Below are 67,257 nucleotides of genomic sequence, written 5' to 3' on the forward strand. Positions count from 1 at the left end.
AACAGCAGAGTTTTCTTTATAAATGCTCATTGGATGTTATCCCAGCCAACAAACAGTTTAAACAATTATTCTATCACTACTACCATTGTGCTTAATTCCCTTTACTACCAGCAGAAATAGAAAAATTTATATCTGATAGTTGGTGTATCAATAGCAGTGTTTTCTTTATAAATGTTCGTTGGATGTTATCCTGGCCAAATAGACATTTTAAACAATTATTCTATCACTGCTACCATTATACCTAATTCCCTTTACTAACAGCAGAAACAGAAAAATTTATATCTGATAGTTGGTGTATCAATAGCAGAGTTTTCTTTATAAATGTTCATTGGATGTTATCCCAGCCAACAAACAGTTTAAACAATTATTCTATCACTACTACCATTATGCCTAATTCCCTTTATTAACAGCAGAAATAAAACACTTATATCCTTACCACAAACTTATTAATCATACAGCACGCACCTTGCCAAAAGCCGACTTTATAATACGTATTTACAACACTTTGCGACACCAAAGGAGATCACACCCGTGAAATTTTTCCGCCTTTTCTCCCTCTCCAGGCGCATGTTCCCTTTCCTCAGCTTCAACCTGTCGGGGCTCAACCCCGTGGCTCACTACAGCGTCTGCGTGGACGTGGTGCTGGTGGACCAACACCACTGGCGTTACCAGGGCGGGAAATGGGTGCAGTGTGGAAAAGCCGAGGGCACCATGACGGGTAAGGGAGGCCTTCCTCATCCTCTTCCTCGCTGTTAAAAATAAAGGGTCCGGTTGAGTCAAAAAACACTAGTTTATTGGTAAAAAAAAAATTGTGAGAAATAGGATTTTATGGGGGGAAAAAAGGCAAAATCAATCGGGATGGTGCTGTTATAAAGGATAAGAAGTCGATTCGAAATAATCAAGAATTTATTTAGCAAATCTTAAAAAAAAAGAATTAAAAAGCCACAATAAATTCAGACAACATTGATCGAATGTTGGGTGGGCAGAGTGACAGTAACAACGGAACCATCCAACCTCAGCCACACACTTTAGGTCCGGTGCAGGGTTTTTATACAGTTTATTTATCCTGAGGCTAAGTTCATTGACAGTCTAAATATTGATGTGTCTCTTTATTTCCAAATGAGGTCTTGAAAGGGGTTCCCGTGATTCAGGAGTCTTCCTGGATCTCGTCTTTGGGGTATTGATCTGATCATCCTCCGAATCTCTTATCAAGATTGATATCAGATGTCAATCAGCTGTGAAGTGGAGGCCCAGTTGTCACTGTTACAGATAACGGGTCTGGTTGAGTCAAAAAATGCTGATTTATTGGTAAAAAAAAATTGTGAGGAATAGGATTTTATGGGGAGGAAAAAAAAGGCAAAATCAATCGGGCAGCGCTGTTATAAATGATAAGAAGTCGATTCGAAATAATCAAGAATTTATTTAGCAAATCTTTAAAAAAATTAATTAAAAAGCCACAATAAATTCAGACAACATCGATGGAACGCTGGGTGGGCAGAGGGACAGTAACAACGGCACCATCCAACCTCAGCCACACACTTTAGGTCCGGTGCAGGGTTTTTATACAGTTTATTTGTCCTGAGGCTAAGTCCATTGAAAGTCCAAATATTCATGTGTCTCTTTATTTCCAAATGAGGTCTTGAAAGGGTTTCCCGTGATTCAGGAGTCTTCCTGGATCTCGTCTTTGGGGTATTGATTTGATCATCCTCCGGATCTCTTATCAAGATTGATATCAGATGTCAATCAGCTGTGAAGTGGAGGCCCAGTTGTCACTGTTACAGATAACGGGTCCGGTTGAGTCAAAGAATGCTGATTTATTGGTAAAAAAATAATTGTGCTAAATAGAATTTTATGGGGGGGGAAAGAAAAGGCAAAATCAATCGGGCAGCGCTGTTATAAATGATAAGAAGCCGAATCGAAATAATCCAGAATTTATTTAGCAAATCTTAAAAAAAAATAATTAAAAAGCCACAATAAATTCGGACAACATTGATCGAATGTTGGGTGGGCAGAGTGACAGTAACAACGGAACCATCCAACCTCAGCCACACACTTTAGGTCCGGTGTAGGGTTTTTATACAGTTTATTTATCCTGAGGCTAAGTCCATTGACAGTCCAAATATTCATGTGTCTCTTTATTTCCAAGCGAGGTCTTGAAAGGGGTTCCCGTGATTCAGGAGTCTTCCTGGATCTCGTCTTTGGGGTATTAATTTGGTCATCCTCCGGATCTCTTATCAAGATTGATATCAGATGTCAATCAGCTGTGAAGTGGAGGCCCAGTTGTCACTGTTACAGATAACGGGTCCGGTTGAGTCAAAAAATGCTGATTTATTGGTAAAAAAAAATTGTGAGGAATAGGATTTTATGGGGGGGAAAAAAAAGCAAAATCAATCGGGATGGTGCTGTTATAAATGATAAGAAGCCGATTCGAAATAATCAAGAATTTATTTAGCAAATCTTTAAAAAAATTAATTAAAAAGCCACAACAAATTCAGACAACATCAAAGGAATTCTGGGTGGGCAGAGGGACAGTGACAACGGAACCATCCAACCTCAGCCACACACTTTAGGTCCGGTGTAGGGTTTTTATACAGTTTATTTGTCCTGAGGCTAAGTCCATTGGCAGTCCAAATATTGATGTGTCTCTTTATTTCCAAGGGAGGTCTTGAAAGGGGTTCCCGTGATTCAGGAGTCTTCCTGGATCTCGTCTTTGGGGTATTGATTTGATCATCCTCCGAATCTTTTATCAAGATTGATATCAGATGTCAATCAGCTGTGAAGTGGAGGCCCAGTTGTCACTGTTACAGATAACGGGTCCGGTTGAGTCAAAGAATGCTGGTTTATTGGTAAAAAAATAATTGTGCTAAATAGAATTTTATGGGGGAAAAAAAAAAGCCAAAATCAATCGGACGGCGCTGTTATAAATGATAAGAAGCCAATTCAGGCCGTGTCATTTCTGTTACAAATGTTGTGGTTTCACAGCTTGCACCACGGGTCTTGGAATCTCGGAGATGCCCTGGAGTAGCTTTTTAATACAGCAAATTTTTGATACACGAATTTATCCATGACATTTACCACACCTTCGTCATCCTCTTCCTCACTGTTATAGATAATGGGTCTGGTTGAGTCAAAGAATGCTGATTTATTGGTTAAAAAAATTGTGCTAAATAGAATTTTATGGGGAAAATAAATAAAAAAAGTCAAAATCAATCAGATGGCACAGATCCCGGGATCGATGCTGGGTGACCCTCAGATCCCAGTGTCCTCCCTGGTCACCAATCCTCACACACACACTCCAGTTTGATACAGCTTTTCTTGCCAAAGTTGCCTCACCCCATTGTCCACTGTGGGGATGTTCCAATTCCTATTTCTTTTCTTTCCCTCTGCCGGTCCGGGGAATGGATTTCTGGGCAGCGTTGGGGCTCCTGATTGGGGTTATGGGACCTTGGGTTCACACCCCACCGGATGGAGATAAGATCCCAATCAGGTGTTATCACCGGGTCATTGACAATCCCATCTCCGGAGAGCACCCATCTCCTTCTGGAGATTCCTCCTTTTATTTTGCAGATGAACGGTTCTCCTATTCCCGGAAAGGACTTGTAGTTGCACCACACTTTTTATTTCAAGGAGTCGGAGGCATTAGATACAGTATTTGTTTAATACAGGATATTTATCTAAAAAGAACGAATTAATTCACCAATATTTATCCCACCTAGTCCGATGGAGATAAGATCCCAATCAGGTGTTATCACCGGGTCATTGACAATCCCATCTCCTGGTGGGAACTCCTCCTTTTATTTTGCAGGTGAATGTTCTCTTATTTCTGGAAAGGACTTGTAGTTGCACCATCACTTTTTATTTCAAGGAGTCGGAGCCATTTGATACAGTATATTTTTATACAGGATATTTATCTAAAAAGAACGAATTAATTCCCCAATATTTATCACACTCACCCGATCCGATGTAGGTACAACCCCGATAGATATAAGATCCCAATCAGGTGTTATCACCTGGTCATTGACAATCCCATCTCCTGGTGGAGATTCCCTCTTTTATTTTGCAGATGAATGGTTTTCCTATTCCTGGAAAGGACTTGTAGTTGCACCACACTTTTTATTTCAAGGAGTCGGAGCCATTTGACGCAGTATTTGTTTAACACAGGATATTTATCTAAAAAGAACGAATTAACTCCCCACTAACTCCTCCCGACGGGCGGTGTCGCAGCGTGGGGGTGACGCTGTGACCGCTGTCCCCTCCGTCCCCAGGGAACCGCCTGTACCTTCACCCCGACTCTCCCAACACGGGCGCGCACTGGATGCGCCAGGAGGTTTCCTTCGGCAAGTTGAAGCTCACCAACAACAAGGGAGCCTCCAACAACGTCAGCCAGGTGAGGGGAGGGTCCGGCCAACCTGGCAGGTGTCCCTTGTGACCTCCCCACCACCGCGGGTTGTCACTTTTTTTGTCCTCCCCGCACTCAGATGATCGTGCTGCAGTCTCTGCACAAGTACCAGCCGCGGCTGCACGTCACGGAGGTGAAGGAGGGCGAGGTGGGCGAGGGCGGCTCCCCCTCCCCTCACACGCACACCTTCGCCTTCCCCGAGACGCAGTTCATCGCCGTCACCGCCTACCAGAACGCCGATGTGAGTACCGCATCAAATCTCCCCCCAAATTTCCCCCGAAAGCACAAAAAACACCGCGGAGTGCTGGCAGAAAGCGGCGGTGGGATACCCCAGGGTCACGGCGGTAACCCCAAAGCCACCCCGGAGCGGCCCCGTGATCCCCCTGCGCACCCTGAGGTGTTCTCAGCTGGAGGGGAAACTCCGCTGGGCTCCCCTCGGGGTCAGCTCTGCCGGCACCGCTGTCTGCAGGGTCCCTGCCACCCCAGGGGCGTCCCCTCGGCGTCCCGGGGTCTGCTCCTGTGTCCCCTCAGGGTCCCTGGGGCCTCCCGGGGTCCTGTGTCCCCTCGGATTTCCAGAACCATCCCTGGATCGTCTCCAGAGCCATCCCCTGGGTCCCTTCAGCATCCCACTGTGCCCCCCGGGACCATCCCACACATCCCCTCGGCGTCCCGGGGTCTGCCCCTGTGTCCCCTCAGGGTCCCTGGGACCTCCCGCTGTCCTGTGTCCCCTCGGATTTCCAGAACCATCCCTGGATCGTCTCCAGAGCCATCCCCTGGATCCCTTCAGCGTTCCAATATCCAACCCCCCAGGACCATCCCACACGTTCCCTCAGCATCCCCAGGATCTCCCCCTGCATCCCTTCAGGGTGTCCTGTATCCCTCAGACTTCCAGAACCAACCCCTGGGTCCTTTCAGCATTCCAATATCCCTCCCAGAACTGTCCTACACATTCCTGGAGCATTCCAAGGATCTCCTTCTTCATCCCTTCAGGGCATCCTGTATCCTCTCAGATTTCCAGAATCTTCCCCTGGATCCCTTCAGCCTCCCCCTGGATTCCCCACTGTGCCCCCCTGGACCATCCCACACATCCCTTCAGCTTCCCAGGATCTGCTTCTGCATCCTTCCAGAGGGCTTCTGCTGTCCTGTATCCCCTCAGATTTCCAGGATCTTCCCCTAGATCCCTTCAGCCTCCCCCCAGATTCCCCATTGTCCCTCCCAGGACCATCCCACACATCCCTTCAGCTTCCCAGGATCTTCCTGTGCATCCTTCCAGAGGGCTTCTGCTGTCCTGTATCCCTTCAGACTTCCAGAACCAACCCCTGGGTCCTTTCAGCATCCCACTCTCCCTCCCAGAACCATCCCACACATTCCTGGAGCATTCCAAGGATCTCCTTCAGGATCCCAGAAGCCTCCCGGTGTCCTGTATCCCCTCAGACTTCCAGAACCATCCCCATGATCCCTTCATCCTCCCCCTGGATTCCCCACTGTGACCCCCAGGACTGTCCCTCACGTCCCCTCGGCTTCCCAGGATCTGCTTCTGCATCCTTCCAGAGGGCTTCTGCTGTCCTCCATCCCCTCAGATTTCCAGGATCTTCCCCTAGATCCCTTCAGCCTCCCCCCAGATTCCCCACTGTCCCTCCCAGGACCATCCCACACATCCCTTCAGCTTCCCAGGATCTGCCTCTTTGTCCCTTCAGCGTCCCTGAGGCCTCCCGGTGTCCTGTGTCCCCTGAAACTTCCAGGATCTTCCCCTGGATCCCTTCAGCCTCCCCCCGGATTCCCCTCTGTCCCCCCCAGGACTGTCCCTCACGTCCCAGAACCCCTTCAGCCCCCCCCTGCACTGACAAAGGGTGACATTCTGGTGGGGTGGGGGGCCAAAGGGACAGCGTGGGGACATCCCGGAGGAGGGACGAGCCGCCACCGTGTCCCCCCCCTCTCTCTCCCATCTCCGTGTCCCCTCTCAGATCACTCAGCTGAAGATCGACCACAACCCTTTCGCCAAAGGATTCCGGGACAACTTTGACTCGTGAGTGTCACCCCTCCTTGTCCCCTCCTTGTCTCATAAGGCAGGAGAACACCCCCTCCCCACAAAAAAAAAAACCCCAAAAATTCCTTCCTAGGATGTACACAACCTCGGAGAGCGACCGCCTGACGCCGTCCCCACCGGAGGCTCCGGGCTGCCAGCAGCTCCTGCCCGCTCCTCGTTTCCAACCTTTCCTCCCCGAGCAATTCCCGCTGCCCGCGGGGCGTTTTTACGGCGGCGATCGGGGCTCCGCTCTCCCCCTGCCCCCCAAAGACCCTCCTCCCTGGTATTTCCCCCCACAACAACCCGCAGCTCCCGGAGGGTTGGAATACGGCGGTTACGATGGAGGAGGATACGGAGCGGGGAAATTGGTACCTTATGGGGTCAAACCCTTCGCCTTAGCGCCCGCCCCACACCCGCCGCTGCCCTATTACCCCGAGGGGCCGGCGGCTTTTGGGGTGACGGCGCCTTGGAGCTCCGGGCAGTTCGGTTCTAAAGGGGGAACCGCAGCGGCTCTGGGCTGGTACCGGGAGCCCCGAGAGGAGAAAGGGAAAGAGGTGGAGGGTTGGGCGGCAGAACCTCCAGGAGTTTTAGGGTCGGGGGATTCGTCGGACTCGGGGTTGTACGAGTGTAAGAGGAGGAGGGTGTCCCCTTATCCTTCGAGCACCGAGAGTTCGCCGCCGGCCCGGAACGGTGACATCTACGACAAGGAGCCGCTCACCGACGGCGGCTACTACGGCTTCTACGGCAACTGAGGCACGGCCGGGCCCGGGGGGCCCCTGGGCACCCCAAATTTGGGGGTAAATGGGTCCTGAGTCCCGGGGTGGGGAGCGAGGGGTCCCCGGGCACCCCAAATTTGGGTCCTGTGTCACGGGATGGGGAATGAAGGGTCCCCCGGGCACCCCAAATTTGAGTCCTGTGTGCCCAGTGGGGAATGAGGGGCCCCCCGGGCACCCCAAATTTGGGTCCTGTGTGCCCAGTGGGGAGTGAGGGGTCCCCTGGGCACCCCAAATTTGGGTCCTGTGTGCCCAGTGGGGAGTGAGGGGTCCCCTGGGCACCCCAAATTTGGGTCCTGTGTGCCCAGTGGGGAGTGAGGGGTCCCCTGGGCACCCCAAATTTGGGTCCTGTGTGCCCAGTGGGGAGTGAGGGGTCCCCCGGGCACCCCAAATTTGGGTCCTGTGTCCCGGAGTGGGGAGCGAGGGGTCCCCTGGGCACCCCAAATTTGGGTCCTGTGTGCCCAGTGGGGAGCGAGGGGTCCCTCGGGCACCCCAAATTTGGGTCCTGTGTCACGGGATGGGGAATGAAGGGTCCCCCGGGCACCCCAAATTTGGGTCCTGTGTGCCCAGTGGGGAGCGAGGGGTCCCTCGGGCACCCCAAATTTGGGTCCTGTGTGCCCAGGTAGGGAGTGAGGGGTCCCCTGGGCACCCCAAATTTGGGTGTAAACGGGTCCTGTGTGCCCAGTGGGGAGCGAGGGGTCCCTCGGGCACCCCAAATTTGGGTCCTGTGTGCCCAGGTAGGGAGTGAGGGGTCCCCTGGGCACCCCAAATTTGGGTGTAAACGGGTCCTATGTGCCCAGTGGGGAGTGAAGGATCAGAGCCACCCCCGGGCACCCCAAATTTGGGTACAAACGGGTCCTCCGTGCGCCCCACCCCGGTATTTAACCCTCAAAATCCTGGGACGACTTGAGCAGAGTCGGGGGGAGGGCGGCTCAGCGCGACAATCAGCCCCCGGTGCCACCCCGGTGGGGCCGCGGGGGCGAGCGGGGAGGGGACAGGGACAGGGACAGGGACAGGGACAGGGACAAGGGAGGGGAAAAATGTTTGGAGGGTTGTTTTTTTTTTCGCTGTCGGTGGTTTTAAGGGGGTTGGGGCTAAGGCTGAAGTATTTATTGAGCCCCTCCCCGTGCCCGGTTTGGGGCGGGGGGAGGCAGCAGCATATCACAATAAACTGTGGGGACACGGCTCTGGTTAATTGTGTGCGTGTGGAGAGGGAAACTGAGGCACGGGGGGCGGTGAGGGATTTGTGCATCCTCACCTGGATTTGGGAGCCCCCCGAGGGTGAGGATGATGAGGGGGGAGAAAGAATCTCTCTGCACACCCCAACTCTTCACAGCCTTTATTAGAGGGGCACAATTTTGGGGTGGGAGTGGGGGGGAAGAACAGTGGGGTCATCCCGCCCGCGGGCACCCGAAACCCCCCAGGGCAGGGAGAGGGGGAGCCCCAAAACGCCTCAAATTGTCCCCAAGGCTCTGCCCTGGGGTTGGGGCTGGGGCAGGGGGAGGCATTGCCAGTGCCCCCCCTTCCTCATCCACCCACCCTCTCCTCTCCTCTCCCGTTTTTTAAATCACAGTTTTATGGAAAAACCGGCAAAAACGGCTCGGAAAAAAAAAAAAAAAAAAAAAAAGAAAAAAAAAGGAGGGGGGAATTCTGCACCCCCTCAGTGCTGGGGGGGACCAGCCCCGCTGCCGGGAGGAGCTGGGGGGGCTCAGCAAACCCCTGCCCCGGGTTTATTTTTTGGGGGGGCTACCAGAGCACTGCGCTGTCCAGGTGGGCGAAGCCGGGGTCCAGGCGCAGCTTCCAGTAGGTGTGGTTGGTGACCCAGGACTCCTTCCCGCTGGCGTCCGTCAGGCGCCTGGGGACGGGGTGACAAGGGCAGGGGTGGGATTTTAGGGGGGGGTCCTCATTTCCTGAGAGGCCTCAGGACCCCCTGAATGCCCCAGGACCCCCTGAGAGCCCCAGGACCCCCCTGAGAAACCCACAACCCCCTGAGAAACCCACATCCCCCTGAGCCTTGGGGTGTCCTCAAGACTTCCATGGGGGGGGGGGGTGGTCCTCATTTCCTGAGAGGCCTCAGGACCCCTTGAGATACCCAGGACACCCTTGAGAGCCCCCAGGACCCCCTGAGAGCCCCAGGAGCCCCTGAGAAACCCAGGACCCCCGGAGAGCCTCTCACCCTCTAAAATCCCACATCCCCCTGAGCCTTGGGATGTCCTCAAGGCTTCCAGGGGGGTTTTCCTAATTTCCTGAGAGCTCCAGGACCCCCTGAGAAACCCATGACCTCCCTGAGAAACCCAGGACCCTCCTGAGAGCCCCCAGGACACCCTTGAGAGATCCAGGACCCTCTTGAGAGCCCCCAGGACCTCCTGAGAAACCCAGGACCTCCTGAGAAACCCAGGACCCCCTGAGAAACCCAGGACCCCCTGAGAGCCCCAGGACCCCCTGAGAGACTCTCACCCTCTAAAATCTCACATCCCCCTGAGCCTTGGGATGTCCTCAAGACTTCCAGGGGGGTTTTCCTAATTTCCTGAGAGCTCCAGGACCCCCTGAGAAACCCATGACCTCCCTGAGAAACCCAGGACCCTCCTGAGAGCCCCCAGGACACCCTTGAGAGATCCAGGACCCTCTTGAGAGCCCCCAGGACCCCCTGAGAAACCCAGGACCCCCTGAGAAACCCAGGACCCCCTGAGAGCCCCACATCCCCCAGAGCTTTGGGGTGTCCTCAGGACTTCCAGGGGGGTTTTCCCCATTCCCTGAGACCCCAAAATCCCCCTGAAAGCCCCACGTGTCCCACGTCCCCCTGAGCCTTGGGGTGCCCTGAGGACCCCCAGAAGTTCTCCCCACTCCCCAGGAGCCCCCCATCTCCCTCTGCTGGTGTCCCCCAGCCCCGGGAGCGCCCCCAGACCTGAAGAAGCGGGCCTGGTGGGTGATGTTGTTCTCCTCCATGACGCGGCGCCGGTCCCGCTGCAGCTGCTCGATCTGCCGCTTCTGCGCCTCGGCCGCCGGCACGTTCCCCTCCTCCAGGAACCTGCGGGGACAGCGGGGACAGCGCGGCCTGTGAGCCACCGGGGCCGCATGGTGGCCTCAGGCACCGGCTGGTGGCCTCAGGCACCGGCTGGTGGCCTCAGTGACCGGCTGACCACCCTCAGTGACCGGCTGGGTAGCCTCAGTCACCGGCTGAACACCCCCAGTGACCGGCTGGGTGGCCTCAGTGACCAGCTGACCACCCCCAGTGACCGGCTGGTGGCCTCAGTGACCAGCTGAACACCCTCAGTGACCAGCTGAACACCCTCAGTGACCGGCTGGTGGCCTCAGTGACCGGCTGACCAGCCTCAGTGACCGGCTGAACACCCTCAGTGACCGGCTGGGTGGCCTCAGTGACCGGCTGACCAGCCTCAGTGACCGGCTGAACACCCTCAGTGACCAGCTGGGTGGCCTCAGTGACCAGTTGGCCTCAGTGACCAGCTGGCTTCAGTGACCAGCTGACCACCCTCAATGATCAACTGGCTGTCCCCAGCGACCACTGTCCATCCTCAGTGACCACTGTCCATCCCCAGCCCTCCCCAGGCCCCCAAGCCCCACTCACCACTGGTCTGGCTGCAGTGACCACTGTCAACCCCCAATGACCACCTGGCTGTCCCCAGTGACCACTGCCCATTCCCAGCCCTCCCTAAGCCCCCCCAGGCCCCGCTGACCGCTGGTCTGGCTGCAGTGACCACTGTCCACCCCCAATGACCACTGTCAACCCCCAGTGACCACTGTCCATCCCCAGCCCTCCTCAAAACCCCCAGGCCCCGCTGACCGCTGGTCTGGCCACAGTGACCACTGTCCATCCCCAATGACCACTGTCCATCCCCAATGACCACTGTCCACCCCCAGTGACCACTGTCCATCCTCAGTGACCACTGTCCATCCCCAGCCCTCCCCAGGCCCCCAAGCCCCACTCACCACTGGTCTGGCTGCAGTGACCACTGTCAACCCCCAGTGACCACCTGGCTGTCCCCAGTGACCACTGCCCATTCCCAGCCCTCCCTAAGCCCCCCCAGGCCCCGCTGACCGCTGGTCTGGCCGCAGTGACCACTGTCCACCCCCAATGACCACTGTCCATCCCCAATGACCACTGTCCATCCTCAGTGACCACTGTCCATCCCCAGCCCTCCCCAGGCCCTCAAGCCCCACTGACCGCTGGTCTGGCTGCAGTAACCACTGTCCATCCCCAATGACCACTGTCCATCCCCAATGACCACTGTCCATCCCCAATGACCACTGTCAACCCCCAGTGACCACCTGGCTGTCCCCAGTGACCACTGCCCATTCCCAGCCCTCCCTAAGTCCCCCCAGGCCTTGCTGACCGCTGGTCTGGCCACAGTGACCACTGTTCATCCCCAATGACCACTGTCCACCCTCCCATGCCCCCAGGCCCCGCTGACCGCTGGTCCGGCTGCAGTGACCACTGTCCATCCCCAGTGACCACTGTCCATCCCCAATGACCACTGTCCACCCCCAGTGACCACTGTCCACCCCCTCACACCCCCAGGCCCCGCTGACCGCTGGTCCATCCCCAATGACCACTGTCCATCCCCAGTGACCACTGTCCATCCCCAGTGACCACTGTCCACCCCCCCACGCCCCCAGGCCCCGCTGACCGCTGGTCCGGCCGCAGCCTCGTGTCCGTGGAGGGCAGCACCCTGCGCAGCTCCGGCGTCAGCTCGTTCAGCTCCAGCGCGAACTGCGTGAAGCCGTAACTCCTCTCGTGGTCCCGGGGCATGGGGTCTGCGTGGGGACATCAGGACGCTCAGGGGACAGCCCCAAAGGCCGCGGTGACCCGCGCTCGGGGCGGTGTCCCCCGGTGTCCCCTTACTGGCTCTCCAGACGCAGTGTCCCGGCGCCGGCCCGCGGTGCAGCCCCTCGTGCCACTTGCCGGCCAGGCGCTCCACGGCCGTGCCGCCGCGGCTCAGCACGGCGCCCTGCACCTCGTTGGCCCCCGCGCCCCAGTACCGCGCCTGCGGCCACCGCGGGGTCAGCGGGGTGGTCAGCGGGGAATGGAGGGTGGGCTGGGGTCAGTGGGGTGATCATCGGGGGATGGACGGTGGGCTGGGGTCAGCGGGGTGGTCAGCGGGGGGTGGAGGGTGGGCTGGGGTCAGCGGGGACGGGAGGGTGGGCTGGGGTCAGCGGGGTGGTCAGCGGGGAATGGAGGGTGGGCTGGGGTCAGCGGGGATGGGATTGTGGGCTGGGGTCAGCGGGGTGGTCATCAGGGATAGGACGCTGGGCTGGGATCAGCGGGGGGTGGACGGTGGGCTGGGGTCAGCGGGGACGGGAGGGTGGGCTGGGGTCATTGGGCATGGATTGTGGGCTGGGGTCAGCGGGGTGGTCATTGGGGATGGACAGTGGGGTGGGGTCAGCGGGGTGGTCAGCGGTGGGTGGACAGTGGGCTGGGGTCAGCAGGGATGGGAAGGTGGGCTGGGGTCAGCAGGGTGGTCATCGGGGGGTTGACGGTGGGCTGGGGTCAGCGGGGGCTGGACGGTGGGCTGGGGTCAGCAGGGACAGGAGGGTGGGCTGGGGTCATCGGGATGGTCATTGGGGATGGAGGGTGGGCTGGGGTCAGCGGGGTGGTCAGCGGGGAATGGACAGTGGGGTGGGGTCAGTGGGGTGGTCATTGGGGATGGACGGTGGGCTGCGGTCATTGGGGATGGATGGTGGGCTGCGGTCAGCGGGGTGGTCAGCGGGCATGGAGGGTTGTCTGGGGTCAGTGGGGTGGCCATCGGGGGATGGACAGTGGGGTGGGGTCAGCGGGGTGGTCATTGGGGAATGGAGGGTGGGCTGGGGTCAGCAGGGACAATGGGGAAGGGGTGGGGCTATTGGGATAGGGGGTGGAGCTACTGGGAAAGGGGTGGGGCCAAAGGGAAAGGGGTGGAGCTATTGGGAAAGGGGTGGAGCTACTGGGAAAGGGGTGGGGCCAATGGGAAATGGGTGGGGCTGTTGAGAAAGGGTGGGGCTATAGTAGAGTGGGGTCAGTGGGAAAGGGAGGGGCTAGTGTGAAAGGGGCGTGGCTAGGATAGAGCAGGGTCTGAGGGGAGGGGCGGGGCCAATGGGAAAGGGGCGTGGCTATGATAGAACGGTGTCTGTGGGGAGGGGCGGGGCCAATGGGAAAGGGGTGGGGCTATGATAGGGTGGGGTCAGTGGGAAGGGAGGAGCTGCTGGGAAAGGGGTGGGGCTATAATAGGGTGGGGCCATGGGAAATTGGTGGGGCCTTTGGAAAGGGCGGGGCTCTTGGAAGAGGGTGTGGCTATGATGGGGTGGGGCCACTGGGAGAGGGCGTGGCTACTGGAAAAGGGAGGGGCAAAGAGTGGAGTAACTGGGAAAGGGCGTGGCCACTGGGCAAGGGTGTGGCTATGATGGGTGGAGTCACTGCGAAGGGTGACTAGGAAAGGGCGGGGCTATGATTAAGTGGGGTCATTGCGAAAAAGGCGGGGCCACTGGAAAAGGGTGGGGCCGGGAATGATGAACAGCCTAAAGGGCGGGGCACTAAAGGGGGCGGAGCTATTGGGAAGGGGTGGATCCATAAACGAGGGGGCGGGGCCAAACAAGGGGCGGGACAACAACACACACTTTAATCACCAAATCAATGACGCGGCGAGGCCACACCTAAAGAAGGCGTGGCCGGGCCGCATTAACACAAAGGGGCGTGGTCAGGGGCAGCGTGTGGGCGGAGCCTGGGCACTTTAGGGGCGGGGCGGGGCGGGGCGCACCTTGCAGAAGGTGAGTTTGCAGTGGTAGGAGGAGTCGCGGGTGTTTCGGATCAGCACCTCCCCGTAGTGCTCGATCCAGCGCGGCCCGCTCAGAACGTTGTGGATGCACGTGGTCACCTTGTTCCACTCGTAGTGGTCCCCGGTCCTGAGGGGACACCCCGTGAGTGGGGGGACACCCCCTGAGTGGGGGGCACCCGGGGGTGGGCGTGGGGGGTCCCCAAATATGGGGCTGGGGGGGTCTCACCTGGGTAACTGGACGTTGACGGTGCCCACGGGGACGATCTCCAAGGATTTGCCCCAGAATTTGTTCTTCCACCTCATGTCTGGAGGAGGAGGAGGAGGAGGAGAAGGTGAGATCCCCCTCGCTTCACTTTTAAGGTAAAAAAACCAGAAATTTTGGTGTTCCCATAATCAGAGGAAAAGATTCGGGGTTCACTTTTTGCTTTATTTTTAAGGCAAAGAACCAGAAATTTCGGTGTTTCCATAATTAAGAAAGGATTTGGGGTTCATTCTTTGTTTCATTTAAAAGGTAAAGAACCAGAAATTTTGGTGTTCCCATAATTAGGAAAGGATTTGGGGTTCATTCTTTGCTTCACTTTTAAGGGAAAAAACCAGAAATTTCGGTGTTCCCATAATTAGAGGAAAAGATGTAGGGTTCATTCTTTGTTTTGCTTTTAAGGCAAAAACCCAGAAATTTCGGTGTTTCCATAATTAAGAAAGGATTTGGGGTTCACTTTTTGCTTCATTTTTAAGGTAAAGAACCAGAAATCTAATTTTGGTGTTCCATAATAATTAGCGGAAAAGATCTAGGGTTCATTCTTTGTTTTGCTTTTAAGGTAAAAAACCAGAAATTTTGGTGTTCCCATAATTAGAGGAAAAGATCTAGGGCTCATTTTTGTTTTGCTTTTAAGGCAAAAAATCAGAAATTTCGGTGTTTCCACAATTAAGAAAGGATTTGGGGTTCATTCTTTGTTTCACTTTTAAGGCAAAGAACCAGAAATTTCGGTGTTTCCACAATTAAGAAAGGATTTGGGGTCCATTCTTTGTTTCAGTTTTAAGGCAAAGAACCAGAAATTTCGGTGTTCCCATATTAGGAAAGGATTTGGGGTTCACTCTTTGCTTTATTTTTAAGGTAAAAACCCAGAAATTTCGGTGTTCCCAAAATTAAGAAAGGATTTGGAGTTCACTCTTTCTTCATTTTTAAGGTAAAGAACCAGAAATTTCGGTGTTTCCATAATTAGGAAAGGATTTGGGGTTCACTCTTTGTTTCACTTATGAGGCAAAGAACCAAAAATTTCGGGACCCTGGAGCTCCTCCTCAAGCCCCTGAGTTATTTTCTAACCCATCCCAGATCGTTACACCCTTAAAGGAGAGCAGAGACTCTCATTTCCGGCCATTTTTGGCAGTTTTTGTGTATTTTTTGTGCATTTTTGGCAGTTTTTGTATATTTTTGTGCATTTTTGGGCTGTTTTTGTGTATTTTTGAGACACGACAGGTATAAGCACCCCATCCTGTGCACCTCACATGGGTTCTTCCACTTTTTGTTTTGTATAATTTGTTGGTTTTGCCTTGATCAAAACCTTTTGTTATTTTTTTTCCTCATACTCCTCCTTCTGTGTCGTCTGGGAATTTTTATAAATTATTTCTGATAATTTAGGAAAACTATAAAAACCAGAAAAACTATAAATATTATAAAAATCATAAAAATTAGAAAAACTATAATAATAAAAAATTATAAAATTATTAAATTATAAAAAATAAAAAATATAAAATTATAAAAAATACAAATATATAAAACGGTTTAAATTACTAAATTTATAAAAATATAAAAATTATAATGTTGTAGCATTATAAAATTATTAAAATATAAATATATTAAAATTATTAAATATATAAATATGTTAAAATTATTAAAAATATAAAAATAAAGAATAATAAAAATATAAAATACATAAATTATTTCAGGCAACCCTCATGAGGTGACAGACCTTCACGTGAGGGACTCACATAACATTCCACCCTCCCTTAAAACACATCACCGAGCGTGAAAAAGAAGAACAAAAATTTAAACCCCTTCACCTTGATTAACCCGAACCCCTAAACCCACTAAAAACCCCGATTTTCATTTTCAACAACCCCAAAAAATAAAAATAATGAGGTAGAGAACCCCTCCTGACGCCAAGCACTCACCTTGCCAGAAGACGAAATTCTCCGACTCCGCGTGGCAAGCGGAGACGGGAGGATGGTGTGACACCTGCGGGGGACAAAGAGGGACATGCCACCGCCGCGGCCACCCCGGGGTGTCCCCCAGGGACCCCCCAGGCGCCCACCTGCTCGCTGATGAAGCGGAAGCCGCGATCCGGCCTCACGCACTCGTAGGTCTCGCCCAGGACGGGGTTAAAGGGTTTGCAGCCCGCCCGGTAGTAGGTGGAGGCGTAGGCGGACACGGCGAAGGCGGCCACGTACACCTGTCACCGAGGTCACCGCGCTGTTGTCACCGTGTGCGGGGTGGCGACGCGGCCGGCCTCGCCCCGTTGCTCAAGGGTGGCAGTAGGGTTGTGTGGTCTGAGAGTGTTAAATGCTCAAATGGCCCCTGTCGCCCCGTGGTTTGGGGCTTGTCTGTGGCCCTAAAATTCTCAAATTGTCCCTGTCATCCTCCATGATTTTAGGCTTCTCTACATCTCCTAAATTCTCAAATTGTCCCTGTCGCCCCGTGGTTTTGGGCTTGTCTGTGGCCCAAAAATTCTTAAATTGTCCCTGTCACTCCTCTCATGATTTTGGGCTTGTCTGTGTCCCCAAATCCTAAAATTGTCCCTGTCACCCCGTGGTTTGGGCTTGTCTGTGTTCCCAAAATTCTCAAATTGTCCCTGTCATCCCTCATGATTTTGGGCTTGTCTGTGTCCCCAAATCCTAAAATTGTCCCTGTCGCCCCGTGGTTTTGGGCTTGTCTGTGGCCCCTAAATTCTTAAATTGTCCCTGTCACCCCATGACCTCAGGCTTCTCTGTGTCCCCAAATCCTCAAACTGTCCCTGTCACCCCATGATTTTGGGCTTGTCTGCGGCCCCTGAATCCTCAAATTGTCCCTGTCACCTTCCATGACCTTGGGCTCCCCCATGTCCCCAAAATCCTCAAATTGTCCCTGTCGCCCCGTGGTTTGGGGCTTGTCTGTGGCCCCTAAAATTCTTAAATTGTCCCTGTCATTCCTCATGATTTTGGGCTTGCCTGTGTCCCCAAATCCTAAAATTGTCCCTGTCGCCCCGTGGTTTTGGGCTTGTCTGTGTCCCCAAATCCTCAAATTGTCCCTGTCATCCTCCATGATTTTGGACTTCTCTGCATCTCCTAAATTCTCAAATTGTCCCTGTCACCTTCCATGACCTTGGGCTCCCCCATGTCCCCGAAATTCTCAAATTGTCCCTGTCACCCCATGATTTTGGGTTCCCTTGTGTCCCCATATCCTCAAATTGTCCCTGTCCCCACATGACCTCGGGCTCCCCCATGTCCCCAAATCCTGAAATTGTCCCTGACATCCCCCCTGACCTCGGGCTTCTCTGTGTCCCCTAAATTCTCAAATTGTCCCTGTTGCCCCATGATTTTGGGTTCCTTTGTGTCCCCAGAATCCTCGAATTCTTCCTGTCACCCTGGTGTCCCCAAATCCCCCCGGTGTCCCCGTGTCCCCGTGGTGTCCCCAAATCCCCCCGGTGTCCTCGAATCCCCCCGGTGTCCCCGAATCCCCCCGGTGTCCCCGTGTCCCCGCAGTGTCCCCGTGTCCCCGCGGTGTCCCCGTGTCCCCGCGGTGTCCCCAAACCCCCCCTGGTGTCCCCGGTGTCCCCGAATCCCCCTGGTGTCCCCGTGTCCCCGAATGCCCCCCGGTGTCCCCAGTGTCCCTGGTGTCCCCGTGTCCCCCCGGTGTCCCTGAATCCCCGCGGTGTCCCCGAGTCCCCGCAGTGTCCCCGTGTCCCCGCGGTGTCCCCGTGTCCCCGAATGCCCCCCGGTGTCCCCGCCCTGACCAAGCGCTGCCGGGGGTCCCGGGCTCGGCTGGCTCTGTCCAGCAGCGCGCTGTACTCCAGCTCCTCGCACAGCCTCTGCAGGGTGTTGAGCGGCTCGTTCAGCTGCACGGGCAGCGCCACTCGGGACAGGTCCTTGCCCACGCTGCTCCTCAGGAGCCCCCAGAGGCTGACGTCCCCCGAGGGAGCCGGCGGAGCGGGCAGGCGGCTCCTCCTCCGAGGGTCCGGCCCCGGCAGCTCCAGCGGCGGCTCCAGCGGCGGAGGTTCCGTGGGTAGGGCCGGGCGTTCTGCTCCTGCCGGGCAGCGGGCGGTGGGATGGAGGCCTGCCTCTCCTCGGTCCTCCCATCCTCGGTCCTCCCATCCCCGGTCCTCCCCATCCCATCCCCGGTCCTCCCCATCCCCGGTCCTTCCCGCCCCGTTTCTCCTCTCCCCCTTCCTCCCCATCCCATCCTCGGTCCTCCCCTCCTCGGTCCTCTCCTCTTTGTTCCTCCCCTCTCCGGTCCTCCCCATCTCGTTCCTTCCCTCCCCGATCCTTCCCTCCTCGTTCCTTCCCATTCCCGGTCCTCCCTTCCCTATTTCTCCCCTCCCCGCTCCTCCTCTCCTCGGTCCTCCCCTCCCCATTCCCGGTCCTCTCCTCCCTATTTCTCCCATCCTCGTTCCTCCCCATCTCCGGTCCTCTCCATTCTCGTTCCTCCCCTCTCCGATCCTCCCTATCTCCGGTCCTCCCCATCCCCTGTTCTCATCTCGTTCCTCCCCCTCCCCGGTCATCCTCTCCCTGGTCCTCCCCTCCCCGTTTCTCCCCTCCCCGGTCCTCTCATCCTCGGTCCTCTCATCCCCTCCCCGGTCCTCCCCTCCCTGTTCCTCCCCTCTCCGATCCTCCCTATCTCCGGTCCTCCCCATCCCCTGTTCTCCGCATCTCGTTTCTCCCATCCCCTGTCCTCCCCTCCCCGGTCGTCTCATCCCCCCCCGTTCCTCCTCTCTTCTCCCTGGTTCTCCCTATCCCCGGTTCTCCCTTCCCCGTTCCTCCCCATCCCCGGTCCTCCCCTCCCCATCCCCGGTCCTCCCTTCCCCGTTCCTCCCCATCCCCATTCCCGGTCCTCCCCATCCCCTGTTCTCCCCATCTCGTTTCTCCCCTCCCCGGTCCTCCCATCCCCTCCCCGTTCTTCCCCATCCCTTGTCCTCCCCATCCCCGGTCCTCCCCTCCCTATTTCTCCCCTCCCCGGTCCTCCCCTCCCTATCCCCTGTTCTCCACTCTCCGATCCTCCCCTCCCTGTTCCTCCCATCCTCGATCCTCCCCATCCCCGGTCCTCCCCTCCCCATCTCGTTCCTCCCCTCCCCGGTCCTTCCCTCCTCGGTCCTTCCCATCCCCTCCTCGGTCCTCCCCTCCCTGTTCCTCTCACCCCCTCCCCATTCCTCCCCATTCCTCCCCATCCCCGTTTCTCCCCTCCCCGGTCCTCCCCCTCCCTATTTCTCCCCTCCCCACTTCTCCCCATTTCTCCCCTCCCCGTTCCTCCCCTCCCCGCATCCCTCTCGGTCCTTTCCCCCCGGTTTCCCTCCCCCACCCGCTGTTTCCCGTCCCCTCCCCGGTCCCAAATCCCTGTCCCTTGTCGCTCTCCGTCCCCGGTGTCCCCGGTACCTGTCGGGGCGCGGCCCGGTGCCCCCGGCTCCGTGTTCTCCTCGCCGCCGGTCACCTCGCTGAGGCACGACTCGTCCTCCGAGGGCTGCGGAGGGCGCGGGGACCGTCGGGGGGCTTCGGGGGGTCGCGGGGGGATGTGGGGGGACCCCACGGAAGGGGAGGGTAGGGGAGCCCCCCCCCAAAAAAAAAAAATCCCCAAAAAGGGAGTGGGATGAGGCTCGGGATGTTGGGATGGGCTGGGGGTGTCGGGATGGGGAGGGGGAGGTGGGGGAGCACCCATTTGGCTCAGAGGCTGCGGAGACCCCCCGAGAGGGGCGGGAGGGGGCTGCGAGGGGCCGGGGGGGACACGGGGACCGGGGGGGACACGGGGACCGGGGGGGACACGGGGAGCAGCCCCGGGGCCGGCTGATGAGACGGGACGGGGGAAGAGAGAGGGGAGACATGAACCCAGAGCGGCGAGGAGGCGGCAGGGGAGGGGTCCGCAGAGCCCCACCACCACCAGAACACCCCCAAACCCCCCCAAAAAAACCCCCTCACCTCGTTCTCAGAGGAGCTGGCGGACAGAAAAACCTCGCAGGCATCGAAGAACTCGGTGTGAGAGTCGGCCAGCGAGACGATGCTGCGGTTGGAGAGCTGCTGCTCCCGGCCCTTGGCGGGCAGCGAGTCCGGCTGTGGGGACAGCCACCGGCTCAGCCCCACCCCGGGGGGCTCCCAGGACCCCCACCCCGGCCCGCCCTGACCTCATCGGGGTGCAGCGAGGCGAAGGAGTCCAGCGTGGTGTCGGAGGACACGGAGAGGGAGTGGAAGCGGCGCAGGGAGGGCTGCGGGAAAAGGGGGAGGCTGAGCAGAGTCCCCTCCCCGAGCCTGCTGCAGCCAGGACAGCGCTGACGGGGACAAGGGGACAGTCCCCTCCCCGAGCCTGCTGCAGCCAGGACAGCGCTGACGGGGACAAGGGACAGTCCCCTCCTGCAGCCAGGAGAGGACTGACGGGGACAAGGGGACAGTCCCCTCCTGCAGCCAGGAGAGGACTGACGGGGACAAGGGGACAGTCCCCTCCTGCAGCCAGGACAGCGCTGACAGGGACAAGGGACAGTCCCCTCCCCGAGCCTCCTGCAGCCAGGAGAGGACTGACGGGGACAAGGGGACAGTCCCCTCCTGCAGCCAGGACAGCGCTGACAGGGACAAGGGGACAGTCCCCTCCCCGAGCCTCCTCCAGCCAAGGAGAGGACTGACGGGGACAAGGGACAGTCCCCTCCCCGAGCCTCCTGCAGCCAGGAGAGGACTGACGGGGACAAGGGACACCCAGCAGCACCCCGAGGTGCCCCTCTGCCATGGCTCACCCCTGCGGTGCCGGGACGTGGGGCTGGCCCCTGCCTGTCCAGCGCCTGTCTCATCTCCTCCAGACGAGCCCTCTCGGCCACCAGCGCGGCCACCACGCTGCTCAGAGAGCCGTGCACTGCTCGGGAGGGAAACCAAAGCGAAGGTTCAGCACCCCAAAAACCTCCCAAATCCCCCCTCCCCATGTCCCCATCCCACCTTTCTGAGCCAGCAGCCAGAAGCTGCGCTGCAGCTGGCTGTACTCCGGGGGCAGGCTGAAGGGCAGCTGGCTCTGTGACGACTCCAGGTAACGTGACAGGTTGGGGACAGAGCCGTGCAGGCGGCCCACCTGCGGAGGGGACACGGGGGAACACACGAGTCTGAGAGTAAGACGGGCTTAATTAGCATAATTAACCCGGTGACTAAGATGCCGCGGCAAGGACAGACAGAACTTTGAGTTTATGAGAAGATGGGATTCAAACCTGTTTCAGGGAAACGATTCAATCCGCCCCCTGCCATAAAGATGTTGTACGATGCATGAGTTCGCTCGTACGATCTTTTAACCTAATTATTGTCGTAGAAATGATTAACCTTGCTGAAATGGTGTATAAGACTCGGAAAAGATGAGTAAAATCGAGTTCTGATCATGAATCAGTGTTCCCATCTCTCCATCGATCGCCGATAAGGGGTCAGTGGGGTCACCTGGGCGGTTCCATGTGGGAACTTTTTTCCCCCCACCAAGGGAAAAAAAACTTCTCAAAAAGCTTTTTCTCGACAGGATCTCGGTGAACAGTTATCCCTTCTCAAAACACTCCTGGTGAACAGCTGTCGTCACCCTGAATTTTCCTGCTCTCTGAGCATTTGCAGGTTTTTTTGTACTGAAAATTCTCACACGACTTCGTCTAAACTCCGTATATATTTAGGATTTTCTACTTCTTTTACATATTCCTGCTTTCTGAGCGTTTGCGTTTTTGTACTGAAAATTCTCGTGCAGTTTCGTCTAAACTCCGTATATATTTAGGATTTTCTACTTTTTTCACATATTTCTCCTCCGGGAGGAATGTTTCTTCCCTGGGAGGAGAAATACGGTTGATGGTGATGTTCACCTACGAGGTGGAAGCAGCAGCAACCTTTTTGCCTTCTGTTAAAAGTGTTTATAAACGGAGTTGGAAACATTAAAATGAACCTTTCTGCTGCCTGCCTCGTCCCTTGTGTGTCCCACACCACGATGAGCTGATTTTTCTCAAAACAATCTTTCTCCAGGTGGCATTTTGCTGTTTCTCCAGTTTAAATAAAGGGATTAGAAAAATGTTGTTCCTATTCACCCCAACCACGTTAAAGCTCTACGGGAACACCTTACAAAAAGTAGTAAAAATTAGATAATAAAAAGCTTTTTTGCCTTGCGAAACGTTTGGAATATTTTGAAATATTCTGGAATATCTCTCAGTTTTTTGGGGTTTTTGTCTGGCACGAGGACAGCTCACCCTCACCCTGCCGATGGTGTCGTCCTTGGCAAAGCTCTGGGTGCACCAGATCTTGGTGGTCCTCCGGCCCTTCTTCGGCCTCTCCGTGGGCTGGGAGGAAGAGGAGGGGGCTTCAGCGGGACCCTCCCCCAGGAAAGGGACGGCCAGGGGACATCCCTGTCACCTGGCTGTCTGCCCTCACCTGGCTGTCACCTGGCTGTCCCCTGTCACCTGGCTGTCCACCCTCACCTGGTTTTCTCCTCTCACTTTGCTGTCCCCCCTCACCTGGCTGTCCCCTGTCCCCTCTCACCTGTCTGTCCCCTGGCTGTCCCCTGGCTGTCCCCTGTCCCCTGTCTGTCCCCTCTCACCTGGCCGTCACCTGTCACCTGGCTGTCCCCTGTCTGTCCCCTGTCCCCTGTCTGTCCCCCTCACCTGGCTGCCGGAGATGAGCGGGGCCGAGGGGATGCGGTGCAGCGCCTCCAGGTGTTGGAGCATTCCCGTCAGCTCCTGCAGCTTGGCCTGGCACTCGGACAGCTCTGCCAGGGGACAGGAGGGGACACGGGGTCAGGAGGGGACACCGGGGTCAGGGAGGGGACACAGAGGTCAGGGAGGGGACACAGAGGTCAGGGAGGGGACACAGAACTCAGGGAGGGGACACAGGGGTCAGGGAGAGGACACAGAACTCAGGGAGGGGGCACAGGAGTCTGTGAGGGGACACAAAGGTCAGGGAGGGGACACAGAGGTCAGGGAGGGGACACGGGGTCAGGAGGGGACACAAAGGTCAGGGAGGGGACATGGGGGTCAGGAGGGGACACCGGGGTCAGGAGGGGACACGGGGGTCAGGGAGGGGACACGGGGTCAGGAGGGGACACAGAGGTCAGGAGGGGACACCGGGGTCAGGAGGGGACACCGGGGTCAGGGAGGGGACACCGGGGTCAGGGAGGGGACACGGGGTCAGGAGGGGACATGGAGATCAGGGAGGGGACACCGGGGTCAGGAGGGGACACAGGGGTCAGGAGGGGACACAGGGGTCAGGAGGGGACACCGGGGTCAGGAGAGGACACAGAACTCAGGGAGGGGGCACAGGAGTCTGTGAGGGGACACAAAGGTCAGGGAGGGGACACAAAGGTCAGGGTAGGGGACACAGGGGTCCGTGAGGGGACACAGGGATCAGGGAGTGGACACAAAGGTCAGGGAGGGGACACAGAGGTCAGGGTAGGGGACACAGAGGTCAGGGAGGGGGCACAGAGGTCAGAGAGGGGACACAAAGGTCAGGGAGGGGACACGGGGTCAGGGAGGGGGCACAGAGGTCAGGGAGGGGACACAAAGGTCAGGGTAGGGGACACAGGGGTCTGTGAGGGGACACAGAGATCAGGGAGGGGACACAAAGGTCAGGGAGGGGACACAAAGGTCAGGGTAGGGGACACAGGGGTCCGTGAGGGGACACAGAGATCAGGGAGGGGACACAAAGGTCAGGGAGGGGACACAAAGGTCAGGGTAGGGGACACAGGGGTCCGTGAGGGGACACAGAGATCAGGGAGGGGACACAGAGGTCAGGGAGGGGACACGGGGTCAGGGAGGGGACACCGGGGTCAGGAGGGGACACCGGGGTCAGGGAGGGGACACGGGGTCAGGAGGGGACACCGGGGTCAGGGAGGGGACACCGGGGTCAGGGAGGGGACACCGGGGTCAGGAGGGGACACGGGGGTCAGGGAGGGGACACGGGGGTCAGGGAGAGGACATGGGGGTCAGGGAGGGGACACGGAGGTCAGAGAGGGGACACAGGGTCAGGAGGGGACACAGAGGTCAGGAAGGGGGCACAGAGGTCAAGGTAGGAACACAGAGGTCAAGGAGGAGACATAGAGGTCAAGTAGGGGGCACAGAGGTCAGAGAGGGGACACAAAGGTCGGGTAGGGGACACAGGGTTCAGGAGGGGACAAGGGGGTCAGGGAGGGGGCACAGAGGTCAGGGAGGGGGCACAGAGGTCAGGGAGGGGACACAGGGGTCCATGAGGGGACACAGAGGTCAGAGAGGGGGCACAGAGGTCAGGGAGGGGGCACAGAGGTCAGAGAGGGGACACAGAGGTCAGGGAGGGGACATAGAGGTCAGGAGGGGACACAGAACTCAGGGAGGGGACACAGAGGTCAGGGAGGGGACACACGGGTCCGTGAGGGGTCACAGAGGTCAGGGAGTGGACACAGAGGTCAGGGAGGGGACACAAAGGTCAGTGAGGGGACACAAAGGTCAGGGTAGGGGACACAGGGGTCCGGGAGGGGACACAGAGATCAGGGAGGGGACACAGGGGTCTGTGAGGGGTCACAGAGGTCAGGGAGGGGACACAGACCCCCTGCCCGGCCCCACACCCCCCTCAGGCCCCGCTCACCGGCCGAGCAGCGCTCCAGCCCCTCGCTGTCCTTCAGCCAGGCGTTCACCTTGTCCCTGGAGCTGGCCAGAGCGGACAGGGCAGGGGCACTGCCCGAGGGCAGGATCCGCGTCCACTGCCCCTGCGGCAGGGCACAGAGGGCGTCAATCCGGTGTCGCTCACCCTGCCCGGCGCTGTCACCTCGAGCTGTCACCCACCTGAGCGTCAGGACCCCCCGGGGGACACGGCTCCGGCCGCTCGCCGTGGTGGTGGGCGCAGAGGCTGCTCACCCAGCCGGAGAACACCTCCGGGGACTTGATCTGAGGGGACAAAGGGGTCAGCTGGAGAGCTGGGGCCTTGATGTCCCCTGACCCTGTGCCATCCCAGCTCCAGCTCGCCCTCAGCGGCACCTTGAGGTGATAAATGTTGTCCTCCGTGTCCAGGTCGACCCTCTGCGCCTTCTTGTTGACGGACATGACGGACTGCCGGACATCGATGGCACCGTGCAGTTTGCCCTTGAGGACCTGGGGGAGCCCAGGGGGGTCAGACCCCCCAAACCTTCCTCAGGGGGGCCACGGGGGTGTCCCCCAGCCCCGAGCCCCCCGGGAGGGCGAGTGGCCACAGCCCCGAGCAGCACAACTCACGTCCTGGCGCGTGGTGGAATATTTCAGGATCCCGTTTTCCAACACGAAGTACCTCTGGGGATGGAGGGGAAAAGGTGTGGTTTTTTTTAGGGGAGGGGGTTCAGAGAGCAGCTCCTCTGCCCAAATGGTGCCAGGAGCTGCTGGGATCACTGCTCCTGGTGCCAGCTCTGCCCGTTACCTTGTGCCAGCCCTTCAGGGGCCATTTCCTCTTCTTGAGCAGGTACCCCTCGTGTCTCTGCGGCTGCCGCCCCGGGCTGCCCCGGCCACGGGGCTCCTCCACCACCTCCCAGCTCTCCGAGCCCTGTGGGGACAGCGTGGGGGTCCCTGAGCACCAGGGGCCGCTGCCCACCTTGTCCCCAGGCAGGGACATCTGCTAACCCACAGGGGCATCGTCCTAAAGCAGACCCCAAGGCATCATCCTAAAGCAGACCCCAAAGCCTCCCTGTGGTGTTTCCCCCCAGAATCCAGATCCAAATCCAAACCCAAATCCCAGTCCAAATCCGAATCTGAATCCAAATCCAAATCTGAATCCGAACCCATTCCAAATCCAAATCCAGATCCGAATCCGAATCCGAATCCAAATCCAAATCCAAATCCAAATCCAAATCCAAATCCAAATCCGAATCTGAATCTATTCCAAATCCAAATCCAAATCCGAATCTGAATCTGAATCCGAATCCATTCCAAATCCAAACCCAAACCCAAACCCAAACCCAAACCCAAACCCAAACCCAAACCCAAACCCAAACCCAAACCCAAACCCAAATCCCAATCCCAATCCCACCTGCTGGACGCTGCTGTGCTTGGAGGACACGGTGCTGTTGGAGCGGGACAGGGCCCGTTTGGGAGAGGCCGGGTCCTTCTCGTGGCTGCCCATGGCCGGTGAGCAGACGGGGCCGGGGGCAGCGGGCCGAGCCCCCCGTGCCCTCAGCGCTGCGGGCACGGCGCCCCGAGCTCGGCCGGCACGGCGGCAGCCGCTGCGAGGAGGGGACGAGGGCAGGTCAGGGAGCTCGGCGACCTTGTCACACGGGGTGACAGCGACCCGCGTGTCCCCAGCTCCCGGGGGACCCTGCATATGGCACCGCGGCTGGCACCCAGAAAGTTCTGCGTGAGCCGGAGCCTTTGACCCCGGGGCTGTTGGCAGCGTTATCTCCCGGCTGCACCGCCCAGTCCGGGTCCAGAGTCCGACACACCGGCTGCCACCGGGCAACCGTGGCACGGCCCAGGAGGGTGACACCGGGGCCAAGAGCGGGATCGACCCCTCCCGCAGCCCCCCGAAAATCAGGACAAACCCCGGCGTTTGTTCTCTTTGCCCTTCACCATCGCACAGGGGGGAAACTGAGGCACGGAGAAGCTTCTCTCCTGTGTGTGGCCTTGGCGGCCCCTCTGACGGGGTATCCGTGTGTCCCGGGTGCTGCTGTGGGGTGGATCCTACCGGGATAATTCCCAGCCGAGCCCCGGTAGCGGTGAGCACAGTGCCGGTAACCGCGGCACACCGGTGCCCCGCCGTACCGACGGTCACGGCGCTCCGGTAACCACGGCACCGGCGGGTAATAACCACGGTAGCACAGATAACCCGGCACCGGGAACGGCGGCCCCGTAACTCCCAGGGGACGGCACCGAGCGTCTCTCCCGCCGGTGCTACCGGGGATTTACACCGCACCTCTCACACCGGAGCGGGGCTGTGCCGGTACCCCCGGCGGTGGGAGGTAAACCTCATCCCGGTGTCCCCGTGCTGGTGTCACCTCTCGGGACAGCGGGGACCGGAGGTGACGGGGCTGGATGTTTTCCCCCATCCCGTGGGCGGTGGTCGGTACTTACCTGAGCGGGCGGCGGGGGCCGGTCGCATCCTGCCCGGCGGCGGCGGCGGCGGCGGAAGGAAGCGGAACACGGGACACGGAGGGCGGTCCGGAGCCGCTCGGTTCTGCCCCCTGCTCCGTGGAGGACCGGAGCTGGCAGCACCGGGAGCCGCCAGCGCCGGGAGTCGCCGGGATCCCGAGAACCGGCGCGGAACCGCGGCAGCAGCGGGTCCCACCCGAGGGCAGCACCGGGAGGGTCCCGGGGTTGGTGATTCCACGGGGGTTTTGGAGATCAAGGACACGCGGGGGTTTTTTTGGATTATTGACACACGGGGGTCTCTAAAATCGCCAGCCCGTGGGGGTCTCAGGATGTCTGAGGGTCTCAGGGATATCATTCCATGGATTGAGGGATGGGAAACCACGGGGGGCTCAGGGTCATTGATCCACCGGAATCACCAGCCCACGGGGGTCTCGGGGTCATTGATCCACCAGGATCCTGGGAATCACCAACCACGGGGGTCTCAGGGGTCACTGACCCACCGGAATCACCAACCCACGGGGGTCTCAGGGTCATTGATCCACCGGAATCACCAACCCCGGGGGTCTCGGGGGTCATTGATCCACCGGGAATCATCAGCCCACGGGGGTCTCAGGGTCACTGACCCACTGGGAATGACCAACCACGGGGGTCTCAGGGTCACTGACCCACTGGGAATGACCAACCACGGGGGTCTCAGGGTCATTGACCCACCGGGAATGACCAACCACGGGGGTCTCGGGGTCATTGATCCACTGGGAATCATCAGCCCACGGGGGTCTCGGGGTCATTGATCCACCGGGAATCACCAGCCCACGGGGGTCTCGGGGTCATTGATCCACCGGGAATCACCAGCCCACGGGGGTCTCAGGATCATCATCCCACGGGGGTCACCATCCCATGGGAATCCCAGGAATTACCACCCCATGGAAGCCTCAGGAATCACTGACCCACAGGAGTGTCAGGGATCATCCCTCCAAGGCGATCCTGAGGAATTCCCACCCTCAGGGGCCAGGAAAACCCCCTCAAACCCACCCCTCAAAATCCCAAAGGAGGCTTCAGCATTTCCACACAGACACTTTAATGGACGCGACAGAGACCCCGCGGGTGGGATCAGGGTGACAACACCCCCCCATTCTGAAGGCACAGGGTTTGGAGCGCCCCAAAATCCTCTCAGAGGGTTCTCCACCTCCTCCTGCTGATCCCAGAGATCCATGATCACAGCTGGGATGTTCCCAAGGGAGCACAAGGGAATGACTGGAGTGAGGACAGCCACAAGACCCTCAGTGTAAACCTCCAGCCCCTTAACCCCTCTCTCTGGAGCTGATTCCACGGGAATTGTGTCCGTGAACTCCCAATCCTTTATCCTGGAGTGGGGGCACTCCCCGTGTCCCACAGCCAAGGAAGGAACTGGTTGGTTCCCAGTTTCCAGCCTCAGTGTCCCGGGGGAGTCTCCGGGGCTCCTCCCGTGCCCTGGAGCCGTCGGATGTGCTCATCCAGGAGCGCCGTGAGGTGGGCGGGACCCCTCTGGAGCAGGGAGGAGGTCTGCGAGGACAGCAGCGACAGCGCTGCCACCGTCTGGCCCTGGGACACCTCCAGGGACGGCAGCCGGGAGAAGTTCTCCACTCCCCGCCGGCTCAGGATGGTGTCGTCGATGCAGGCGCCTGGAAAACGGGAGATGGGGATGGAAGAGCAGAGCCCCGCGGGAAGGGACTGCTCGGTCCTGCGGCTGCCCGGGCCTCCTTTGTAGGGATGCAGCTCTCAGGGGGCCGTCATTCCCTGTCCTGGATCCTCATTACCAGTCCTGGATTGTCATTCCCAACCCTGGGCTCACATTCCCACCCCTGGATCCTCATTCCCAGCCCTGGATCCTCATTCTCAGCCCTGGATCCTCAATCCCTGTCCTGGATCCTCATTCCCAGCCCTGGGCTCACATTCCCACCCCTGGATCCTCATTCCTAGCCCTGGGCTCACATTTGCAGCCCTTGGTTGTTATTCCCAGCCCTGTACCCCCATTTCCATCCCAGATCCTCATTCCCAGCCCTGGACCACCATTCCCAGACCTGTACCCCCATTCCCATCCCAGACCCTCATTCCCAGCCCTGGGCTGTTATTCCCAGACCTGTACCCCCATTTGCATCCTGGATTCTCATTCCCAGCCCTGGGTCCTTAATCCCTGTCCTGGGTCCTCATTCCCAGCCTTGGGGCCCCACTCCCATCCCAGACCCTCATTCCCAGTCCTGGATGAGCATACTATCGTCATTTCCAGCCTTGGGCTCACGTTCCCAGCCCTTGGTTGTTATTCCCAGCCCTGTACCCCCACTCCCATCCCAGACCCTCATTCCCAGCCCCAGATGAGCCTACCATCCCCAGCCCTGGGCCCTCATTCCTAGCCCTGGGCTCCCATTCCCATCCTGGACCCTCATTCCCAGCCCCAGATGCGCCACCCAGCCCCAGCCCCCCATTCCCAGCCCTGGGCTCACATTCCCAGCCCTGGACCCCATTCCCACCCCAGACTCATTCCCAGCCCCGGATGAGCCTCCCATGCCCAGCCTTGGGCTTGTATTCCCAGCCTTGGGCTTGTATTCCCACCCCAGACCCTCATTCCCAACCCCGGCTGATCCCATCCCCTGCCCATCCCGTCCCCGGCCGTGGGGACAGCCCGTGGGGACAGCCCGTGTGTCTCACCCAGCAGGGTGACGTGTGGCACTCCCTTGAGCACCCGCAGCATCTCCCTGGCCGGCGCCTCGGGGCTCACCAGCAGCACGTTCCGGCACACAAACAGCGGCAGCAGCTCCCGGAACTTGGACTGCGCCAAAACCGGCCGCATCACCTGGGAGAGAGCCCGGGATGAGCCCTGGGACAGCCCTGGGATCGATGGGACAGCCCCGGGACAGCCCTGGGACAGCCCTCGGAACACTGGGACAGCCCTGGGATCAATGGGAGAGCCCTGGGAACACTGGGACAGCCCTGGGATCAATGGGAGAGCCCTGGGAACACTGGGACAGCCCTGGGATCACTGGGACAGCCCTGGGATCACTGGGACAGCCCTGGGATCGATGGGAGAGCACTGGGATCACTGGGAGAGCACTGGGATCAATGGGACAGCCCTGGGATCAATGGGAGAGCCCTGGGAACACTGGGACAGCCCTGGGATCACTGGGACAGCCCTGGGATCACTGGGACAGCCCTGGGATCGATGGGAGAGCACTGGGATCACTGGGAGAGCACTGGGATCAATGGGACAGCCCTGGGAACGATGGGAGAGCCCGGGATGAGCCCTGGGACAGCCCTGGGACAGCCCTGGGAACACTGGGACAGCCCTGGGAACACTGGGAGTCCCATCGATCCCGGGATGAGCCCTGGGACAGCCCTGGGACAGCCCTGGGATCACTGGGAGAGCCCTGGGACAGCCCTGGGAACGATGGGAGAGCCCGGGATGAGCCCTGGGACAGCCCTGGGACAGCCCTGGGAACACTGGGACAGCCCTGGGAACACTGGGAGTCCCACCGATCCCGGGATGAGCCCTGGGAACGATGGGAGAGCCCGGGAACGATGGGAGAGCCCGGGATGAGCCCTGGGACAGCCCTGGGACAGCCCTGGGATCACTGGGACAGCCCCGGGACAGCCCTGGGACAGCCCTGGGATCGATGGGAGAGCTCTGGGATCAATGGGACAGCCCTGGGATCGATGGGACAGCCCTGGGATCACTGGGACAGCCCTGGGATCAATGGGAGAGCCCTGGGATCGATGGGACAGCCCTGGGATCACTGGGACAGCCCTGGGATCAATGGGAGAGCCCTGGGATCGATGGGACAGCCCTGGGATCACTGGGACAGCCCTGGGATCAATGGGACAGCCCTGGGATCGATGGGACAGCCCTGGGATCACTGGGACAGCCCTGGGATCAATGGGAGAGCCCTGGGATCACTGGGACAGCCCTGGGATCAATGGGAGAGCCCTGGGATCACTGGGACAGTCCTGGGATCGATGGGACAGCCCTGGGATCAATGGGATATCAATCTGGATTCTTTCCCTTAAGGGGAGAGCCTTAAACTCTTCCCTCTATGGAAAACACTTCCCATGGAAGTTTCTGGATTCTTTACCTTAACAGGGTGAGTCCTAAACTTTTCCCTCTATGGAAAACACTTGCCATGGAATTTTCTTTACCTTAACAGGGTGACTACTAAACTTCTCCCTCTATGGAAAACACTTGCTGGGTGTGGGGGGAATGTTTTACTACAGAACACCTCATAAAATTTCCTAAGAATCAGACAACAAAAACTCCTAAAACTTAGTAATGATTGTGCAAAAAACCCTCTTCTCCTCCTGAATTATGTGGAGTGTTTGGTGGCCCCTCACCTCGTTGAGGACGAACTTGAGGTGGATGTTGTGCCTGCGCAGGTAGTGCCGGAGCGTGGCCACGTCCTCCTCGGCCATGGGGTTGTAGTGACACACGGCCACCATGCGACTGTCCCGGAGCGTCTGCTCCGCCTGGCGCCGCAGCACGCGCGCGTACCCGTCCTCCTGGGGACAGGGAATGTGGGCTTGGGGACTTGGGGACAGGGAATGTGGGCTTTGGGGACAGGAGGGACACCTGGTGCCGCAGCACCCGCGCGTACCCGTCCTCCTGGGGACAGGGAATGTGGAGTTTGGGGACAGGGTGGGACACCTGGAGACACAGCACCCGCGCGTACCCGTCCTCCTGGGGACAGGGAATGTGGAGTTTGGGGACAGGGTGGGACACCTGGAGACACAGCACCCGCGCGTACCCGTCCTCCTGGGGACAGGGAATGTGGAGTTTGGGGACAGGGTGGGACACCTGGAGACACAGCACCTGTGTGTACTCATCCTCCTGGGGACAGGGAATGTGGGCTTTGGGGACAGGAGGGACCCCTGGAGACACAGCACCCGCGCATACCCGTCCTCCTGGGGACACAGGGCGGGGTTTGGGGACTTGGGGACAGGGTGGGACACCTGGAGACACAGCACGCGCGCGTACCCGTCCTCCTGGGGACAGGGAATGTGGGGTTTGGGACTTGGGGACAGGGAATGTGGGGTTTGGGACTTGGGGACAGGGAATGTGGGCTTTGGGGACAGGGAATGTGGGGTTTGGGGACAGGAGGGACCCCTGGAGACACAGCACCCGCGCGTACCCGTCCTCCTGGGGACAGGGAATGTGGGCTTGGGGACTTGGGGACAGGGAATGTGGGCTTTGGGGACAGGAGGGACACCTGGAGACACAGCACCCGCACGTACCCGTCTTCCTGGGGACACAGGGCGGGGTTTGGGGACTTGGGGACAGGGAATGTGGGGTTTGGGGACAAGGTGGGACACTGGAGACACAGCATCCATGTGTACCCGTCCTCCTGGGGACACAAGGGGTGGGGTTTGGGGACAGGGAATTTGGGAATGTGGGGTTTGGGGACAGGGTGGGACACCTGGAGACACAGGACCCATGTGTACCCGTCCTCCTGGGGACACACGGGGTGGGCTTTGGGGACTTGGGGACAAGGTGGGACACCTGGAGACACAGCACCTGTGTGTACTCATCCTCCTGGGGACACAGGGTGGGGTTTGGGGACTTGGGGACAGGGAATGTGGGGATTGGGGACAGGGTGGGACCCCTGGAGGCACAGGACCCACATGCAGTTGTCTCCTGGGGACACACAGGGTGGAGTTTGGGGACAGGGAATTTGGGAATGTGGGCTTTGGAGACAGAGTGGGACACCTGGAGGCCCACGCAGTTGTCTCCTGGGGACACACAGGGTGGGGTTTGGGGACAGGGAATTTGGGGACGGGCTCCAACCAATCTCTGAGCCCCCCCGGTGCCCGACCCCGCAGGAAACGCCCGGTGCCGGTGCCCGGGGAGCCCGAGGCTGACCTGCGGCTCCTGGGGGCTGCGGCGGGGCAGGCAGCGCGGGGGCACGGCCGGCCGCGGGGACACGTACTCGGTCAGCGCCAGCAGCTTCTGCCGCTGGAAGTGCATGGCTTTCCAGTGCCGGGTCACCGCCTTGGAGCCGCGCCGGAGCAGCTGCAGGGCGGGCAGCCAGGCTGCGGGGACAGCGCTCAGAACCGGCACCGGCAGCTGCTCAGGGCTGCGGGAGTCCGGGCCCGGCCCCAGTCCCGGCCTCTGCCCGCTCCCGTTCCCTGTCTTGTTGGTATTCCAGCCCCTTGTCCCAGTCCCGTCCCATTCCCATTCCCATTCCACCCTTCTGTTCCTATCCCGTTCCTACTCCTCTTCTCATTCCCGTTCCCATTCCACCCCCTTGTCTATATCCCGTTCCTACTCCTGTTCTCATTCCCATTCCTAATCCTGGCCCCTGTCCCGTTCCCATTCCTGTCCCGTTCCCATTCCACCCCCTTGTCTCTGTCCCGTTCCAAGTCCCATTCCCGTTCCCATTCCTGTCCCAGCCCCGTTCCCATTCCACCCCCTTGTCCCTAACCCGTTCCCAGCCCTGTTCCCGTTCCCCATCTCGGCCCCGTTCCCAATCCCGGCCGCTGTCCCGTTCCCATTCCTGTCCCAACCCCGTTCCCATTCTAGGCCCTTGTCCCACTCCTATTCCCATTCCCATTCCCGTTCCCATTCCCGTTCGCAGTCCAGTCCCCTGTCCCAGCCCCGTTCCCACTCCCACTCCTGTTCCCAGTCCCGTTCCTGTCCCATTCCCGTTCCCCGTCCCGGTCTCTCACCCCGCCGCCATCGCGTCCCGCCGCCTCCCAGCGCCGCCATCTTGGCCGCGACACCGCAAAGGCCTATGGGAAGGTGGAGGACTCGCCACTTCCGGTGCGCCCGTCTCCATAGCAACGGCGCGGCGCGGCCTGAGCGCGGCCTGGGCCCCTCCGAGCCCGGACCGGGGGTCGTGGAGCCCCCCAAAGTGAGGGAATCTGGGCCCCAAACCCGGGGAACCGGTCCCGGTGAGCCCCGCTGGCCTTGCCGGGGCTCTCTCAGCCTCAAACCCATGATAGGTGGTCCCGCTGAGCTGCTGTGGGTCCATCTCAGGGGGTCTCTAAGAGCCCCCCATCCTGTGGGGCCTGGTCTTGGTGATCCCCCAGCCCCGGGGTCTGGTCCTGGTGACCCCCCCAGCCCCATCCCGGGGGTCTCTGTGGTCCCCATCCCCGGGGGTCTCTGAGGTCCCCATCCCGGGGGTCTCTGTGGTCCCCATCCCGGGGGTCTCTGTGGTCCCCACCCTGGGGGTCTCTAAGGTCCCCACCCCGGGGGTCTCTGAGGTCCCCACCCCGGGGGTCTCTGAGGTCCCCATCCCGGGGGTCTCTGAGGTCCTCACCCCGGGGGTCTCTGAGGTCCCCACCCCGGGGGTCTCTGTGGTCCCCACCCCGGGGGTCTCTGAGGTCCCCATCCCGGTGGTCTCTGAGGTCCCCATCCCGGGGGTCTCTGTGGTCCCAATCCCGGGGGTCTCTGTGGTCCCCATCCCGGGGGTCTCTAAGGTCCCCACCCCGGGGGTCTCTGTGGTCCCCATCCCGGGGGTCTCTAAGGTCCCCATCCCGGGGGTCTCTGAGGTTCCCATCCCAGGGGTCTCTAAGGTCCCCACCCCGGGGGTCTCTAAGGTCCCCATCCCGGGGGTCTCTAAGGTCCCCATCCCGGGGGTCTCTGAGGTCCCCATCCCGGGGGTCTCTAAGGTCCCCATCCCGGGGGTCTCTGTGGTCCCCATCCCGGGGGTCTCTGTGGTCCCCACCCCGGGGGTCTCTGAGGTCCCCATCCCGGGGGTCTCTAAGGTCCCCACCCTGGGGGTCTCTGTGGTCCCCACCCCGGGGGTCTCTGTGGTCCCCACCCCGGTGGTCTCTGAGGTCCCCACCCCGGGGGTCTCTGTGGTCCCCACCCCGGGGGTCTCTGTGGTCCCCATCCCGGGGGTCTCTAAGGTCCCCACCCCGGGGGTCTCTGAGGTCCCCATCCCGGGGGTCTCTGAGGTCCCCACCCCGGGGGTCTCTGTGGTCCCCATCCCAGGGGTCTCTGAGGTCCCCATCCCGGGGGTCTCTAAGGTCCCCACCCCGGGGGTCTCTGTGGTCCCCACCCCGGGGGTCTCTAAGGTCCCCATGCCGGGGGTCTCTGAGGTCCCCATGCCGGGGGTCTCTGTGGTCCCCACCCCGGGGGTCTCTGTGGTCCCCACCCCGAGGGTCTCTGAGGTCCTTATCCCGGGGGTCTCTAAGGTCCCCATCCCGGGGGTCTCTGAGGTCCCCACCCCGGGGGTCTCTGTGGTCCCTATCCTGGTGGTCTCTAAGGTCCCCACCCCGGGGGTCTCTGTGGTCCCCATCCCAGGGGTCTCTGAGGTCCCCACCCCGGGGGTCTCTGTGGTCCCCATCCCGGGGGTCTCTGTGGCCCCATCCCAGGGGTCTCTGTGGTCCCCATCCCAGGGGTCTCTGAGGTCCCCACCCCGGGGGTCTCTGAGGTCCCCACCCCGGGGGTCTCTGAGGTCCCCATCCCGGGGGTCTCTGTGGCCCCATCCCAGGGGTCTCTGTGGCCCCATCCCGGGGGTCTCTAAGGTCCCCATCCCGGGGGTCTCTGAGGTCCCCACCCCGGGGGTCTCTAAGGTCCCCACCCCGGGGGTCTCTGTGGCCCTATCCCGGGGGTCTCTAAGGTCCCCACCCCGGGGCTCCTGGTCCCTCTGGTCCCCACAGTTCCAGTGTCCAAACCCCCTGGAATCAGAGCCCCTGTGACCCGCCGTGGGCTCCCAGCACTGACCCCCACCCCAGCAATCCTCCTCTCGTTGACACCCCAAATCCACAAGTTTTTCACTCTTTTTTCCCTCTTCTCCTTCCAGCATCCCCCCGAAAACCCCGCTGGAGGAGGTGACAAGGCCACCCCTGCCATGGCTGGGAGAGGGGACACCGTTTGTGGGGGTGAGTGTGACATTTGGGGGGCTGGACCCTCACTGTTAGAAACCCACTGGTGTAAATACACCTGTGAAAAACGAGTTCCACTCTTTCTTTTTTAAAAAAGTTATAAGTTTAATAAAAAAATTAAGAAAATATTGTTTTAAATATGAAAAGTATGAAGAAGTCTATGAATATGCAACAAGCTGATGCGTATAAAAAGTGTTTCCAAGTTAATAAATGTGCTTTTAGCTAAATTCCAACCCCCCAGCCATAACCCTGGGTTTTATTTCTGTCTCCTAATTATCTCTTTATTAAACTTTTTAAAATTTTGTGGGGGGAAAAAAAAGCTCAAACCCTCATTTTTCACCCTCCTTTTGCATTCCCACAGCCCCCGAGGAGGTGTCCCCAGGAGTGACCCTCAGTGACAGCCTCATTGTCACCAGGATGAGGTGAGGGCCCCACAGAGCCTGATATAATATAATATAATATAATATAATATAATATAATATAATATAATATAATATAATACAATATAATATAATATAACATAACATAATATAATGTAATGTAATATAATGTAATGTAATATAATATAATGTAATGTAATATAATATAATACAACACAATATAATACAATATAATGGATTGTAATGTAATATAATATAATTTATTTTATACTATATATTATTATTACTATATTATAATTCAATATATAATGATTATATTATGCTATGTTATATTATATTATATTATACTACATTACATTATACTATACTATATTATATTACATTCTATTTGATAATATTATATAATATTATACTATAGAATATATTATTATAATATTATAGTGTAATATGTAAGGATTATACTATTATATTATACTATACCATATATAATATAATACAATATAATATAATGTTATATTATATTATATTATACTATATTATATTATATTATACATCACATCTAATATATTATAATGTTATATTACACTATACTATATAATAATTATTGCTATATTATAATTTAATACACAATGATTATATTGCATTATATTATACTATACTGTACTACACTATACTATACTATACTACACTATACAATATAATATAATATAATATAACATAATATAATTTAATAAAATATAATATAATACAATATAATATAATATAGCTGTTTTTTGCATATATATTCACATTGTACACACAGTGTTTCAGTTAACAGCTTTGATGTGTGAGTGGTTTTATTCAGACTTTTGTGAGGGTTTTTTATTTCTGCTGTTAACAAAGCTAAAAAATAATGGCAAGGTGAGTAATATATAACTGTTTAATATCATTGATGTAGAATTGATATCATTGCTATTTTCGTTTGTTTATTTGTAATATATATTTAATAAGATAAAACTGCTTAATATTTTCAGTATATAATTAATAGAGAATATAGTCTATAAATAGGCCAAAAAATGATACAATAATTTAAAAAAAATGAAAATTAAACACCACCAGTGTGCTCTTGGCTGAATGCTGAGCACCCAGCTGTTTAACCCTTGCCTTGATCTCTCTCTCCTATTGTCCATTGACTAAAACTTTTAAATTTTACCCCCCAAAAAACCAAAAAAAAACCCCAAAAACCCTAAAAGATCCCCCAAAACCCAGCTTTTTGACCCTGGGCTGGCAGGGGAGGGGGCTCAGGGCACCCCAGGGACCCCCCAGCTCTGGGTTTGTGCCCCTTTAGGTGCAGGGGGCCGCTGCCCACCCCGAGCATCCGCCTGGACAGGGAGAACATCTCCTGCATCGGGGAGCTCCGCAGGCTGGAGGGCATCCACAGCCTCTACCTGCAGCAGGTACAGGGCTGGGAGGGCTCTTCTGCTCCTGGGGGGGCACAGACACCCCAATTCTGATCCTGGGGGGGCACAGAGACCCCAATTCTGCTCCTGGGGGGGCAGAGACACCCCAATTCTGATCCTGGGGGGGCAGAGATACCCCAATTCTGCTCCTGGGGGGGCAGAGATACCCTAATTCTGATCCTGGGGGGGGCAGAGACACCCCAATTCTGCTCCTGGGGGGGCAGAGATACCCCAATTCTGATCCTGGGGGGGCAGAGATACCCAATTCTGCTCCTGGGGGGGCAGAGATACCCTAATTCTGATCCTGGGGGGGCAGAGATACCCTAATTCTGATCCTGAGGGGTGCAAACACCCTAATTCTGATCCTGGGGGGCACAGACACCCCAATTCTGATCCTGGGGGGGGCAGATACCCCAATTCTGCTCCTGGGGGGGCAGAGATATCCCAATTCTGCTCCTGGGGGGCACAGAGATACCCCAATTCTGATCCTGAGGGGTGCAAACACCCTAATTATGATCCTGGGGGGGCACAGACACCCCAATTCTGCTCCTGGGGGGCACAGAGACCCCAATTCTGCTCCTGGGGGGGCACAGACACCCCAATTCTGTTCCTGGGGGGTCACAGACATCCCCAGTTCTGCTCCTGTTTTCCCTCCCCAGTATCCAGAAGGGAACAGTTCCCCTCCAGCCAGAAGAGTTTTCTCTCAGTGACCCCCCCCAGACCCAGCCCTGGAGATCTCCCATCCAATTCCAACCCCCCTGGAATTCCAGTGTCCTGAATTTTGGGATCTCTCCATGTCCCCCCCACCCCATTCCCTCTCCAGAATCTCCTGTGTTGCCCCCCAGGATTGGTTGTTCCCAAAAATGTGATTATTTTCCCCCCTCATGCAGCATATAAAACCACCTCAGAATGTTGGGTTTTTGTGGTTTTTTTCCTATTTTATTTCCTAGAACAAAATTCAGAAGATTGAGAATTTGGAGTCTTTTCCCAACCTGAGGTACAGCAGCTCCCACTCCCAAGGATTTCCTTGGCTCCCCTCGGCTGGGGAAAGGGGAAATGTCCCCAAGAAATGTCCCCAAGGGGGCTGTGCCATCCCCCCTGACCCTCCCTGTGCTCTCCAGGTTCCTCTGCCTGGCCAGGAATCGCATCCAGAGGGTGGAAAACCTCCAATCCCTGCCCCAGCTGAGCGCCCTGGACCTGTCCCGAAACCTGATCCAGGTGCTGGACACAGGTGAGCAGCAGGAGGGGATCCAGGGTTTGGGAAATTCAGATTGTGAGGAGCAGGAAAGAATCCAGGATTTGGTAAAGAGGAGGAAGGGATCCAGGATTTGTGGGATTCAGATTGTGAGGAGCAGGAAGGGATCCAGGATTTGTGGGATTCATGTTGTGAGGAGCAGGAAAGAATCCAGGATTTGGTGAGGAGCAGGAAGGGATCCAGGGTTTGTGGGATTCAGATTGTGAGGAGCAGGAAAGAATCCAGGATTTGTGGGATTCACATTGTGAGGAGCAGGAAAGGATCCAGGATTTGTGGGATTCACATCCCTGCCTCAGTTTCCCTGGCTGTGGGGGTGAAGTGCTGCTTTGGGGAGTTTGCCTGAGGAGCGAGGGATGAGCTGGGGGAGTTTTGGGGATTTTGGAGCAGGGATTTTTGGCTGGAGCCTCTCTGTGCTTCCCTCTGTCCCTTTGCAGAGGAGCTGCCCCGCAGCCTCCGGATCCTGGACCTGACAGGGAACGAGTGCACCTGGCAGGAGGGATACAGGTGAGGCAGGAGAGGGAAAACAATCCCAAAAAAAAACTGGGAGAAGCCTCGGGCTGATCGAATTGTGGCTTTTCAGTAGCTCCAGGAGAGCTGGGAAAGGGATTTTGGACGAGGGATGGAGTGACAGGACAAGGGGGAATGGATCCACATTGCCAGAGGAGATATTGGGAAGGAATTCCTGCCTGGAAGGGTGGGGAGGGGGTGGGATGGAATTCCCAGAGGAGCTGTGGCTGCCCCTGGATCCCTGGAAGTGTCCCAGGACAGTTGGGAGCACGCTGGGACAGTGGAATGTGTCCCTGGATGGAGCTGGATGGGATTTGAAGTCCCTTCCCACCCAAACCATTCCATGAAATATCAAACACAGCCTGGCCCACCAAACCCCAGGAATGGCAATCCCTGCTCTCCAAACCCCAGGGAATTCAATCCCTGCTCTCCAGTCCTCAGGAATGTCAATCCCTGCTCCCCAATCCTTAGGGATTCAAATCCCTGCTCTCCAAACCCCAGGGAATTCAATCCCTCCTCTCCAACCCTCAAGGATTTGAATCCCTCCTCTCCAATCCTCAGGGAGGTCAATCCCTCCTCTCCAACCCTGAGGGATTTGAATCCCTGCTCTCCAAACCCCAAGGAATTCAATCCCTACTCTCCAAACCCCAGGGATTTGAATCCCTCCTCTCCAATCCTCAGGAATGCCAATCCCTGCTCTCCAAACCCCAAGGAATTCAATCCCTGCTCTCCAATCCCTGGGGATTTGAATCCCTGCTCTCCAATCCCCGGGGATTGGAATCCCTGCTCTCCATCCTTCCCAGGCTCTGGTGGGCTGAGGCAGCACAGGACACCCACTCCCCAACCCCACGGCTGCAGAAAAATCTCTTTCCCTTCCTCTTTTCCCGGCAGGGATCAGGTGTTGGGAGCCCTGCCGCAGCTCCTGCAGCTGGATTCCCAACCCATCCGTGCCAACGCGGCTCGGAAAGAGGCGGGACGAGCCTCCAGCAGCAGCGAGGAGGAGGAGGAAGAGGAGGAAGACGCGGGTCTGCTGCTCCCCGTGCTGAGCAGCTCCTTCACCGTGGACCAAGGTGCCTCCTGGGGACGGGGACACTCCGGGCACGCTCAGGGAATTCCTGGAATTCCTATCCTCCTCTCCGTTGTCTCCTCCCCGGCAGATTTTTTCGCCGACGTGCACAGGGAGCTGGCGGGGCGGGCTCAGAGGAGGAGGAGGAGGAGGAAGAGTTTGGAGGAGCATCAAGCTCGGCTGTTGGAGCTGCTGGAGCGCCGCGCTGTGCTGCAGCGCCCCGGGCAGGACACAGCCCGTCGGTGCCAGCCCTGTCCCCAAGGGACACGGCTGTCACCTCTGCCACCGTCCTGCGGCTCCCAGCGAGCTCCCGGAGCCATCCAGCCTCCAGGCAAAGGTCTGGAAAAAGAGACTCGTGCCAAAGGAGCGGGGAATGGGTAATTATCCCAAATATCCCCGCAGCAGCAGCAGCAGCAGCAGCTAGGAATAAAGTCTTTATTCCTACCCAAATCCCACCGCCCTCCAGCCATCCTGAGGGGTTGGGAATGGGGAAAAGCACACCCAGGACTCCCAATCCCATCCCACATCCTCATCCTTCCCTTGGCACCTCCTCCCAGGCCGTGGCCACCTCTGGGTGCTTTCCCCAGGGGTAAACTGGGAGCTGGGGAAGGTTTTGTGACTCCCTCTCCCCGAAAAAACCCCTCAGCCCACTCACCTGTGTGGGGTTTTAGGTGTAAAACTTCATCTCGGCCTCCACGCAGTCGAAGAAGAGGTCGGCCAGCTCCTCAGGGCAGGGGGGTGACAGTCCCCTCCAGCAGCTCCCTCATCCCCTGCAGGCCCTGCTGCTCCAGCTCCTGCAGCGTCTGCAGCAGCTGCTGGCCCCGCTCCTGGGGGGATTGGGGTGGGGAGAGAGAGTTCAGGGGGTCTGGAAACATCCCAGGGTGGGATCAGACAGCTCAGAGGGTCTGGTCCTGTTGTAGGGTGGGATCAGAGAGCTCAGGGGGGCTGGAAACATCCCAGGGTGGGATCAGAGAGCTCAGGGGGTCTGGAAACATCCCAGGGTGGGATCAGAGAGCTCAGGGGGGCTGGAAACATCCCAGGGTGGGATCAGAGAGCTCAGAGGGTCTGGTCCTGTTGTAGGGTGGGATCAGAGAGCTCAGGGGGTCTGGAAGCATCCCAGGGTGGGATCAGAGAGCTCAGGGAGTTTGATCCCATTGCAGGGTAGGGAAGCATCTGTGGGGTCTGCGGGGTCTGCAGGGTCTGTTTGGTCTTTGGGGTCTGCAAGGTCTGGGGGGGTCCTGTGGGGTCTCTGGGGCCTGCAGGGTCTTTGGGGGCCTGTTGGGGTCTGTGGGGTCTCTGGTGTCTCTGGGGTCTGTGGTGTCTCTGGGGTCTCCGGGGTCTGTGGTGTCTCTGGGGTCTGCAGGGTCTCGGGGTCTCTGGTGTCTCTGGTGTCTCTGGGATCTGCAGGGTCTCTGGGATGTGTGAGGTATCTGGCATCTTTGGGGTCTGTGGGGTCTCTGAGGTCTGTGGGGTCTGTGGGGTCTCTGGGGTCTGGGATCTGTGGTGTCTCTGGGGTCTCTGGTGTCTGGTGTCTGTGGGGTCTGGGGTCTGTGGTGTCTGGTGTCTGCAGGGTCTCTGGGGTCTGTAAGGTCTCTGGTGTCTCTGGGGTCTGCAGGGTCTCTGGTGTCTGTGGGGTCTGGGGTCTGTGGTATCTCTGGTGTCTCTGGGATCTGTGGTGTCTCTGGTGTCTGTGGTGTCTCTGGTGTCTGGTGTCTCTGGGGTCTGTGGTGTCTCCGGGGTCTGGGCTCTGCGGTACCGGGTCGCGCTCCATGAGCTCCAGCGCCGCCTGGTGCCGGCGGTACAGCTCGTGCCGCCGATCCACGGAGCTCTGGAATCTGGGGATCTGCCTGGCCGGATCCTGCGGGAAACTCGGCGACCTCACCTGCGGCGCCGGCTTGATGCCGGCCACGAACACGAAGGGCTTGAAGACAGACCTGGGCAGGAGAAGCTGCGATGAGGGAGGAGAACTGTGTGTAGGCGAATCCGCGGACGGCTGGGACAAGGAATTCTGCCAACCTGTGTATTCTAAAACGTGTGATTTATTGCAAGGTTTGTGGATACAAAGGCCTTGCCTTCAGCCACCAGCCTGGGCTGGAGGGAAACACCAAAGAGAGAGGGAGAGAGAACAGCAGGGGGAGAGCTGAGAGAGAAGGGAGAGAGAGAGCAAAGGGCAGAGGGAAGAGAGCAGGAGAGAGCAAGAGGAAGAGGAAGAGGAAGGGTGAGAGCGAGCCAAGAGCAGCGGGAAGGAGAGGAGGAAGAGGTAAGAGAGCGAGGTCTTTGCTACAATCCATTATATCTCCTTTTGTGATGAATATTCTAATTTTCAGTGACCAACCAACACAAGACACAAAATCTTACAGAATCTACACACAGCCTGTAAGAACTACTCTATCACCACACTGTGTTATATTTTAAACTCTAAAAACTACTCTTTAAACTTCTGTTTTGCTACATTGACCTTTGGATCCTTTAGCCAGCAGAAAGGGATTTACTTAATCAGAAGGGATTCTCCTTCAGCCAGACCATTGTTTTCAGGTTATACAGGAACTAAGACTCAGTATCCTACAACTCAAAGTCAGCTTTCATTTCTATTTCCGTTATTATAGGTTTCATATTTTCAGAATCTTTTGCTAAGCAATCCTATTGATAAGGTTTCCCTGATCCATCTTCCCCAACACCCGTGGGAACAGCCAACACCCGTGGCCACGCCGGGCTCACCTGGAGGGGTCGGGGGTGGCGGTGAAGAAGTGGACGCAGGGCAGGGCGGGGTCCCGGGGCAGCACGGACACCATGCTGCCGGCCGTGCGGAACCCCTCCGCGTCCACACAGATCCCGCTGGCCTTGTCCCGCAGGATGGACATCAGCGTCTCGGCCGTGATGTGACCTGCAGGGACACGGCAGGGCCACCTCAGCGCTGCCAGCTCGGGCACTGGGGTGAGGGGTGGGTGGTCATCGCTGTCCCTGTCCCCTAGTGTTGTCACAAGAGCTCCTTGCCAGCGTGGAAGCAGCCCCTGGGGAGCCACGGGCAGGTATCCCCATCCTTGTCACTGTCCTGTCCCCATCCCTGTCCCCATCCTCATTCCTGCCCCTATTCCTGTCCCTGTCTTGTCCCCATCCAGTCTCCATCTCTGTCCCTGCCCTGTTCCCATCCCTGTCCCTGTCCTTGTCCTCTCACCAACCCTGTCCTGTCCTCATCCCCATTCCTGTCCCCATAACCCTGTCCCTGTCCTGTTTCCATCCCCATCCTTTTCCCCATCTCCATCCCCTCCTGATCCCCCCATCCCTGTCCCATCCCTGTCCCATCCCTGTCCCCATCCCCATCTCCATCCCTGTCCCATCCCTGTCCCATCCCTATCCCATCCCTGTCCCCATCCCTGTCCCATCCCTGTCCCCATCCCTGTCCCCATCCCCATCTCCATCCCTGTCCCCATCCCCATCTCCATCCCTGTCCCTGCCCCATCCCTGTCCCATCCCCGTCCCCATCCCTGTCCCATCCCTGTCCCCATCCCTGTCCCCATGCCTGTCCCCATCTCCATCCCTATCCCATCCCTATCCCATCCCTGTCCCCTCCCCGTCCCCACCTGCGTGCCGTCTCAGCAGCTCCCTGCCGGCCAGGAGCCTGCCCTTGGCGGCCTCCATGCGCGGGGGCTGCCGCTCCAGGGAGAAGGCTCTGGTGAAGCTGAACTCGCCGTCCCCGCTCCACCAGCCCTGGCTCCGCGCCCGCCGCCGCAGCCCCGGGTGCTCGGCCGTGATGTCGCTGCCGATGCTCAGCTGGTTGGAGATGTTACGGCTGCCCTCTGTGCCAGCCGGCCAGGGGTCACTCGGGGGGCTCCGGGGGACACCCCGAGCTTCCCAGTGCTCCCAGCGGACTCACCGCGGATCTGCTGGGCGGCCCAGTAACGCCCGGCCGTCTCCAGGACCCAGGCCTCGGCGCGGTCGGCCAGCAGGAAGGTGTTGTGGTACACGAAGGGCACCGGGTCCTCCTTGCAGCTGCCGCCTTGGCCGTGGAGCTCCAGCAGGGCTGTGATCACCTCCAGGGCTTCCCGGGCTGAGCTGCCCCGCTCCAAAGCCAGCCTGGGCTGGCAGTGCCCGTCAGACAGAGCCAGGGGCTGGCACGGCGGGGACACGGGGCTGTCCTCACTGTCCTCAGCATCCTCACCGTGCTCAGCATGCTCACCACCCTCACTGTCCTCGATATATTCACCATCCTCACTGTCCTCAGCATCCTCACCATCCTCACCATCCTTGCTGTCCTCAGCATCCTCACCGTGCTCAGCATGCTCAGCACCCTCACTGTCCTCAATATCCTCACCACCCTCACTGTCCTCAGTATCTTCACCATCCTCATTGTCCCCAGCATCCTCAGCATCTTCAAAATCCTTGTTGTCTTCATTGCTGTCCCCACCATCCCCACCATCCTCACTGTCCTCGTCATCCTCACCATCCTCACCATCCTCACCATCCTCACTGTCCTCAGCATCCTCAACATCCTCAGCATCCTCATTGTGCTCAACATGCTCAGCATCCTCACCATCCTCACTGTCCTCAACATCCTCACTGACCTCACCATCTTCAGCATCTTCACAATCCTCAGCATCTTCAGCATCCTCAGCATCCTCACCATCCTCTCCTCACCATCCTCACCATCCTCACTGTCCTCGTCATCCTCACCATCCTCAGCAACCTCAGCATCTTCACCATCCTCACCACTCTCACCATCCTCACCATCCTCAATCTCTTCACTATTTCCAACACCCTCCCCACGCTCCCCACGCTCCCCACGTTCCCCCCGCTCACCTGACCAGGTCCATGCCCAGCAGGGCCTCGCCCTCGCCCACGGGCTCTCGGCTCCACACGCCCTCGTTGCCCACGCAGACGCCGCAGTCGTTGGCGCCCATCTCTGCCCCCCAGAGCCAGGCGGGGCGGCTCAGCACCACGGCGTGGGTGTGCTCCACCTGCTCGACCTGCACGTATGTGCACTGCGGGGACACGGGGTGACACTGGCATGGTCACTGCTCTGTGCCCTGCGGCCGGCCTGGCACATAGGGGTGACACCTGGGACATGGGGGTGACATCTGGGACATGGGGGTGACACTGCTCTGTGCCCTGCGGCCGGCCTGGCACATAGGGGTGACACCTGTCACACAGCAGTGACACCTGCATGGTCACTGCTCTGTGCCCTGCGGCCGGCCTGGCACATTGGGGGTGACACCTGGGACATGGGGGTGACATCTGGGACATGGGGGTGACATCTGGGACATGGGGGTGACACTGCTCTGTGCCCTGCGGCCGGCCTGGCACATTGGGGGTGACACCTGGGACATGGGGGTGACATCTGGGACATGGGGGTGACATCTGGGACATGGGGGTGACACTGCTCTGTGCCCTGCGGCCGGCCTGGCACATGGGGGTGACACCTGGGACATGGGGGTGACATCTGGGACATAGGGGTGATGCCTGGGACACGGGGGTGACACTGCTCTGTGTCCTGCAGCCAGCCTGGCACATCAGGGTGACACTTGGGACATGGCAGTGACACCTGCATGGTCACTGCTCTGTGCCCTGCGGCCCCCCTGGCACATGGGGTGACACCTGGGACATGGAGGTGACACCTGGGACATGGGCGTGACACCTGGCACACAGCGGTGACACCAGCATGATCACTGCTCTGTGCCCTGCCGCCACCCAGGCACACTGGGGTGACATTTTGCACACAGGGGTGACACCTGCACACTCACTGCTCTGTCCCTGCAGCCACCATGCCACAGAGAGGTGACAAGTGGCACTCCCACTGCTCTGTCCCTGCAGCCACCCTGGCCCAGAGAGTTACTCTGGGGGGACACAGAGGTGACACATGGCACACTCACTGCTCTGTCCCTGCAGCCACCATGGCCCAGGGACTTGCACAGAGCGGGGGACACACACGTGGGTGACCCGACCCCTGACGCACTGACCCCCAACAGCCATCTGTCCCAGCACGGCCTCACCTGGACTTTGTCCCCAGGCCGGTGGGTGGCAGCGGGGACATAGACGATCTCCTGCACCTCGTCCCGGGGACGGTCGGCGTTCTTGCCGAAGATGACGGCGGCGGACGCCGTGTGCGGCGGCATCGCCACGAAGCAGTCGCAGGACGAGGGCACCGGAGCCTCCCCCGCCATCCTAACCTGGGGCAGGGCGGGCACCGAGGGCGCTGTCACCGCCCTGTCCCCGCCCCGGATGTGTCCCCGTGCTGGATGTGTCCCCAGAGTCCCTTTGGGGGGACATGGGGGGGATCGAGAGGGGCGGCTGGGGGATGAGGAGGTGCCTGTGGGCATCAGGGACCCCACGGCGGGGTGGGCTGGAGGCAGCGAGGGGAATGTCAGCCTCTTGTCCCCTTGTCCCCGTCCTGGATGTGTCCCCAGAGTCCCTTTGGGGCTGCGCATGGAGGAGCTGCCATGGCCCCATGTGGTCCCTAAAACTTGGGGGGACATCAACGACCCCCTGTCGGGGTGAGTTGGGGGGAACCCCCCGCCCCGGGACCCCGCAGCTCCGGTAACCGGGACCGCCCCCCACGACCCTCCCCGCACCGACCGCGGACGGGACCCCCTCCCTTAGAGCGCCGGTAACCGGGAGCCCGCGGGGTCCGGCCGTGCCCACGGACCTGCTGCTGCTTCTGCACCGCCGCCGCTGCCCGAGACCGCCCCGGTCCGCCCAGTCCAGCCCCGGTCCGCCCAGTCCAGCCCCGGTCCGGCCCCGGTCCGGCCAGTCCAGCCCCGGTCCCGCCCTGTCCAGCCCTGTCCAGCCCCGGTCCAGCCCCGGTCCGGCCCCGGTCCCGCCCTGTCCGGCCCCGGTCCCGCCCTGTCCAGCCCCGGTCCGGCCCCGGTCCAGCCCCGGTCCGTGTTACGGCGGCGCCCGGTGGCCGGAGGCCGCACGGCGGCAGCGGCGGGGACCGGCCCCGGTCCCGACACCCAACAGAGGCCGGGGACGGGAGTCTCAATGTTCCTCCCGTGGGGAAGAAGAGATGGGGGACGCGGCTGTGTGTTTGGGGAGGGTCCCGTGGGTCAGAGCCCCGAGTGGGCAGCACCCCCGTGGGCACCCCTGGACCCCAGTGGGCACCTCCGTGGGCAGCCCCTCACCGCCCTGAGCATCACCCCGGTGGGGATCGCCGCGCCCCCGTGGGCGTCTCCGCACCCCCGTGGGCATCACCGGCGTGGGCATCATCCCCGTGGGCATCCCCCCACCCCCGTGGGCACCCCGTGGCCCTTGTGGGTATCACCCCCGTGGGCATCATCCCCGTGGGCATCCCCCCACTCCCGTGGGCATCACCCCCGTGGACAGCCCCTCGCCCCCGTGGGTACCCCCGCACCCCCCTGGTCATCACCGGCGTGGGCATCACCCTCGTGGGCATCCCCCCACTCCCGTGGGCACCCCCGCACCCCCGTGGGCATCACCCCCGTGGGCAGCACCCCACTCCCGTGGGCACCGCGTGGCCCTTGTGGGCATCACCCCCGTGGGCAGCACCCCCCGTAGCCACCCCCGTGGGCACCCCTCGACCTCCGTGGGCAGCCCCTCCCTGCCGTGAGCATCACCGGCGTGGGCATCACCCCCGTGGGCATCCCCCCACTCCCGTGGGCATCACCCCCGTGGATAGCCCCCTCGCCCCCGTGGGTACCCCCGCACCCCCCTGGTCATCACCGGCGTGGGCATCACCCTCGTGGGCATCCTCCCACCCCCGTGGGCACCACCCCCGTGGGCATCCCCCCACTCCCATGGGCATCACCCCCGTGGGCACCCCCGCACCCCCGCGGACACCCCCGTGGGCACCCCCGGCGTGGGCAGTGCCCCGCCCGGTCCCCGGCATGCGGCCGGACCTGCCGAGGCCGCCCTGCCCTCGGGGGGACTCTGGGGACACTGCCCGGCCCGGGGGGTGCGGGATGTGACCCTCGTGGGGAGCTCGGCTGGTCCCAAACCGTGTCACCCGTGTCACCGCCGGTGTCACCGTGCTGGGAAGCCTTGGAGGGCCGAGAGCAGGGTGGGGGGCACAGGGCGGGACCTCTGAGCCCCTTGCCGGGGGTGGTTTGGGGTCGGGATTCTGGAACCCCGAGACCCTTGAAATAAATGATTTGGGGTCAGGAACCCCTCAGACCCTTGGAATGAATGATTTGGGGTCAGGGTACCGGATCCCTGAGTCCCCTGAAATAAATTATTTGGGGTCAGAATGCCAGACCCTCAGGTCCCTGGGCGGGACAGATTTGGGATCAGGATCCCTGACCCCTGAGACCCTTAATGGGGCTGATTTGGGATTCCAGACCCCTGAGACCCTTAATGGGGCTGATTTGGGATCCCTGACCCCTGAGACCCTTAGTGGGGCTGATTTGGGGTCGGGATTCCAGACCCCTGGGTCCCTTGACCGGGCTGATTTGGGGTCGAAGCACCAAACCCCCCAAATCCTTTAACAACAACAAAAAAATTCGGGGTCAGGACACCAGACCCCCCTCCCTCTCATCCTTCAACGCAGGGATGGAGCCGGAGAAACCCGGAGCGTGGAAAAAACACGCGGCGTTTATTCCAGTACAAAAACAACCCCCACCAAAACCCCGCAGAACCCCCGCAAAAAAACCTCTTCACAGCACAAACTTCTCCCCTCTCACCGCTCCGGGAGGGAGACTGGGGATCACCCCAAAACTCCCGGCCGGGCCGGTCCCTCCCTGCCCCGAGGTGGGTGGGTGTTTGGGTGGGTGGGGGACGCGGCGGTTCGGGCCGCGGGATCCCCAAACGCCGCAGCAGGCTGGACTGGTTTGCCGGCCGCCCGTCCTTCCCCGCCCGGTTTTACAGCCTTCATTGCCCCATCGCGGCGAGGCAGAGAGCCTCGGGGGCTGCGGGGGCTGAGCGCACCTGGGGGGGCTGAGCACACCTGGGCTGAGCACAGCTGGAGGGGCTGAGCACACCTAGGGGGGCTGAGCGCACCTGGGCTGGGGGGCTGAGCACATCTGGAGGGGTTGAGCGCACCTAGAGGGGCTGAGCACAGCTGGAGGGGCTGAACCCACCTAGGGGGGCTGAGCACACCTGGGCTGGGGGGGGCTGAGCACATCTGGAGGGGCTGAGCACATCTGGGCGGGGGAGGGGGGGCTGAGCACATCTGGAGGGGTTGAGCACAGCTGGAGGGGCTGAACCCATCTAGCGGGGCTGAACACACCTGGGCTGGGGGCCTGAGCACACCTAGGGGGCCTGAGCACACCTGGGGGGCTGAGCACAGCTGGAGGGGCTGAGCACATCTGGGGGGCTGAGCACATCTGGGGGGCTGAGCACATCTGGGGGGGCTGAGCACACCCGGGACCCCCACCCCCGGCAGCCCCCCAGCTCTGACACCGCTCGCTGAGGCTGAGCCCAACCTGACCCCCCCTTCCCCGGCTCTTCCCATCCGTGGGGTGCCCCTTGGTGCAGCCCCCCCAAAATCTGCGGGGGGGTCCCCAAAAGTTTGGACCACCCCCTCAAGGTGCTGCTGGGCCGCTAAAACGGCTTTGGGGGGACATTGGGGAGGGTCCTGAGCCCCCCCCGGGAGGTGAAATCCCATTTGGGGTTGGGGCAGGACACCCGAGGGGGAATTTTGTGCTGGAAAAGGCAAATTTGGGACTCGGGGACGTTCCTTCGAGAGCTGCGGAGAGCCCAGGTCACCCGAGCCCTGCGCGGGGGGACAAGAGGTGGCCGTGCTGCGCTTGGGGACAAATCCTGGCAGAGCCCTCCCAGCGAGACTTCACCTCGTGCTGGGGGGGTCCCAGCCCCACGGGCCTGTCCCAGGGCTGGGGACACGGGGACAGGGCTGGGGACACGGGGACAGGGCTGGGGACACGGGGACAGGACCCTTATTTTTGGGGAGGGGTCCTACCCCTCCTCATCCTCCCAGCCCAGGGCCACAGCTTCGGCCCGGGGGACAATCCACTCTTTTGCCCGAGTGGCAAAGCCTGGCTTCACCTTAATAAAATAAAAATAGTTAATAATTAATTAATAATTAATAATTAATTAATAATTAATAATAATTAATAATAATAATAAAACACTCAAAACCGAAGGCCTCGGGGCGCCCTTTGGGCACGGACCCCACTCGACTTCACCTCTCCCCCCTTTTCCCTCCCCCCACCCTGACCTCGGGGTGCTCCAGGACCCCCCAAAATGGGGAAGGGGGAGGGGTCAGCCAGGGGGTCACCCCCTCCCCGAAATCTCCCCCCCTCCCCACATTCCCAACTGGTTTGAACTGGTGTTGACTGGGAGGTGGGACCCCCCCCGGGATACCCCGAGCAGCCAACAAACCCCACCCCCCAAAAAAATATAACCCCCCTCCCCAAGTCCCGCGTTCTCCTTCTGTGTCCCCGAGGGGTTCTGCCAAAATCGGGGGGTGACACCCCCCACAAAAAGATCTAAAAACCAAAAAAATCCAAACCAAAAAATATAAAACCCCCACCGAGATTCACGGACCCCCCCTCTCAGAAAGGGGGGTGCGGGCCACAAAACGGGGTGACCTGGTGGGGACAGGGGTGAGGACAATCATGGGGTGGGGGGTCCCCGGGAGGTGCAGGGACAGTTTTGGGGGTCCCCAAGGGGAGGGGGACAGACGGGCAGCATGCACAGGGGGTAAAAAGGACCGGACAGAATTCCCTGGAATTCCCGAGGAGGGAATTTTAAGACCAGACAGAATTCCTTGGAATTCCCGGGGAGGGGACAGGCGGCATGCACAGGAGGGGACACACACTGGAGTGTCCCTGAGGGCACACAGAGGGGTGGCTGCTGTCCCCTGAAGGGACAAAAGGACAGCCTGAAGGGGGTCTCGGGGGGCGGCCGGGCCAGGCCCGGGAGGAATGCGGCTGTCCCGGCTCTCCCGGAGCTTCTTCCCCCGCCCCGGGGGGAAAAACCGCGGCGGTGGGTGTGGGAAAACTGCAGCTTGGGAGGTTTTTTAGGCAACCGCCCCACCGCTGCCCCACAGCTCTCCCCCCTCAGAGCGACCCCACGGCTCACATTCAAGCAGGAATTATTCTCTTTTTTTTTTTTAGCTTTTTCCCTTTTTTTTTTTTTCTCCCAAATTATTTTTTTTTTTTAGCCACGATTAAAGCCAAAAAAAAAAAAAAAAATGGGTTTCACATCCTCAAGACCCGCAATTAAAGCGGGGATTTAAGGGGTGAGGGGGAGCCCAGCACCCTCAGATGGGGCAGGGGGATGTCGCCTGTCCCTTGACACCCCTCCCAACCCCGGCGTGTCACCCGTGGGCGACAAAACCTCGGGGTGCCACAGTTTGGGGGGACGGTGGGGAGGGGACCGGGGAGCTGCGGCCTCGCCGAGAGGAGGCTCCCGGTTTTCTCCTCTCTCTTTCTCTTTTTTCTCCTTCTCTTTCCTCCCCTTTGGGGCCGGACGTGTCCGGGCAGCTCCTTCAACTCCTTCGGCTCCTCTTGATGTTCCTCCCAAACAGCCCAGCCGCCTGCCAGCAGCCTCCCCAACAACAACAACAACCCAAAAAAAAAAATCAAATAAAATTTGGGAAGCCGGGGGAGGATGAGGGTGGGGGAGAGAGAGAGAGAGAGAGAGAGAGAGAAAGAAAAAACAAAAAAAAACAAAACAAAACAAAAAAAACCAAAACGGGGCGGGAGAGCGGGAGCGGGACAAGTGAAACCGCCTCGGGGCAGCTCCGGCTGCGGCGTTTTCCCCCCTCGACAAACGCCACCAAGGTTTTGTTGTCCCCTTAAGCTCGCCACCTTCTCCCGGCACAAGGTGCCAGCCCTGCGCCCCTAAAAAAAAAAACCCAAAAAAAAAAAAAAATCATTCGGAGACCGGCCCCGAAAAAAAAAAATAAAAATAAAATAAAAAAAAAATAAAACCTGTCTCACCCCAACCTCCGACCCTCAGCCCACCTCCAGCCGGGGCTCAGTTTGTGGGGGCTGCCGCTCCCCCCTCCGGCTCCCTCTTGCCTCCTTTGGCGTCCCCACCCCCGGCTCCTTTCCCCTCGGCCTCCGCTGCCTCTTTGGCCCCTTCGTGCGTCTTCATGTGCTTGCCCAGGTGATCGCTGCGCATAAAGACGCGGCCGCAGACGGGGCAGGAGAATTTCTTGGCTCCCGTGTGCGTTTGCAGGTGCCTCTGGAGCTCGTCGGAGCGGGTGAAACGTTTCCCGCAGAAAAGCCAGTTGCACACGAAGGGTCGGTCTCCGCTGTGCCAACGCAGGTGAGCTTTGAGGTGCGAGGTTTTGGCGTAGGCTTTGCCGCAGCCGGGGATGTGGCAGTTGTGCAGGTGTTTGCGTTTCGCCCCTTCGGGGCACGGACCCCCTCTCTCGGCCTCTTGGCAGTTGGGACAGCGACAAGCGGCTTGTCCCCCGCCTCTAGGCACGGCTCGGCGGGTTCCTTTGGCTCTCCCCGAGCTCTCCATCACCTCCGGCGCTCGGGGTTCCGCCGCTCCCTCCAAGGATTTCACCCCTTCGGCGGCCAGGAGATGCTGCGGAGCGGGCGGAGGCGGCAGCAGATGGGCGGGGGGCGCACAGAGCTGATGTTCTGCCCCTCCGTAAGCACCCAAAGGTGCCGGCAGCCCGGGGTGAGCCGGCACCTGCAGCCCCCCGCCCTGCCCGGGGGGCAGCTCCATCCAGCTGGCTCCGGCGTGAAGATCCCACCAATTGACCCCTCCGCTTTCTTCACCCGGAGCTCCGGAGTGCGGAGGACGAAACCAAGGCTCGTAAGGATGAGCCATGTCCGGAGCGGCCGGTAGGAGTTTGGCGTAAGCTCCGGGAGCTGCCGGACCCTCGGAGGGCAGCTCTAACCTCGGGGCTCCATGAGGCTCGTAGGTACCGGGAGCGGCGAAAGCGGCGTCCTCGGGTCCCGGTAAAGGCAGCTCGGGTGGTGGAAGAGGAGAGGAAAAATCGGGAGCACCCGGAGCGGCGGGAGCGTGCGGTTGGAAAGGTTGGAGAGGCTGCAGGTCCAGGTGGGTCGGGGAAGAACGGGGAGCGTCCGAGGGTTGGGATCCCAGGGAGCCGCAGACCGCCGTCAGCATCGCGGGGCGCAGACCTGCGGGGGCCGGGGGAAAAGCGCCCTGAGAGGGGCGGAGAGGAGCGGACAGGAGCGGAGGGGGCGCAGCTCTGCGCTCTGTCCCCTCCTTCTCCTCCCCGCACCCGCCGTTTGGGGGGTTGAGCCGCTGGGTGACAGCGCTGTGACACCAGGAGGGTGGCAGCGGTTTGAGGGGGGGACGCTGTACACGCTCGGGGGTCGGTGCTTAATCCCCAAAATTTAAAACGCTCCGATGTCTGCTCTGTCACCTCCCCCCCGACTGGGTCCCCTCAACACGGCTGGAGTCCCCGAAGGGACGGAGGTGACATCCGCCAGCCCGGACCCCAGCCACGGGAGGGGACACGGCACCCACGAGGGGACACGGCACTCACGGGAGGGGACACGGCACCCACGAGGGGACACGGCACTTATGGGAGGGGACACGGCACACTTGGGGGGACACTGCACCCACGGTAGGGGACACGGCACTTATGGGAGGGGACACGACACCCACGAGGGGACACGGCACTCATGGGAGGGGACACGGCACCCACGAGGGGACACGGCACCCACGAGGGGACACGGCACCCATGAGGGGGACACGACACCCACGGTAGGGGACACGACACCCACGAGGGGGACACGGCACCCAGGAGGGGACACGGCGCCCACGATGGGGACACGGCACCCACGAGGGGACACGACACTTATGGGAGGGGACACGGCACCCATGAGGGGGCACGGCACCCACGAGGGGACACGGCGCCCACGAGGGGACACGGCACCCACAATGGGGACACGGCACCCACGGAAGGGGACATTACACCCAAGAGGGGACGCAGCACCCACGGGAGGGGACACGGCACCCACGAGGGGACACGGCACCCACGAGAGGACACGGCACCCACGAGAGGAACACAACACCCACGGGAGAGAACACGACACCCACGAGAGGAACACGACACCCACGATCCCAACCTGCCTCCCCCTCATCCCATGGGGGCTGGGAAACCACCCCCCGCCCCGAGCCCCGGGGCTCCGCCGGGACCCCTCAGGCCGCATTTTGGGGGCGCCGCACCCCGGGGCCGGTTGGCAGCGGGATGAGCCCCCCTCGGGGCAGCGCTTTGAAGCCGAGCTCGGGGGTGGCTTTGCCCGAGGCTCCTTTGTCTCCGGGGCACCCCCAAACCCCCCGGGGCACCCCCAAACCCCCCGGGACACCCCCAAACCCCCCGGGGCACCCCCAAACCCCCCGGGGCACCCCCAAACCCCCCGGGGCACCCGCAGGCTCCCGGCAGCGCGGCCGTGACTCAGCGGGAGCTTTGCAAACCCCACTGGGGACCGGCCCCACCCCGGTGTCGAAATCCACCTGTGCCGCCACCGGCTCCCGTCCGCACCCCCCCTCGGCTTCCCACCGGCGCCACCGGCACCCCCCCACCCGGCCATTGTCACCGTTGTCACCTCCCGGCCACCCCCAGCCCAGCGTGGGACAAGGACAGACCCGCAGGGACACGTTCCGGGAGGAGGGGGGTTAAAGATTTGGGGATCCCCCAGTGGTCCCCCCAATCCCTCCAGGGCAGGGAGAGGGTCCCCACAGGGCTGGAGACCCCCCCTCAGCTGCTTGGGGACACCAGGTGTCACCCAGGAAGGCAGAGAGACCCCAAAAATGGGGGTGGGGGGTTTGGGGAGGGGTGTGTCCCCAAATCCCCCCGAGGGGACTCACCTGTACCTGTGCCATGGGTACAGCTGGGGGCCGGGCTGGTGGCAGCGGAGCAGATTTTGGGGGGGTCTCGCTCCTCAGCTCTGCCTGCCCCACCCCTGGGGACTGTCCCTTCCCCGCTGGGGACACGAGTGGGGACACGGAGGGCTGGCACTGACGGGCTCCATGAATCCCACCCGCGGTGGTGTGTCCCCCCCCCCAGGAGCTCCAAATTGGGGTCAAACCCACCAAACGTGATGGGGATTTTTTTTGGGGGGGGCAGCTGGCACGGATAGGACACCCCCCCCCAGATTTGGGGACCGAGGGACATCCCCCTAAAGTGCCCCCCTAAACCCCACGGGAGGGGACGGGCCCCTCGGTGTGCCACATCACACCCACCCCGAGGCTCCCCCCTCATCTCGGGGGTCCCCAGTACAACCCCAGCGTCACCAGTGGCCCCATCCCAGCTCCAAATCCAGGGAAAAAAAACCCAAAAAACAAAAAACAAAAAACACACACAAAAAAAAAAAAAAAAAAAAAAACACCACGACCGGGATGAGGAGAACACTGAGAAAACCCCCCCTTGCTCCACGAGCCTGTCTCATCCACTCACGAAACCTCCCAGGACATTTTTCCATCTTGGAATAATGACCAAAAAACCCCTCCCCAAAAAAAAAATAAAAATCCCCAAGGGGCTCTCCCCATCCCCACTCCCTGGCGGGGCTCAGCGACGCTTTGGCCATTTCACCGCAGGGAAACTGAGGCAGAAGCGGCGGCGGCTGAAGCGTCCCGTGAGTCACGGGCCGGGCTGGGCAGAGGCTCTGCCGGTGCCTCGCCCCGCGGCGGGACCGGGCGGAGCACCGGGAGCACCGGGAGCACCGGGAGCCCCGCCGGGATGGGCGACGGGGGAAAACACCGGGGGATGCCGTGGGTCTCTCCCTGGGGGTCTCAGGGGTTGTCCCCACATCCCGAGTGGCCGCAGCGGAGCCCCTCCCAGAGGGAATTTTTTTGGGAGAGGGGAAAGGGATCGAGTTTTTCGGCAGGGAGAGGGAAAAGGGGGGGGTTCAGCCTGTCCAGCCCCTCGCAGGACTCGGAGCCACCTCGAGAGGGTCTCAGACCCACGGGAAGAGTTTGGGTCTCCCAGGGGAAGGGGTCGCGCAGGGAATCGGGGGCACACCGCGATGTCCCCGGAGGTGGCAGGAGGGGACACACCGCGGTGTCCCGAAGGTGGCAGGACCAGGGGGGAAACTCCCGGAGCTCAGTGACGAGCACCGACTCTCCGGTCAGACCTCCTGGCATCCACCGTGGGTTCCACATCCCGCGGCCCCATCCCGGTGCCCCGCAGCCCTCCCCCGGTGCCCCGGTTCTCCCGGCCACAGGGTTACGTACGGCTCTAGCGAGGTCCCGGCGGCTCCGTCCTCATCGGCTCACGGTGCGAGCGCTGCTTTTTTTTTTGGGTGGTTTTTTTTTTATTATTATTATTATTTGCTCAGGGGACCCTGGAGGGACCCGCTCGGCTCCCCAAAAAAGGCACGGGGCTAGCCACCGGGCCGGCCGGGCGAGCAGGAATGGCCGGGTCCCAGCCCGGCGGCCGGTTCTTCCCTCCGCCCCAGCTCCACCCCCGGTGGCCCCGGTGATTTTAACCCTTGGAGGCAGAGCCGCGGCCCCGCCGCTTTTGACGAGGAGCTGCCGCCGCTCTGAGGATCCCCGGCGGATGAAAGCCGAGGGAGGGGACGGGAAGCTCGCAGCAGACACCGCAAAACCAGGGGGGTAATTAAAGAAGAAAGCAACAACCGGCCCTCCCTCTCCTTCCCCTCCCCGCCTCCTCCTGTCACCAAGACACCCCATCCCTCCTCTCCCGTCGGGGACCCCCGGGCGTCCCTGATGTCACCACCCCCACCCCCGCTCCAGGCAGCTGTCCCCTCCTCTCGGGTGTTGGTGACACGCAGGTGGCTTGGTCACCCCTTCCGGAGAGCCCCCCAAATGTCCCCAAATCAAGGGGGTGACACTCAAGGGGTGGCCGCCCTCCTCTTGTCACCCCTTCCGGAGACCCCTAAATGTCCCCAAATCAAGGGGGTGACACTCAGGGGTGGCCGCCCTCCTCTTGTCACCCCTTCCGGAGAGCCCCCTAAATGTCCCCAAATCGGGAGGGTGACACTCAGGGGTGGCCGCCCTCCTCCTGCCGCCTCCTTCGGAGACCCCCAAATGTCCCCAAATCAAGGGGGTGACATTCAAGGGGTGGCCGCCCTCCTCTTGCCGCCTCCTCTGAAGACCCCCCAAATGTCCCCAAATCAAGGGGGTGACACTCAGGGGTGGCCGCCCTCCTCCCGGGGTTTGTGTGCCCACCCCGAGGGTGGCACCTGCTGCTCGTGCCCGAAGGGATGTCACCTGTCCCCAAGCCCCGTGAGGGGCTCAGTGCCCCTCAGTGCGCCTCGGTTCTGTGCCGTGGGACAATTTTCGCGACAATTTTGGGGACAGTTTTGAGGTCAGAGCTGCACTCGCGGGCAGGAGGGAGCGGGGCAGAACCCACCGTGACCCCGATGAATTTGGGGCAACCCCCCCAAAAAAAAACCACCCCAAAAAAAACCCCAGGAGGTGCTGGCCGAGCCTGTCCCCGCTCTGCCGGGGGTGTCCAACCCTCCCGTGTCCCTTGTCCCCCCCCGAGGCTCCCGGGTGACAACACCTCGGCCAGTGGAGCCACTTAATCACCGCCGCGTCGTGTCCCCATTTCAAACCCTTGCGCCCTGCTGGCGGCCGCCACCACCCACCCTTTGGCGACCTCGGTGTGAGCGCAGCTGTCCCCAAAGTCCCCAAAGTCCCCAAATCCCACGGGAAAAAGGCGGCGGTGGCCCCGCGGAGCCGCGATCCCGGTGGGACGCGTGGGAAGCCCGCATCGCCCCGGAGAGGCTGCCAAAGGCCCGGCCGGGCGGAGGGTGCGGGGAAAGGAAAAAAAACTCCTCCTTGGCCTCGGGGAAAAAGCTCTCCTGGTTTTCATCATCCCGGCCCGGACGGCTCCGCCACCGCCACCGCCACCGCCACCGCCACCGCCACCGCCGCCACCGAAACGCGGCTGTCCCCGTGGGATGAGCCGGGCCCCGAAAGGACGGGCCACGGGAGGGGACACGGCGGGGGGGGACTGGAATGGGGGTCTTGAAATGGGGAGGGGGGTCCTGAAACAGGGATGGGGGTCCTGGAATGAGGGTCTTGAAATGGGGATCCTGGAATGGGGAGGGGGGTCCTGAAATGGGAATTGGGGAGAGGGGTCCTGGAATGGGGGTCCTGAAAAAGGGATAGGGGTCCTGGAATGGGGGTCCTGGAATGGGGAGAGGGGTTTTGAAATGGGATGGGGTGTTCTGAAACAGGGATGGGGGTCCTGGAATGGGGGTCCTGGAGTGGGGAGAGGGGTTCTGGAATGGGGAGGCGGGTTCATGAAACAGGGATGGGGGTCCTGGAATGGGGAGAGGGGTTCTGAAACAGGGATGGGGTGTTCTGAAACAGGGATGGGGGTCCTGGAATGGGGGTCCTGGAATGGGGGTCCTGGAATGGGAATGGGGGGTCCTGAAATGAGGAGGAGGGTCCTAAATGGGGATCCTGGGAGGAGGATCTTGAAACGGGAATGGGGGTCCTGGAATGGGGAGAGGGGTTCTGAAATGGGATGGGGGTCCTGGAATGGGGAGGGGGGTCCTGGAATGGAGGGCCTAGAGTGGGGAGAGGGGTTCTGAAATGGGGAGAGGGGTCCTGGAATGGGGGTCCTGGAGTGGGGAGAGGGGTTCTGAAATGGGATGGGGTGTTCTGAAATGGGATGGGGGTCCTGGAATGGGGAGAGGGGTCCTGGAATGGGGGTCCTGAAGTGGGGAGAGGGGTCCTGGAATGGGGAGAGGGGTCCTGGAATGGGGGTCCTGGAGTGGGGAGAGGGGTTCTGGAATGGGGAGGGGGGTCCTGGAATGGGGATCCTGGGACGGGAATTCTGGAATGGGGACCCTGGGATGGGAATTTCGGGAGGGGGATCCAGGGTGAGGATCCCGTCATGGGGACCCCGGATTGGATGGGGGTTGTTTGTGCAGAAATGGGGTGAGCACACACGTGGGGCTCGGTGGGGCACACCTGGGGGTTCGGGATCACACCTGGGGGATTCGGGGACACACCTGGGGGGTTCGGGAGCACACCTGGGGGATTTGGGGGCACACCTGAGGGATTCGGGGACACACCTGAGGGGTTCGGGGGCACACCTGAGGGATTTGGGGGCACACCTGGGGGTTCGGGGGCACACCTGGGGGATTCGGGGGCACACCTGGGGGATTCGGGCTCAGCCCAGCCCCGGGGTCTCACTGCGTTTCCTCTCCTCTCCCTGCCCGGGAGGATCCAGGGCTGCTCCTGTGGCTGCTCCAGGTCGGGGACCCCCGAGTGTCATTGGGGTTGGGGTGGTGGCCTTGGGCTGGCCCCGGCCGTGGCCACCAACAGCTCTGTGGGGCACACTTGGGCTGGCAGCTCCGGCCACCCCAATCCCCATCCGTATTCCCACCCCAATCCCAATCCCAATTCCCATCCTGAATCCCAATTCCCATCCTGAACCCCAATTCCCATTCCCCATTCCCATCCCCACTCCAATCTCAATTCCCATCCTGAATCCCACCCCCAATCTAAATTCCCATACCTATCCCAGTCCCCATCCCAACCCCATCCCATCCCTATCCCAGCCCCATCCCATCCCCAATCCCAATTCCCATCCCAATCCCAGTTCCCATTCCCATTCCCATTCCCAATCCCCGCCGTGCCACCACAGGGGACAGGGACCGTGTGTCCTGGTCCCCAAGTGCCCCTCAGCCACCTGTGGGCTGTCCCATGTCCCTTGGCTCCGGGGCGTCTCCCAGTGCCCCCAGTGCTCCCAGTTCCTCCCAGTGCCCCCAGTGCTCCCAGTGTCCCCAGTGCCCCCAGTGTCCCCAGTGCTCCCATTGCTCCCAGTATTCCCAGTGTTCCCAGTGCCCCCAGTGCTCCCAGTGTTCCCCAGTGTCCCCAGTGCTCCCAGTATTCCCAGTGCTCCCAGTGCCCCCCAGTGTCCCCAGTGTCCCAGTGTCCCCAGTGCCCCCAATGCCCCCAGTGCCCCCAGTGTCCCCAGTGTTCCCAGTGTTCCCAGTGTCCCCAGTGCCCCCCAATGCCCCCAGTGCTCCCAGTGTCCCCAATGCCCCCAGTGTCCCCAGTGCCCCCAGTGCCCCCAGTGCTCCCAGTGCAGGATGATCCCAGTGCCCCCCAGTGTTCCCAGTGCTCCCAGTGCTCCCAGTGCTCCCAGTGTCCCCAGTGCCCCCAGTGTCCCCAGTGTCCCCAGTGTCCCCAGTGCTCCCAGTGTCCCCAGTGCTCCCAGTGCCCCCCAGTGCCCCCAGTATCCCCCCAGTGTCCCCAGTGTCCCCAGTGTCCCCAGTGCCCCCAGTGTCCCCAGTGCTCCCAGTGTCCCCAGTGCTCCCAGTGCCCCCCAGTGCCCCCAATGCCCCCAGTGTCCCCAGTGCCCCCAGTGCTCCCAGCGCAGGGTGAGGCAGTGGCACGGGACTGGGGTGAACTGGGAGGAACTGGGAGGAACTGGGAGGAGCAGGATTCGGGGTCTGGGGTCTCCTGGAGCCCCCTCAGTCAGCGCTGGGACCACCCACGGGCTCATTCCGGGGGGTCTCTCCTCTGGGCACCCCCAACCTCCCCCCGCGGGCCGTGCCTTGAGATTACAGCTAATTACACAGCTCATTTGCATAAATTATGAGGCAAGAGGCAAACGCCTCCGAAGCCTGCGAGTGATCGGGGAGCGCCGGGGGGGGACAGGGGGGACAGGAGGGGACAGAGGGGACAGAGGGGACAGAGGGGGACAGGGGGGACCGGGGGGACAGGAGGGGACAGAGGGGGACAGGAGGGGACAGGAGGGACAGGAGGGGACCGAGGGGACAGGGGGGACCGGGGGGGACAGGAGGGGACCGAGGGGACAGGAGGGGACAGGAGGGGACCGGAGGGGACAGGGGGGACCGAGGGGACCGAGGGGACAGGGGGGGACAGGAGGGGACTGGGGGGGACGGGGGGGGACAGGGAGTCCTCCCCGGAGCCGGAGTGAGGACAGGAGGGGTCGGTGCACCCCAAAAATGCAGCGGGAACGACCCCAGAGTGTCCCCAGAGGTGTCCCCAAAGGTGTCCCCAGAGCCTGGGCTGGGGGAGGACACGGCCCCGGTGGGTGACAGCGAAGGGGACAAGGACAGGATGGGCCGGGGGGAGCACTGGGGGTTTGGGGACAGCGCTGTCCCCAGGAGGGAAAGGGGGTGAGGGATGAAGTGTGGGAGGGGACAAAGGGACAAAGAGACGGAGCCGGACTGTCACCTCCTGGTGTCCCCACGTGGATGGAGGCACAGCGATGTCCCCCAGACCCCCCCGGAGGATGTTGGGGGACAAAGGGACACCCCAAATCCCCTCCCAAACCTGGAGCGGCCATTTCCTCTTGGGCCATCAAAGAAACGGGTGAGGGGAGCGCGACTGTCCCTGTCCCTGTCACTTGTCCCCTGCGTGTCACACCGTGTCTGGGAGCTCACCCCGTCCCCCCACAGCACGTCCATCACGCACTCGGGGTGTCCCGGGGGGTGTCCCCGGGGGGGTGGCTGTGTCGCAGGTGCCACAGGGCTGCGCCGTCTGGGTCGCCGCATCCCCGAGGGGACAGCCCGAGGGGACAGACGGGGACAGACGGAACTCCCCGGATCCTCCCCGCGGGTGTTTTTTTTTTGGGGGGGGGTTCTCCCACGCCCAGACGGCCCCCGGGGGGTGACGCTGCGGTGACGTTGAGGGTGGTGGCGGGAGCCTGCGGGGGGACACCGGCGCTGCTGGAGGTGGCACGGTGGGGACGCTGCCAGGTGAGGGAGGGGCGGTGGTGGCACTGGTGGCGCTGGGTGGTCACAGCGCTGGGGGGTGGTCGCAGTCCTCTGGGGGGGTGACAGACCCCACGGGGGTGTCACAGCCGCTGTGGGGGTGTCACAGTCCTCACGGGGGTGTCACAGTCCCCACAGAGGTGTCACAGCTCCCACAGGAGTGTCACAGTCCCCACGAGGGTGTCACAGCCCCCACAGGGATGTCACAGTCCCTTTGGGGATGTCACAGCCCCACGGGGGTGTCACAGCCCCCACGAGGGTGTCACAGTCCCCACGAGGGTGTCGCAGTCCTCTGGGGGGGTCACAGACCCCACGCGGGTGTCACAGTCCCCACGGGGGTGTCACAGCCCCACAGAGGTGTCACAGCTCCCACAGGAGTGTCACAGTCCCCACGGGAGTGTCACAGTCCCCACGGGGGTGTCACAGCCCCACGGGGGTGTCACCAGCCCCACAGAGATGTCACAGTCCCCACGAGGGTGTCACAGCCCCCACAGAGATGTCACAGCCCCCACAGGAGTGTCACAGTCCCTTTAGGGGTGTCACAGCCTCACGGGAGTGTCACAGTCCCTTTAGGGGTGTCACAGTCCCCACGGGGGTGTCATAGTCCCCACGGAAGTGTCACAGCCCCCACAGGGGTGTCGCAGTCCCCACGCGGGTGTCACAGTCCCCACGGGGATGTCACCATCCCCACAGAGATGTCACAGTCCCCACGAGGGTGTCACAGCCCCCACAGGGATGTCACAGTCCCTTTGGGGGTGTCACAGTCCCCATGGGGGTGTCACAGTCCCCACGGGGGTGTCATAGTCCCCACGGAAGTGTCACAGACTCCACAGAGATGTCACAGTCCCCACAGGAGTGTCACAGCCCCACGAGGGTGTCACAATCCCCACGAGGGCGTCACAGTCCCCACGAGGGGAGTCACCATCCCCACAGAGATGTCACAGCCCCACGGGGGTGTCACAGTCCCTTTAGGAGTGTCACAGTCCCCACAGAGATGTCACAGTCCCCACGGGAGTGTCGCAGTCCCTTTAGGGGTGTCACAGCCCCCACAGAGATGTCACAGCCCCCACAGGAGTGTCACAGTCCCTTTAGGGGTGTCACAGCCCCCACAGGAGTGTCACAGTCCCCACGAGGGTGTCACAGCCCCCACGAGGGTGTCACAGTCCCCACGGAAGTGTCACAGACTCCACAGAGATGTCACAGTCCCCACAGGAGTGTCACAGCCCCACGGGGGTGTCACAATCCCCACGAGGGCGTCACAGTCCCCACGAGGGGAGTCACCATCCCCACAGAGATGTCACAGCCCCACGGGGGTGTCACAGTCCCTTTAGGGGTGTCACAGTCCCCACAGAGATGTCACAGTCCTCACGGGAGTGTCGCAGTCCCTTTAGGGGTGTCACAGTCCCCACGGGGGTGTCACAGTCCCCACGGGGGTGTCACAGCTCCCACAGGAGTGTCACAGTCCCTTTAGGGGTGTCACAGCCCCCACGGGGGTGTCACCATCCCCACAGAGATGTCACAGCCCCACGGGGGTGTCACAGTCCCCATGGAGCGGTCACAGTCCCCACGAGGGTGTCACAGCCCCCACAGGAGTGTCACAGCCCCCACGAGGGTGTCACAGTCCCCACAGGAGTGTCACAGTCCCCACAGAGATGTCACAGTCCCCACAGAGATGTCACAGCCCCCACAGGAGTGTCACAGCCCCCACGGGGATGTCACTATAACCTGTCGCACACCCCCCCCTCCCCTCCTTGTCCCCAAACCGTGCCACCACCACGGGTGCGACAAAGCGCCGCGCCGTGGGGGACAGCTGACACGGGGCTGCTCCTCGAGGCCAGGGCCACGTGCCAGCGATCTCTATCGCGATTATCGCGACCGGGATTCCCGTGGCCGGGTCACGGCGCGCCCGGAGGCGGCGTTTCCTCAGCGGGAATTAATGTCGCGACTCGAGCTCTCGAGCTGGAGCCCGGCCGAGGGGAAAACGCCGGCTTTAATTGGAGTTTTAATTAGTCTCGTGTTAATCTCGCTGCCGCATCTGCGCCCGAGCGGCCCCGGCTGTCAGTCACCGCCCCGGGAAAGCTGCCGCCACCGGGAGGGGACAGCCAGGGACACGGCGGGGTGGGGACAGCGACAGGGACATGGGGACATGGGGACAGGGACAGGGACATGGGCACAGGGACAGGGATGGGGACAGCGGGAATGGGGACAGGGACATGGGCACAGGGACAGGGATGGGGACAGGGACAGCGGGAATGAGGACAGGGATGGGGACAGGGACATGGGGACAGGGACTAGGGGACAGGGACATGGGCACAGGGACAGGGATGGGGACAGGGACAGCGACATGGGGACAGGAATGGGGACATGGGGACATGGGGACAGGGACAGGGACACCGGGCTGTGCTGGGGACGTGGGGACAGGCCGGGGACAGGGACAGTGACACACGGTGGCAGTGGGGACAGGGCCGCCGGGCTGCACCGGGGATGGGACACACATGCGCTGGGGATGGGGACACGGGGACGGGTCAGCGACGGCGACAGGGACACGCGGCTGCACTGGGGACAGCAGCACCGAGAAAAGGGTGTCACAGGAAGGGGACCCGGCTGCACTGGGGACAGGGACACCGGGGTGGCACCGGGGAGGGACCGGGCGGGGGAGGAGCCGCAGTTCCCGGAACCGAGCGCAGGTTCGGGCGCGTCCCGCTGGCACGGGGAGGGGACAGGGGCCTTGGGGACAGCGACAGCGGCATGGCGTGTCCTCGCTCCATGTCACTGCTCCGCCACCTCCGGGACCTCCCGGTGCGGCCTGAGCGTGCCGCGTGTCCCCCGTGTCCCCGTGTCACCATCCCGGCCTCGCTGTGCCAGCCTGTGTGTCCCTGTCCCCTGTCACTGCACAGACACTGTCCCCGTGTCCCCCGTCCCTGTGGGCTGATGTCGCAGAGTCCCCTCCCTGGGGGGGGTGACAATACCATTGGGGATGTCCCCTGGCAGCCCGGGCTGATGTCGCACGGTCCCCACCCCAAGAGGTGACAATACCATTGGAGATGTCCCCTCGCAGCCCTGGCTGATGTCCCCTCCCTGGGGGGGTGACAATGCCATTGGGGGTGTCCCCTCGCAGCCCTGGCTGATGTCGCACGGTCCCCACCCCGACAGGTGACAATGCCATTGGGGATGTCCCCTGGCAGCCCTGGCTGATGTCCCCTCCCTGGGGGGGTGACAATGCCATTGGGGATGTCCCCTGGCAGCCCGGGCTGATGTCCCCTCCCTGGGGGGGTGACAATGCCATTGGGGATGTCCCCTGGCAGCCCGGGCTGATGTCCCCTCCCTGGGGGGGTGACAATGCCATTGGGGTGTCCCCTCGCAGCCCTGGCTGATGTCCCACCGTCCCCACCCCGACAGGTGACAATACCATTGGGGATGTCCCCTCGCAGCCCGGGCTGATGTCCCACCGTCCCCACCCCGACAGGTGACAATACCATTGGAGATGTCCCTCGAGGTCCCTCTCGGGGCCAAACCCGGCCTCCAGCTCAGATGTCCCCGCGCCGCCACCACATCCCACACGTGGCTGTCCCCGTGTCCCCAACCCAACCCCCGCGTCCGCGCTGCTCCCCGCGACTCTTTACGAGCTTCATCTCCCGGGGGGTGTCCCCAAACGTCCCCAAGCTCACCCCAACCCCTTCCACCCGCATCTCCCTTGGGGCGGGACGGACACGGGGACACCGGGGGGCCACTGGGTCACGGCGAGCCGGAGCTGAGGGGGGACCCCCGGCGGTGTTTTTGGGGTGGCGGTGCCAGGCGGGTGAGTAAGCGGAGCGCTAATTAAAGGGAGGGGGGTGGCTCTGGGCCCGCCGCAGCAGGTTCCCACAAATGCGAGGCCCCGCGGCCACAGACACGGCACAACAAAGCGCAGAGCAATTATTTGGCTCCAGCGGGAGCTGCCGGGCCCGTGGCGGGGGCTGGAGACAGCCCGGCACCCCCCGGCACCGCCGGGCTGCCAGCGCTGCCACCGCCCACAGGGAGCCGGGGTGACCGGGGGGACACGGGGAGACCCCCGAGGTGGGCATGGGGTGCTGGGGGTGAGCGCCTTTGGGGGTGATGGATATCCCACCCTGAGCAGCCCGGATTTGGGGGTTCTCTCAGGGAACCCAGATCCTCTCTGGGATAATGAATATCTCACCCTGAGCAGCCCGAATTTGGGGAGGGGTTGGGGATTCGTCATTGTCTTGGGGTACCCCGAAACCTGTGAGGGGATTGGGGACCCCCGTCCTCCCAGGGAACCCCGATCCTCTCTGGGATAATGAATATCCCATCCTGAGCAGCCCGGTTTTGGGGGTTCTCTCAGGGAACCCAGATCCTCTCTGGGATAATGAATATCTCACCCTGAGCAGCCCGGTTTTGGGGAGGGGTTGAGGGATTCGCATCGGGTTTGGGTACCCCGAAATCTGGGAGAGGATTGGGGACCCCCGTCCTCTCAGGGAATCCCGATCCCCTGTGAGACACTGAACACCGAACCCCGATTTTGGTGAGGGGTTGGGGGTCCCCATTGCCTTTGGGTACCCCGAAATTTGTGAGAGGATTGGGGACCCCCGTCCTCTCAGGGAACCCCGATCCTCTCCTGGATACTGAATATCTCACCCTGAGCAGCCCGGTTTTGGGGAGGGGTTGGAGATTCTCCATCGGGTTTGGGTACCCCGAAATCTGTGAGTGGATTGGGGACCCCCGTCTCTTCTGGCAGCTTGAAGACCCCAAAGCTCTCTGAGCACCCTGAACCCCCAAAACTCTGCGATGGGATTGGGGGACCCCAGTTCTCTCAGATAACCCCGATCCGCTTTCAGCAGAGGATTGGGGACCCCTAAAGCCCCCCAGACCCCCCTGGACACCCCAAACCTGTCTGAGGGACTGAGGACCCCCCAATAGGGCACCCCAACTTCTGTTGGGGAACACCTTTGAGCACCTACGAGAGAACAGGGGAC

General features: G+C 60.5%; 6 protein-coding genes and 1 long non-coding RNA gene across 8 annotated transcripts; 2 read left to right on the plus strand and 5 right to left on the minus strand.

Moving 5' to 3' along the window:
* The first annotated feature begins 559 nt into the window (after window positions 1–559).
* On the plus strand, window positions 560–7,349 carry TBX21 (T-box transcription factor 21). The gene is made up of 5 exons (XM_066340478.1): window positions 560–718; window positions 4,266–4,387; window positions 4,479–4,640; window positions 6,364–6,425; window positions 6,520–7,349. Exons 1-5 carry the CDS (start codon window positions 568–570, stop codon window positions 7,175–7,177), a joined length of 1,155 nt encoding a protein of 384 aa, XP_066196575.1. The 5' UTR covers window positions 560–567; the 3' UTR covers window positions 7,178–7,349.
* A 1,466-nt stretch (window positions 7,350–8,815) lies between these two features.
* On the minus strand, window positions 8,816–26,448 carry OSBPL7 (oxysterol binding protein like 7). Its single transcript, XM_066340468.1, has 22 exons — window positions 26,158–26,448; window positions 25,552–25,674; window positions 25,374–25,427; window positions 25,140–25,253; window positions 24,948–25,049; window positions 24,751–24,871; window positions 22,800–22,903; window positions 22,395–22,478; window positions 21,124–21,253; window positions 20,928–21,043; window positions 20,328–20,408; window positions 20,125–20,256; window positions 19,588–19,672; window positions 17,955–18,244; window positions 16,278–16,415; window positions 16,138–16,201; window positions 14,192–14,270; window positions 13,948–14,092; window positions 12,060–12,201; window positions 11,845–11,971; window positions 10,104–10,226; window positions 8,816–9,053 (listed from the first exon to the last, which is right to left on the minus strand). The coding sequence occupies exons 1-22, from the start codon at window positions 26,446–26,448 to the stop codon at window positions 8,945–8,947; spliced, it is 2,754 nt and encodes a 917-aa protein (XP_066196565.1). The 3' UTR covers window positions 8,816–8,944.
* Window positions 26,449–28,273: 1,825 nt separating this feature from the next.
* MRPL10 (mitochondrial ribosomal protein L10) lies at window positions 28,274–33,961 on the minus strand. 2 transcript variants are annotated; one of them, XM_066340470.1, is made up of 6 exons: window positions 33,900–33,961; window positions 33,094–33,263; window positions 31,807–31,839; window positions 31,572–31,703; window positions 29,898–30,042; window positions 28,274–28,873 (listed from the first exon to the last, which is right to left on the minus strand). In XM_066340470.1, exons 1-6 carry the CDS (start codon window positions 33,937–33,939, stop codon window positions 28,644–28,646), a joined length of 750 nt encoding a protein of 249 aa, XP_066196567.1. In that variant the 5' UTR covers window positions 33,940–33,961; the 3' UTR covers window positions 28,274–28,643. The 2 variants fall into 2 exon arrangements, with proteins under 2 accessions (XP_066196567.1, XP_066196568.1); XM_066340471.1 differs by lacking the exon at window positions 31,807–31,839 and having other exon boundaries at window positions 31,572–31,736.
* LOC136375112 (uncharacterized) lies at window positions 31,978–32,557 on the minus strand. The gene is made up of 3 exons (XR_010746039.1): window positions 32,505–32,557; window positions 32,121–32,165; window positions 31,978–32,046 (listed from the first exon to the last, which is right to left on the minus strand). It is a non-coding gene; the product is annotated as an uncharacterized lncRNA (long non-coding RNA).
* A 44-nt stretch (window positions 33,962–34,005) lies between the features above and the next one.
* On the plus strand, window positions 34,006–41,162 carry LRRC46 (leucine rich repeat containing 46). Its single transcript, XM_066340475.1, has 8 exons — window positions 34,006–34,124; window positions 35,984–36,062; window positions 36,427–36,487; window positions 37,773–37,881; window positions 38,835–38,881; window positions 39,006–39,115; window positions 39,574–39,643; window positions 40,538–41,162. The coding sequence occupies exons 2-8, from the start codon at window positions 36,032–36,034 to the stop codon at window positions 41,091–41,093; spliced, it is 984 nt and encodes a 327-aa protein (XP_066196572.1). The 5' UTR covers window positions 34,006–34,124; window positions 35,984–36,031; the 3' UTR covers window positions 41,094–41,162.
* A 211-nt stretch (window positions 41,163–41,373) lies between these two features.
* On the minus strand, window positions 41,374–46,909 carry SCRN2 (secernin 2). The gene is given in 8 exon segments (XM_066340474.1): window positions 41,374–41,448; window positions 41,450–41,539; window positions 42,469–42,646; window positions 43,431–43,596; window positions 44,294–44,509; window positions 44,587–44,786; window positions 45,510–45,691; window positions 46,700–46,909. Coding segments are annotated over 8 exon segments (1,272 nt in total). The 5' UTR covers window positions 46,871–46,909; the 3' UTR covers window positions 41,374–41,379.
* A 5,670-nt stretch (window positions 46,910–52,579) lies between these two features.
* SP6 (Sp6 transcription factor) lies at window positions 52,580–53,714 on the minus strand. The gene has a single exon (XM_066340473.1). It carries the CDS (start codon window positions 53,709–53,711, stop codon window positions 52,602–52,604), a length of 1,110 nt encoding a protein of 369 aa, XP_066196570.1. The 5' UTR covers window positions 53,712–53,714; the 3' UTR covers window positions 52,580–52,601.
* Between the last annotated feature and the right edge of the window lie 13,543 nt (window positions 53,715–67,257).

The sequence above is a fragment of the Sylvia atricapilla genome, unplaced genomic scaffold (genome assembly GCF_009819655.1).
Source record: "Sylvia atricapilla isolate bSylAtr1 unplaced genomic scaffold, bSylAtr1.pri scaffold_92_arrow_ctg1, whole genome shotgun sequence".
Classification (NCBI taxonomy): domain Eukaryota; kingdom Metazoa; phylum Chordata; class Aves; order Passeriformes; family Sylviidae; genus Sylvia; species Sylvia atricapilla.

Excerpts from the sequence above, each read along its gene's own strand:
- SP6 (XM_066340473.1), bottom strand. The coding sequence starts at position 53,711 with ATGCTGACGGCGGTCTGCGGCTCCCTGGGATCCCAACCCTCGGACGCT.
- LRRC46 (XM_066340475.1), top strand. The coding sequence starts at position 36,032 with ATGGCTGGGAGAGGGGACACCGTTTGTGGGG. Across the intron at positions 39,116-39,573 it reads GATCCAGGTGCTGGACACAG|AGGAGCTGCCCCGCAGCCTC; the intron begins GTGAGCAGCAGG and ends GTCCCTTTGCAG. Across the intron at positions 39,644-40,537 it reads ACCTGGCAGGAGGGATACAG|GGATCAGGTGTTGGGAGCCC; the intron begins GTGAGGCAGGAG and ends TTTTCCCGGCAG.
- OSBPL7 (XM_066340468.1), bottom strand. The coding sequence starts at position 26,448 with ATGCAGGGTCCCCCGGGAGCTGGGGACACGCGGGTCGCTGTCACCCCG. Across the intron at positions 25,428-25,551 it reads CCCTGAAGGGCTGGCACAAG|AGGTACTTCGTGTTGGAAAA; the intron begins GTAACGGGCAGA and ends CTCCATCCCCAG. Across the intron at positions 25,050-25,139 it reads ACAACATTTATCACCTCAAG|ATCAAGTCCCCGGAGGTGTT; the intron begins GTGCCGCTGAGG and ends TTGTCCCCTCAG.
- MRPL10 (XM_066340471.1), bottom strand. The coding sequence starts at position 33,939 with ATGGCGGCGCTGGGAGGCGGCGGGACGCGATGGCGGCGGG. Across the intron at positions 31,737-33,093 it reads GCAGCCCCCAGGAGCCGCAG|GAGGACGGGTACGCGCGCGT; the intron begins GTCAGCCTCGGG and ends CCCTGTCCCCAG. Across the intron at positions 28,874-29,897 it reads GCCACACGTCACCCTGCTGG|GCGCCTGCATCGACGACACC; the intron begins GTGAGACACACG and ends CCCGTTTTCCAG.
- TBX21 (XM_066340478.1), top strand. The coding sequence starts at position 568 with ATGTTCCCTTTCCTCAGCTTCAACCTGTCGGGGCTCAACCCCGTGGCT. Across the intron at positions 4,641-6,363 it reads CCGCCTACCAGAACGCCGAT|ATCACTCAGCTGAAGATCGA; the intron begins GTGAGTACCGCA and ends GTCCCCTCTCAG. Across the intron at positions 6,426-6,519 it reads TTCCGGGACAACTTTGACTC|GATGTACACAACCTCGGAGA; the intron begins GTGAGTGTCACC and ends ATTCCTTCCTAG.